At 43.6% G+C, this 71,938-nt stretch overlaps 2 protein-coding genes across 2 annotated transcripts; one reads left to right on the top strand and one right to left on the bottom strand.

The window, feature by feature from the left end:
* Window positions 1-45,139: 45,139 nt before the first annotated feature.
* On the top strand, window positions 45,140-47,034 carry EGR2 (early growth response 2; the record flags this gene model as incomplete). The annotated part of the gene is given in 5 exon segments (XM_079536015.1): window positions 45,140-45,286; window positions 45,289-45,337; window positions 45,340-45,396; window positions 45,399-45,584; window positions 45,821-47,034. Coding segments are annotated over 5 exon segments (1,653 nt in total).
* Window positions 47,035-51,304: 4,270 nt separating this feature from the next.
* On the bottom strand, window positions 51,305-52,114 carry ADO (2-aminoethanethiol dioxygenase; the record flags this gene model as incomplete). The annotated part of the gene is made up of 1 exon (XM_079535343.1): window positions 51,305-52,114. The coding sequence occupies one exon, from the start codon at window positions 52,112-52,114 to the stop codon at window positions 51,398-51,400; it is 717 nt and encodes a 238-aa protein (XP_079391469.1). The 3' UTR covers window positions 51,305-51,397.
* Between the last annotated feature and the right edge of the window lie 19,824 nt (window positions 52,115-71,938).

Raw genomic sequence — 71,938 nt, 5'->3', positions numbered from 1 at the left:
ATATATGTCTAATTGAATGATGGAATTAAAAGCAAGTGATACAGTTAAAAATAGCTGTTTCCATCCTTTCCAGGCACATGTAAATCACACAACTTTTACTTCGTGTCAATTAAAGGACTTGGAGAAGGAATGCAAAAAATTACTGTCTCTTGCAAAAACTTCCAAGAACCTCCTTAAAAATTGCCTTTCTGATGGCTGGGTTCCGAAACTCAGTGCACTCAAGTTGTGGTTGACAGGGGAGGTATAATGGAAGAGTAAAGGCAATTGGGTCTGAGAACTGATGCAAATGGTCTGTCTGTGACCACAGATCTTTATAGTTATGGGGCTGTCCTTGTCCTTCAAAGGGTGCAAAGTGCTTGCATGGCAGGCACTGCGTGCCTTAGCCAGAAGCCAGTAGCTTCCTGAGTGTCCTGCAGCTGTTGCTAAGTTTGGATGGCTGTCTAGTGGCCTCTGGGGCAAATCAGATAGATGAAGTGCCCTTTGGTGGTTTGCTTTCAGGGGGCACACATGGTGTGAGCTGTGGTAGCTGAAAGGCTGGTGCTTCTGCTCCCAGAGGTGCTAGATAGGTAGCTGGAAATAGCATTGTTTTCATCCCAACTGTATAGCCAATTATTGGTGCATCTGAGAGGGACTGGAGCATAACCCTATCTGGCTAAGCAAGGGAAGGGAGATACTAGGTTGAGAAAGTTAAGCTGACTCATGGGTAGATGAGTGCTTTTTCAGTGGTGTCATGATTTCTGTGGCCAGTAGGTATGGGATGTCAGGCTGGTCAAAAAGTCATTTTCATGGTCACCTTTGAGGTGAATTCATCCCATCTGGACTGTTGTAAATCAAAGTGCCAGTTTCACCATGTCGTACAATCATGTAAATGGAATTGTGAGGTTTGGATCTCTGCCAGCACGTAAGGGCAGATCTCTACCAGAGGTCTGTGCTCTTCTGTGGTCTCTCAGTGAGTCCAACAACAAACTGAAATGGCTGAAAAATACTGAAGGCTTTGCAGTAATAGCAAGGCTTGGTTGCTATGCTCTTCTCTGCAACACTTTCTTGTAAGACTGGAAAAAGAAAGCTCAAAGGTTAGGAGGATGGGCTTACTAACTTGAACTGTTTGAACTGATGCATACTATGAGTACTAGTCCAGCCAACAGTGGACTAAAGTTGTTTTCATGAGCGGTCTTGAAATTTTCTTACTTACATAGTCTTTTGTAGTTGGGAGCAAGTGGAAGATAATGAAAATCTAGACCGTTAACTAACTAAAAATCTAAATGCATAACCTAACCTTGTATATTTTTAAAAATAGTAATAATACCCTGCAGCAGAGCTCCTAGAAATCCTTTTGCAGCATCTGAATGGAATATCAGGATAGAAAGAGTTGATGTTGCAAAAAAATTCAGGCAATTTTGCAGTGAACACAGTACCTGCAATTACATTTTTAAGAAGTGCACTTACTATAGGGTGGTTTTTGCAGCCCGTCCTAAGCTATTTGGTCCCGTCCACCTCCTCTTTTTCTTTCACAGGTCTCTTGTTTTCTCTCTGTACAAGTAACATAAACCTATGTATGAACTGAGGAATTTTGCTAATTGCTAGAAACTGTTTTTTGTAGGAGTTTTCAGCAAGGCATGCTTTGATATTGCATATGTATTGTATTAGAAATACATTCAATAGAGACATCTCTGTACATTTCAAATATGCATGCGCGTTAATGTATTTTTTAAAATTCTCTCAGAAATTCCACCATCTCTTTCTATGTTTTTCTCATTCTTAAATTGCTCTGGTGGTAGAGCCTGCTGAAATCAGCCTTTTTTAAAATATACAAAGCAATCTGTCGTCTTCTACACGGCACTTTGGATCTTTCCAAAATGTCTGTGACTGTCTTAGCATCTCTAAAAGAAAAGAAAAAAAGAAAAAAAAAAAGATGTTAAGAATTGCAAAGTTAATGACTAATCAGCAGTGTCTGGTCCCCATCCTTGGGACATCTTGTAGAACAATCAAGCCCTGCTCTGTCATAGTCCCAAGCAGTGATTGCTCCTGAATCCTATGAGTCTTGAGGCACTAGGGATGAAGATGGAACACCTCAGCAGCTAATTAAACAAGGCAACTTACAACTAAAGTACATGCCCAGCTAAATAGGCTGGAGTGCAGAGTCTGTCAAACAGATCTGTCTTTAAGTGCTTTACACCCTTCACTGTACCTGGTTGAACATTAACATCCCAAATTTGCTGATTTTCACCAGTATCCTGCCACATGCAGAGAACTAGCTGAAAGAAGACTGGTATTTTTTGTGATGTAGTTTCTTGATGCATTATCCTAAAAAAGACATCAATCTTCACTGTGGCAAAGAAACAGCACAAGATGTTTTAAACATTTTGAAGGGAAAATGCACTGTCTGTACTTTCCTATTTCTCTTCTACTACTTCCTCTCTCATTGGGGTGTATGTTTTTGTAAGAATTCAGAAGCTTCTGGAAAAAAAAAAAAACAACAAAGAATGGTAGTAACAAAGTAAATTATATGTTTTTCCCTGCTTGTTCACAATTTTTCTGGCCTTTTCTGTTGCTGAACCTTTTAAAATTCTTATCTGCACATTTCTAGGACCACCAGAACTTATTTCTGAAGAGCAAGTGAAGAGAACTCTGATAAATATGAAGCAAGAAGAAATGCAGATAGAGAGCTTCTCCTCAAAGCATTTTATCTTCATCTCCTGATCCTGTCTGGATCAAAAGAAATACCTGTGCCCTACTTAAAGAAATATTTGTTGGCAGTAGACATTGTAAAAAGACTGGGGTTTCTTGTTTGTTTTGTCAGTGGTTTTTGTTTGTTTTTTACCAAAAAATACAGATGTGGAAGTAGAAATGCATAGGAAAAAATAGCATCAAGAAGCTCCAGCTAGCACAGCTATGAATAGTGGTAATCTTTGAAAGAAGACAGAAGAGATCACAGAAGGAAATTCCAAAGTCAATGGAAAAGTCTGTGCTGTAATAGAAAGATGTCAATGTTTCAAATACTCCATCAAAAGAGATGGAGTATTTAGCAAATTTGGCAATGACTACTGGTGTCTGAGCAGAGCTGAAAATGAATTTTTCTTTTCTCTAGGAAAGGTTGTGCTTCTATCCCTAAACAACCACCTTAAATTCTCTGTTGCCCTTCAACAAGGGCCTGTGTGAAACAATTGGAGTGCACAATATTGAGGTCCAAGCCTAGACCACTTGGATAAGAGGCTTGATTCTTGGTGGAAGGGGTAAGACTTCTCAAGATGACTGGAGAATTTGGAAGACTTTGAAGGAGAGTGGCGTGGAATTATCTTTCATGACAATTAGTACTGATTGCACAAATGAAAGAGCAAAAATAGTTTTGAGGTTTTTTTTTAAAGGAAGATTCTGACCGTCTATTGTGTGTGATGTGATTTTTAAGGAATGAGAGCAGTTAACATGAAACATAAACATGGATGTCCGGCTATCCTGCACATATCCAGCACTGGCTGTCATAAGGAACATTTTGATATGGTGGAAGAATGAAGTAAATATGTATGGCAGGATGGGTGAATAAAATTGAAAATGTGCACACGCACTCAGGGGCCCTGCCAGGGTATGTTTGGCAGTCCTACAACATTGTAATTAAAGACAGACAACATTTCTGAGAGTTCATGAGTGAGCGTGGGTACTGAAGCCTGGCTTCAGAATGGCTTAGGCCATTGAATGTTCAGCAGTATCTGAGCTGAAAGCGGAGCATCCAGCTAGTCTTTGAGCAGTGTGTGGACTCCAAGCCTTATTCTAAGTGCTGTGATACTGTTCATACTCGCTGTCACCCTTCACTCGCTCCGTCCTGTAGCTGAAATGGGAAAGTTGGAATGCGCCATTACTGCTGAGGAGGCGCTTTGAACTGTGGAGGTGGGGGATGGAGGCGTCTTGGACAGAGCCAAATAGAGCTTTCATCATATGGCAACTGCTAGCCTGTTGCACAGAACTGTGTATCGTAGCGTGCAGTTCATCTGCCTCCTGTGCTGAGAAGGTGTATCGTACAGAAGGAGTGGTCTCTGCACTGCTTTTTACCGAAGAGCGCTCTGAGCAAGTTCCTTCCTGAGCAAGTGGACAAGATTCTGGTTTTGTAGCATAAATGCTTCTGACCAATTTGTTCTGTCTGCAAGAAGTTACTTGGGGTTTGTATATCTTTCAGTCCTCAAACGTCTATTTCTATTTATTTTTCAAAGCTAAGGTGTTTTAAAGCTGCACTTGGGACTGAGACCTTTTGTAGAGAATGTTAGGTAAAATGGAATGTTACTAAACGTTAGCCAAAGAAGTAAACTATAAAAATACTGACATAGGCTAAAGTCTGGAAGTGCAGATGCATTATTGCAGTATTTCTCATTCTAATTGTCTGTTTAACTTTTCTGTTAAATCAGTGAGAAAATGCCAATTGTTATAATTGGAATGAAATTGGAGTTAATTTATATTCTAAGTGGATGAAGTGATTTGTGAATGTTTTCTCCCACAAAAAATGCCTTTTGAGATGTAGAAAATACAGCAGTTTTCGAATACATGGCGATATTCCTGTTTTTCAGTAATCCAAAATGAAAAATGTTTCAACTGAACCTGAAGCTAAAATAAAAGCACACAGGATTTATTTGCCCTCCTCCCATCTCCACCCCCCAAAAAAACCCAAACAACATCAACATATATTTTTAATACATATGTAATTATTTACAAGTCCTTTTTTGCACCTGTACTACTTTCCTAATATGAAACAAAATCAACAACAAAACTAGTAAGCAGAGGATTGATTCCTTTTGACATTATTCACATTTTGCTTCTTGTTTTGTCTGGTGCAAAACTAGCATCAGGCTAAGCCAAACAACCCTTATTTGTTCAGTTGCAAGCACCTTTCAAATCAAGTGATCAGCAAAGTTTTCAAAGGCAGTAAGGTGTTTAATGTCCATGTATTTCTAAGCAGGTGGAGATACTTGATTATTCTGCATTAGTGTAGGTTAGTGCCTAAACTGCAGTGCACTGTGAATTTGTCTCTAAGGCTTACTCTTACACCACTTGCTTTCAACTTTGGGGAGAGCATGATGTAAATAAGGGGAGAAGCGGTGCTCCAGATGGGCGCTGGAACTCAGTTTTGGTCTGAGCACTGAATGTGCAGAGTTCAGCTAATAGCAGTTAAAGTTTTCTCATTGCACTGATATTCAGTGAAACAGCTAAAGTAACCCTGAACTGACAGAATTAGAAGTGGAATTAGCAGAATGCTGCAAGACAATATTTCATTTCCTGCAAATGTTTTCCCTGTTAATAAATGTCTGCCAGAAAGGACTCTGTGGGGCAAGAACATCTGAAGATACGGAAAACTTGAAGAAGCACTCTTCCGTGTTGCTAATGACTTGGTCAACTGAGAGCATGAAGCACAGCTCATTTTTGTTTGTTGTTAGGCAAAACATGCTTGATTCCTAAGTGTAGAAAATATGAGTTTTTGATATCACTACTTAGTCTAATTGACTCATCTGAGTCCTGTTTGAACCCTATGATTCATCATTTTTCAAATTAGTAGGGACATAGGTAGGATAATCTGTGTATATAATCAGTAGAACATTCTCAGTGCTTTCCACTGTAATGGATTATCCTGTCATTTACAGTATCTCTTATTTCTGTTATTATCTCAGCTTCACATCCCAATTAAAAGCCTCATTAGTTCATTCCTGAGGAAGCTGCCCCTCTGCATTGCTGCTGACAGCTGAAGGAAGTGTGTCAGCTTGCTGTGTAGAGCATTATTTGCTTGAAGATGGCAGTTCGCTTTAGCATAGCCACCCTCCTGCTACACAGGAGATACTTAAGTGTCAAGCGTTTTCAGGCCATCCATCTTCTTTGGTTGTTCCACCCACCCATGCTCGAGCCACGTCCACCAGTGCTGGTGCCCCTCTCTGCCTTCCCTTTGTCGTTATGTCATTGTCAGTTGTTCAGTTTACTCAGTGATTAATCATCATTTGGAAGGTTCTGCTGGGAGAAAACAGAAAAGGGGGTATTACTGCAGGTGGTTTCTCTCTGATTAGTTAAAGCCACAATGGCCAGCTGCTGGGTCTTTGTTTGGGCTTCTTCTGAAGACTGCATGGGCTTTTTCCTTACCAGAATTAAACTGCACTGCTAACTGTGGGACTGTCGTGGGTATCCCACTGCTGTATGCTGAAAGTTAGACCTGTTAAGCTCAGCAGATTTGGGCTGGTTGTAATGGAGGAATCAACTCTTCTGCAAAGATTGATAGAGGGTTTTTTTAAGGAGTTCCTTTTTCTGTATTCACACTAACCCTGTTATGGGTTTAGCAGCAGAACTTTGCACCGCTTGTCCAGAAGCACCTGCCTGGATCTTTTGTGCATGAAAGACATAACGTTACCCAGAAGTTCAGTATCACATTTCTCCTTTCTATTTATTTGTACCAACTTTTTGATGAAGTAATAATTATGTAGAATAACCTCTAAGAAGGAGGAATGGTAACATTCAAAACTGTGGTAAACAAGAGAACTCTTTGAAATTTTGCTTTTGTCTTCTGCACAATGACTTGAATGCAACTTTTTCAATATCTGAAGAGTTAAATATTCCACATATTGTCTCTTCTTCTGTACTTCTTGACAAGCATTACTTACCAAAACTTATGTTCAGCTAGAAACCTTGTTGATGACAGTAACAGCTATTCCATGCTTTCAGATCTGTTAGCTTGCCTGAGTATTAAATTGCTCTTCATATTTCTCTTGCAGATTGGTATTTCTTTTTATGCTACAGCAGCTTTTAATGTCATCAAAAGGAGATGAGATGAATAAGATATGTGTGGGAGGATGAAGCAGTGGTCACTCAAAGTATCCTGCTGTTTACTCTGGCTGCAGAGTTTATAGTCCCTCCCACAGGACAGCTGGCACTGGGCTATGATTTTAGTACTTGCATTATTTGCAATGCACAGCCTCCAGTCATGAAATGACAAACTCTAAGCATTCAGGTAAACCTGTAGCAGTTGTATTCTGATGGGCAGGTTCGTTAATATTATGGGGTAACTTTGAGCAACACAGTGAAAGGCTACTTTTTTGCACGCTTATTTACTGTTTGTTTTATTATATGTGTAAGAAAGGGTGACTGGGTGATTAACTGTGGGTGGAAAGAGCTTGAAGCACAGCTAGATATACTGAAATCTGAAGAAGATGCAGACAGGGGATTAGGTGCTTGCACATTTAGCTAAAAGCATTTCTCAGGTTTTGTGCAAAAGGCCCTTCTATTTGTATTTTTCACCCCACCTGGTAAGGGCGCTCCTCCACATCTTGTCTACATGCAGGAAGTGAAAGGCAAGAAATCCAAGGCAAGCAAATAGTGGTGGTGAATGAGATAGCTTTAAGCAGTTTTGTCATGCAGACCTGCTATTCGAGCGCAACTGGGTATGGCCATAGTGAGCATTCCTCTGCCTGGGAATGATTTTCCGGGGGTGTTTCAAAGAATAAAAAAGTAGCCTGCATGCCCTTTATTGTCCCAAGGCCTAAGCTAGGACATTTCGGGGGAGGGAGAGAGATAAGACAAGCCAGTAGTTGCATGTATGAGACTGTACACGGGCCTGTGTCCTCACCAAGAATGCAAGCATGGGTGGTAGGTAATGTGCTAACAACTGCTGTTGTAAGCTGAACTACTAGTATGTCTTCAATTCTGGGGAAATCAGGAGTCAGAAGAAGGGGAAAGAAAAACACGAGATTTGCCTAAGAATCAGAAGATTTTGAAACAAGTTGTTTGAGTGTTTAATTGCTCACGCTCTGAGCTTTTGGAAAGTGTCCATCTAACGTTTCTTATGAGGCTAAATTTGCTGTCTAGCAGCACTTAAAATAAAGAACACAGGGAGTTTTCCTCAACAACATACCTCTAAGAGGGATGAGCATTTTGAGGGAAAGCACCAAAATGCACATGGCTTTCAGTAACATCTCAAGGTCTGGTAATACCTCTAGCTGTCAGTGCAGGAGAGCTCACCTGCCCAAATGCACAGAGCCTCTTACAGTTTGTGTTAGTGCAGCAGAACACATTCTGGTATCACAGTGGCCCTACACAGATGGAGGTGTCCCTATGCAAACAGGAGATGTTTGGTTTTTGCAGCCCTAGGTCATTTTACTGTCCAAAATGGGAGGCTGCAGAGGAAAGAGTGGCAAGAGACAGGACTGGGAGAGATCATACCCATCAGGATGGCTTTTCTTCCAGGCTTTTCTGCCTGGTACGCACCAAGAAAAGAGCCTCTCTGAAACAGGTAGTTCTGGTCTTGGCCTTTCTTTGCACTTACTCAGCATTACAAGAAAAATCTGGCTGTGAAACACTTGTCACTCACAGTATTCATGTTTTGCCAATTGATATGTGACTCATGCTATTTCACAGCTGTTTCAGAACCTTTTGCAACTACTTGTTTATTGATGTGTGTAAAAAAAAGCCGATGAAAAGGTCTAGAGAGTAACTGAGCTTTTTAGAGACTTACTCACAAGACAGTGCTATGGGAAAGAATTGGATCATGTTTCCAGGGCTCGTGTGAGTACTTCAGATAAGGCTCACAATGTTGGCTGCTATTTGTTTGCCATGAAATGCCAACATAAGAAAATGGCAGAAATGGAGGCACCGAGGAGCTATCTCAAAGCCCCTTGCCCTTATGGCTCTTCCCCTTCCTTGTCATCCCACAGCCAGTGTGGAGGAACAGTACTCAGCTAACAGCAGGGGCTGGGGCTCCTAGGACACAAGGGACCTTTCCCCTTTGGAGGAACGGGTGTCCTCTTTCTCCTAACAAAGCAGAAGTCTCCAGGGTGTGTACCCAAATGACATCCTAGCTGTTGGGGTCAGCATCAGCTTGTCATCAAGAGGTCAGTTTGCTTCTTCTGTCCTGCATTTGCCAGTAGCTCCTGTAAGGTCTCCAGCACAGAGCCAGGCAGTCCTTGCAGCTTAGGAGCTGGGAGAACCACAGAAACTGATTATTGCTTTTGTGTTGGGTGCTCAGAACTTTGCAACGTCAGAATTTTCCCGTTGTGATTATTTTTGTTCACTCAAGATTTATTTAGTGCATCATAAAACTAGATGAATATGTCTTCACCACTGCAGTTATTGTTTTTTAACCAAGTTACAGAATACAGTGGACTTTGAATGCAAGCACAGGGTAAGAGTAGGTTAATTTTTAAAGCATGAAAATCAAGTTGGTGCATTGTTCCTAAAAAGCACCTAAATTGCCAAGATTGTGTTTAAAAGTAACATTATTCTTTTAATTTTTTTATTATGAATAATTAAAAAAAATAGATTTAAAAGAAAAAATGCTTGAAAAAAAAAAGGGAGAATAGAAAGATCAGTGAAGCAGGCTGACTGCAGGCAGCAGATGCTGATTTTATAAATGTCAAAATAATGTAACATTAAATACACTAAAGAAAGTAGCTCTATTCTAACTTATACTAGAAAACCTGTACATACTGAGACTTCAAAGGTGACTGCTTTTGTTACTTGATTAGTGCTGATATGTCTGAAGTTGAACCACGAGCTCTATCTACCCTGTTGTTAACAGCGCAGCTGCATCAGTTTGAAGACTTTACCACATTAATGTACAGCTGTATTTGACACGGTGTCCAGTTTTTACATAAACATGCACTCCAGTCCAGCTCCTTTCAAACTCTTCATTGCTTCCCTCAAACCTCCTGTTCACCGGAGCCATTTTGGGAATGGGATGTGATGCTGTGATTGACTCTAGAGCAAGCAGCTATTTTTAGCATTTACATATTTGCTACAGAGCAGAGCCCAAGATTTCATTCTGTTAGATGAAATCTGAACTGATTTGGTTGCATGTAATCCATGTCTGAAGAACAGTGGAATATTAAAGGAGTATCATGCTTCAAAATGACAGAAAAGCCAATGATCCTACTGTCCTCTCTCTTTAAATATGATTAAAGCAAATATGTGTACATAATGGAAAAGTAAATTTTTGTGTTCATTATTTCTTACCATTCTTTTACTGTGCTCTTTGGAAACAGTATCTTTCTGGAAATAGTATTCAATTGTTTTTGTCTACTTCATGAGCTATGACTTCATGAGGTATTAAGCTGACTATATGTGACTGTAGATCAGCACTGCGTGTATGTTACTGTAGAGCTGAGTCTTCCTCTTTGTAGCTAGCGATCCAGTTCTCTCACCACTTCCTCTGTGCCAAACTGCACAGTGTTAATGGCACTGAATTTTTCACAGGTGGGAACATTTTAATACATTGAAGAATTTATCTATTCATATTTTACTAACGGAAAAGATTTCTTTTTTTGCAGTTTTTTTTTATGGTTTCCAACAGTGCCTTTTAGGATTGTATAACAGCAGTGCATAAATCCTCAAGTGAACTTGTTAATGCATATCAGGTTCATCAGCACATAAATAGCTTTCGCTATTTGTTGTAGACCCACCATGTTTTGAGTGCTGGAGCAGAAAAGTAAAGTCCTTTCGTTTTGTTTATTTCCACACTCTCTCTACTCACAGCTCAAAAAGTTCTACTTCTGCGTTCTCCCCTATTGATGCAATTTTGATTCTCGGGCAATGAGTCAAAGAACAACTTTTGTTTCTCACATAATGAAGAAAAACAATTGGTTCACTGAGCATCATTATCTTTATGATACATTAATTGTTAATGAAAAGATTAATATGGACCAATAGTACAAAGTTTTCTTAATTAAGGGTAGCTAAGAGGACAATTTTCTGGGAACAAAAGAAAAATGAAACATAAACGTTTTTACAAAAGTATGCACCAGAAAAATATTTGCAAATGCAGTCATTGTGAAAACCAAGAACTATACCAAGCTGAGAACGTGAAAGACTTTGCACTGCGTGCAGACAGTTTCTATATAAATATTTCTTCCTATAATGATGCGAAGGGAAACAGACACTGAGTAGCATCTCCTTTATAGGAGTAAATCTAGTGCTAGTCTAGTGCTAAATCTAGTAAATCCAGTGAAAGCTCATCAGCCAAAACAATATCCGACTGGAAAGTGGAATTCTGTTCAAAATTTTCTCCTTAGGATAAGGATGTACTTTTTTGATGGAAAAAATTCAATTTCTTCTTAAATGTAAGAATTGGGTCATATGAACAAAACAATTGATTACGTTTTTAAGTCTCAATTTCACTTCTGTCTTTCTGTTATTATTTGTTTTTTGTTTTTTCCTCTGTTGTGAATTTTCAAGGCACCTGTGTTCTCAAACTGAAAAAAAAAAAACAAAAAAAAAAACAGTGACAGCGCAGCAGGAAGGGGAAAATGAAATTATTTCTCATTCAGCAAATTGTAGCATTTGATGGGAAAATATTTTTACTTCCATATGTTTAAAAGCTCAGCTGCCAGGCCAGATCCCTTCACAAACCCAACATGCACAAGGATCTGCTTGCACACACAGAAGCTAGAATAAATAGAAGCTCACAAAATTAAGAGAATTACCTAGTTAACTGAGGCTCGTTCAAGTGAATATACATTGCAGCTTGGGGTACTGTCCGTCAGCTGATAAAATATTTTATAGCAGTGATCATAAAACCACATGTCATTTCCTTTGTTTATAATCTTTTTGAGCTTTGAGAATATGTTCAAGAGATCTTGAATCGTGTCTCCTGAAATGACAAACCTACACAATTCAAGTGTTGTCATACGATAGGTGTATAGAAGAGCGGAAATCTTGCAAATCCCGCTGGCACCATTGATGCCAATAGCGTTGGCTGGAGGTGCAAATGTTCCTGCCGGAGCTGTTGCAGTGGAAATGTGCACCAGATGAACAGCTGCCCTCCTCACTCAGCAGGCAGATTCAGCATGCCGAAATAGCTGCTACATAAAGCACGGAGAGAAAAGAGCAGATTAACGCTATTTCAGCTGTAAAGTACAGGAAGATGTCTTTCCCATTGTGACTATAAAAAGTATTTTCATATTTATGTAATATTTATTTCCATCTCTATGAGTGGGGCATTGATACAGACTGTTGTGCATTAAGATAGGAAAATGGCTTGAATATTCCATTGTGTTATTTATTCATTCGCAAGCATCCATTACACAGTTTATTTTCCAATTAATCCTAACTATCAAACAAATGTTATTCTCCTTCTCTATCCCCAACAGTAACTTCCTTCTCATGAAACAGTTTTTTCTTTGTGAGAATTAACTAGATATTTCCTGGTGATTTTCTTGTGGTTGGTATGGTATAAGAATAACCATATAACAACAACTGTCAACAGTGCTATTTCAGAAAGACCACTTACAAGAAGACAAAGTTCAGTAGTCTTCAGAGAGATTTTTTGCATGGCAAACTGTACTTCTAATGTGTGTTTCTGAACAAGGAAAAGTGGGAGATAAAGAAACAGAAGTCATTTTCTCTTCTTTTTTCTCTCTACAGTTTTGGACTATATAGCCCCTTCCCAAAGTTTCCTAAAAAAGAAAGAAGGATGAAAGATCATGAAAAAAATGAAAGATTATGAAAAAACTGAAAAGACGGAAGTTCTTCACGTGCATCAATGAGCTATTAAAAGGTAAGAAACAAGGAATGAGAATAAATGATTGAGCTGCTCAATGTAGAGATGTCAAGGGAGAGTTCCTTGGGAACCAGTAGTGATCCTAAGCTATTTTCCTTCTTTATAGATACTTGCTTGTGAGGTAGGTGGTGGCAAAATGAATGTACTCACTGATGTGACCTTAGTTAGGGCAGGTAAATTATAACACCAAAACAGTAAGGACTTAAAAAATTTACGGAAGACTTTCTTGCTATAGAGTGTATAGGAAATAAAAAGGCAGATGAAATCCAGTACAGATTAAAGCAAATTAGCATACATGAGGGGGAAAACACAACTGACACTGCGTGCACAGTAGCAAGCTCAGAACTGATTACCATCATGATTGCACTATCATAGATTCTGAAAATATTTAGTCAATGCTTAGAAGTGGGGGAAAAGAGTACATGAACAGAATTAGGAAAAGAGGAAGGAACAGGAAACAGGAAAAAAGTTTGGTCATTACAAAAAACCATGAGTGCAGCTGAAAGGTTAGCATTCTGCATGGAAAAGAAATAATGGATGAGGAGTTTATGGAAAGCTGTAAGAAACTGTCAGTCATGAAAAAAGTGCCAAAGGAATTCTTCATCTCCTTCTATGCAACAACCAGAAGCCACTGAAAGAAATTTATCATTTATTCAATGCAGACTGAAAACAAGCCAAAGATGTTACTTCTCCTCACACAGTGTGCAGTAAAACCACCACCACAGGATGCTGCAGATTGTAACTGGCTTGTGTGGTTTGAAAGTAAATTAGAAAAATCAATGGAAGAAAAAGCCCTCTGTTAAATATGAGGACTTCCTTGCTCAGGAAGCTCCTGAGCTCCAAATTACTTCAGAGTGAGGAAGCGTACTATGGACAGAGCACTATTCCTCTATCTTGTTTTACTCTCTTTTTGATAACCTGACACTGGCTGCAGCTGGTGGCTTGGTGTCCTGACTTGTGGTTGTTACTTTCAGCCAGCAGGAATGTAAAAGTAGTAGCTTGCCTTTCCTCAGAGCTAAAATGGGTAGCAACTGAGTAACTTGTAATACAGCTGCTTGATGCACTTTCAGAGAGGAAGCATGTAGTGAGTTTTGGAAGAAAAGATGTAGTAATAAATATTTAGATAAAGAAACATATATTGAGATGGGAAAAGGCAAGATACTTGAGTATCTCAAGAATTGCCTTGACTGTTGACTGTTTAGTGTTGTCTTTTCCAGGAAAGAGGTGGGTAAAATGACATCTCATTGCTGTTTCACAGAAAATATTATTTGAGACGTGAGCAGTGTTGCTGCAAAGAGCTGATATAGGTTATTACCTGCCACAGTGACCATGGTATGACTTGAGAGCTAGAAGTTCACCTCCTGTCCTTTGAGAACTTCAGCAAGAAAATGACTTGTCAGAGCTTTCCACAGAGACATGACTGATCTATCAAGGCCTACTTCCACATGTACAGTCAGAGTGTGCAGTCACAACCAGCTATGAAATCCCATTTGAGTGGAGGTTTGCAGAGTCAGATCCACAGCCAACCAATGTCCTTTTATGTTCTTATCCGTGCACAAAAAAGTAATTTCAATTCATGATTCAGTTTTATATTTGCCTTAGGAGAAATAAGAGATTTGATTTACTCCCCTGAGAAGAATTAAAATAGATGGGGTATATGTTTTTCACATGTTCTCAAGTATACAGTGGCTTAAAGGTTGAGTTCAGTTGCATAATCCTAGGGCTACATGTCTTGCTGTACTGAAAACATACAAAGAAGTCTTTGTTTTCTGAAAATTCTTTTTCTTTTTTTCTTCTTCCTCTTCTTTTTTTTTTTTTTTTTTTTTTTTTTTTTTTTTTTTTAAGTGAAATTCACATTTGCTATCTCTTTTGAGTGAGGCTTTGAAGCAGAATGTAGCTCCCAAAGGTGGGTAATCTTCATGCTAATTTACTGTGCAACAATGTGCATTATTAAAAGGACATGTGAATGATTCATCCAGTGAATGAAGAAAAATTATTCCAAATGATTATTGATGAGTTAATCAAGATAGCCACGTCAACTTTCTTTGTCCATTACTGTGAGCAGTATTTCACAATCATAATAATAAGAGCCAAATGTTAATGACCGAGGTAATAAGAACCTAATGAAGAGCAGTGAAAAGTAATCTCTTTAAATAGTTTACAGTTTTCATAATCACTGAAGTGGTCAGTTGGTCCCACGATTCTTCATATTTCTTAATGTGTGTTTACTATCAGCTTTTGTTTTAACTTCTGTTTTCTTTCTCCATAAGGTGAGCAAATAGAGAAATTAAAGACCATAAAGCTGTATAATAGCGTACTAAACAAATCCCATTTTGTAACATGAATTCTTTCTAAGACAAAAAGATTTTTCACCTGGAGTTATAGGAGCCTGCTGCTGCCTTTAATTTCTTTTCTTCATTAATTCTTTTGTTAAAAATAATCCCTATCATTTCTAAGATCTCAGCATGGATTTAAAGTGTATTCAGATAATTAAGATTGTTGACTGCTTCAGTGTAGGAGATTTCTGGGGAAGAACATTTTACCTGCTTTCTTTCCTGATGTGCTTGTGATACACAGATGAAGAATTCAGGCACTGGTCTGGGTGATGAACCCAGTGAGCAAATCTACTCAAATTCCTTTTTGTGATTGGTATTTTTTCCTTGACTGTATACTTGATTTGGCTTTTTTTTTTTTTTTTTTTTCCTGCAGTATCTGCAGTTGTTCTTTCAAAGTATGTTTTTTTTTCTTCAACATAACATTTGAAAATTCAGTGAAAGTGATACTGTTTTGTGTTACATTAGACCAACAGACTTGCCAGGTAGTTCTCCTTCAGACTGGTCCACAAAACATCCATCCATCTTCTCTCTTTTCCCAAATGATGACACTTCCTAGGAGCCTCTAATCAAATTTGGACTATTAGTGGAGAAGATCAAAAGCCACAAAATTAGAAAGCGTCACAGAAATGTCCTATGTGGCTCCTGCAGTGCCATCAGATAGTAGTAAAGGGGGCTGGGGTATGTATAGTGTGTGGAGAAACAGTTTGGCTTGTGCAGAAATGACTTTCTGACTCCATTGGTCTTTTCCAGTTCTCTTTCCTGGACAAAAAACTTCCATTTTACAGGTTCCTCATGTGATTGATTGATTCTGAAGGCTAGATAAAGTTGAATAGTTCAGCTTCTCACAGTTTGTTAGGTGGGAAAAAACGTAACATTATTTTGCCATACGCAATCAATTCTGATGTGGACAGGAACACAACTTTGTCTCGTTGCTCCTCAGACTGCTGGGAGCCATTTTTCCAGGCTCAGCAGGACCTTTCATCACCAAGCCCAACTAACCCATGTCTTACAGCCCACTCAAACCTCTTGCACACAACCCACTCTAGAGGCATTGCCTGTCTCACACCAGTGTTGTCTGGACACTCATTGCAAGTTGAGAAGGTGCATGATAAACCTGCCTGCTAAGATGCTGTTTTGGTTGTGGGTCCCCAGAAACTTTTCTTTTGCTTCTTTGTGTGACAGACCACATTAGTGGGAATTACTGAACCCCAATGCCTTGACTCAAGACGTTATGGCATGTGCTTCAGGTGAATGACAGTTGTGGACCATGATGCATATTAAAACACCACAAATAGAATAATAATAATAGGGGATTGGTGTTTCAGCAGCTGCTGAATTTGTAAAGGTTCTCACTGCAAAAGGATTTGGCAATTACATGCTACTGCAAGTTGTGAGAAAGTTTAAAATCTGATCTCTATGCAAGTCTACAGTATGAACAATTCTGCCATGATAGGAAGCTGAGCTGGCTGAGAGTAACCTTGATCAACATTCTTCATTTCTGGCTTCTGTGGGTGGAGTGAGAATGAGTAAGAATTGGCCTGCCATAGAATAATTAAGAAATCTAGACTAGCCTCTCCAGTGACTGACTATATCCTCTCCATCTGCAGAGGCAGGACAAGGCAAAGATGCGGTGAATGAGCAGCCAGAGCCTCTGGTACAACAATGCCAATGCACAGTGGGCTAACTCCATGGTGTAAGCTCAGTGTAGCTCTGCTGACATCATTAAGTTAGTAAAGAATTCTATTCATATGCAGCAGATCCAATGCAGACATGGCCCTGGCTATTTAGGCAGTGTTGTACACTAAATAAGTAAGAGTGTCTGCTTCTAAAAGTCTCCACGATGTTTGGTACATAACTTCTGGATGACTGAATGAGTGTCTGCACAATATCAGGTAAATTGCATGGCACTATAGGAAAGAAGTTATGGGGTGAGATAGACCCTCCCCTTGCAGGAGGCTGATGTATCCTCAGAGCTGACAAAGTAGAAATCTTGTACTCCTGCTGTCAGATGCTTGTCCAAGTCCTTTGCTTGAAGAACAATTAGATAAGGACTCTAGATCTAATCTTTAGAACCTGCCCAGGGCTGCAAGCAGACAACTGATGGTTTTTTGTGGTATAAAATACTGTATTCATTTTTTTCAGACTCAGCTCTTTGGGAATATTCTTGGAAATCTGGAAATAGCTGTATCTGCACAAGCATAGTGATGGTTGCAGGAGAAATTTGATGTGTTGCTTATTTACTACAATAACTCGAAATGGTAGACACAGCTACTGTGTCAAATAGAAAGTGAGAAGGATGATCTGACAACTTTATTATGGGCTATTGTTGTTTGGAAAAGTCACTGTTCACCTAGTTCAAAATGTCTTGCTGTTTTCTCCTGAAGGGGAGAACATCTTGGACTGTTAGAATGAATGGCTTCAGAGTATGGGTCAGAAACACACTAATATAGAAAGTGAAGGCAAAATATACCTTAAAATTATTCTGAGTTCCCCAGGATATATATATACGTCTGTGTGTACATATACTAGCATGGCATTAGGTAGGTAGCTGGGTGTTGGCATTTTTGCTCTTAGGGGCTTGCAAATAATAACTACTTTTCATAGTCCATTAGTTTCTGTTGCTAAGCTGAATTTACCCTGATGTGTTTGTATGCATTTGTTTGTACTGTCTAGAAATGGAGGGAAATGCAAGCTGATTTTTGGAAAGCATGGCCCATCTGAGATATAAGTGTAAGTGTAACACCAGGCACTGTCACATATAAATCAGAAGGACCAATTTGTCCTGGCCTGGCCTCAAAACAGCTGAGAATAGCACGACTGGGAAGCTAGAGAACGTAAGAAGTCCCATCAGTTCAGAGTCTGTCTGAATTCTGGGGCCTGGGAGTTTTGGAAAGAGAATTTCATAATGGATTCTTATTTTATACCACAAAACAATTTTGTCTAAACATGGCATGTGGTCTTTCCCAGAGTGTGGGGAGAGAGAAAATCAGGTCTGGAGCCAAGTCCTGTCATTTGGAACACTTCAACTAGAAAAAGAATATTATACTTTTATATTGTTTAATATATACTGTTATATCTAAGAGTATGCTCGCTTACACTGTTGTAAGCAAGAGTAAACTTGGGACAAACTGATTTAATGGGAATTTCCTAAGTCTTAATCTTGATCCTGCCAGGCAGCTTACTGCTTTTCATTTTGTAACGTGTTATTTTTCAGCAGCTTTATGTTATATAAGCTTATAGTAGGACATTCGAATTATCACTTGGATAAGCTTTAGTTTCCTTCTTGCCTGTTTTCCTTGCATTATCTGACCTTTAGAAAAGTACTATTAAAATACATTTTCTGCTGTACGTAAATGATTTTAAATGAATTGATTACTAGAGATACGACATTTGCATGCAGTGTGAGTTACCTATGCATGGAAAAAGAGATTAAGAGAGTTCTTTTATCGGGTCTGCAGAATCACATTTCTGTTGGATACACACCTGCAAATCAGTGGCCTTGTAAGACCTTTGAGTTTTGATTTACAGGTTACAGTTAAGTTTTTTGCCCATTGCTGTAATGCTTATGATTTCACTTAAAACACTTGTTACTTCTTGAGACACTTGTTTGTGAACTTAACCAGAGATACAACTTGATGCTGAACTCTGTTGTATCTATCTCTAAGAGTCATTAATTTCAACCTATTCATGTCCCCATCTGGTTCCTTCTGAGATTGCTGCCTTCGACTGAACCGAAGCTTTGCATTTGCACAATATGTAACTACATGTAAGCATTTATGTTGTTCTGCTCTCAAGTTCTTAGTAACCAATCTGTCTCTACTAAAGGCATATCTTCCCCCAGGAAAGGATGTGAGGCAGCAATGGTGGTGCTTGAAAACAACAGTTTGGGATTGCTAATGGTTTACAGCAGCAGCCTGATGACATACTTTTGCTGGAAGACCAGCTCTCTGAACTGCAGGAATAAAAAGCAGAGCTTGGCATCTGAGAGCAAGTGTGATCTATGAGATGAAGTGACCCAGCCCAGGATATCTCCTGCTTATTCCCTGCAACCTGGCATTGAATCTTCATGTCTGACTCTTCCTGTGTTTGAAACAAACTCTTATTTTTTTATAGATCTACTCAAGCACCACATATGCATTTGACTGTAACCCCGCATGAGGCTGAATGTGTATGTGAGAAAAATGGAGGTAAAATAAAGTAAATGAAAGCCCTCTCCAAGGATTTTGGACCACTCCAGATTCTTTCAAAGAAACAAAGGTTTCTGTTTACAAAGTGAGACAGCAGTCAGTCTCTTTCTATCTTTGGGGCTTGTGTCTGCAAGGTGCTTTTAGAAAGTGTACAAAATATTTTACATTTTTCAATTTCTTCACTTCTTGAGTTGGCATATGTGTTTCTGTGCCAATTCAGTCTGGTTCCATGCATCTTCTGCAGATACTGAGTGTGCAGCACATGGTCCTTTCATTCAAGTTGGTTCCCATTTACAGGTTGCATTCAGTTCTTCTGCTGCTCTGCCTCAAAGCCCTTCCCAAATGGGGATCAGGCAGTGGCACAACCGTGGTAGCCATGAAATGGTAAGCTTCATGCTTGGAGGTGTGTCTTTGTTACAAGCAAATCCTCTGCCAGTTAATTGCAGCTGTAATAAAATTTTAGCTCACTTTCTTTGTGAGATACCATTGGCAAGTCATTCAGCAAATCTTTCCACTCACCCACATCCAGTAAGCTTCCTCTTTTTTTTTCTTTTTTTCTTTTTTTCTTTTTTTTCCTGAAACGAGAAGATAGCTGTTACAATTCAGCCAGTCTGTATTTTTCCTATATCTGACCATCCCTTTTGCTGAAAGAAAACTACATGAAGTCCCCTGACCATAAAAGGGTGGCTTTTGTTCTTCATGTACTTAGTTGGTGGCTGATGTTCATATGTCTTCTCTGCTTCAATTCAAGCAAATACCCTGATTGAATTGGCAAATTAACATGACAATGTCAATGTCAAGACCCATTACAATAAAGAGAGAAAGATCTTATTTGCAGAGTAGTTTCTTAACAGCCTGGTTATGGAGGAGCACTTTCCCCTCTGGAACTGCATAGGTCATGTAATCACAAGGAAAAGTCTGTGGTGATTAATTTGTTCATCTATTTTCATGCTTTTCTTCAAAAGAATTCCTGAGAAGACAACAGAAATGTCATTTATCCAGCTCCCATCACAATCCCTTAGCTGATTTTTTTAAAGAAGTTCCTAGAAAAGCTGTTTTTCATTCCTACAGTTTTGTTCGGTGACTTTAACTGAGGCAGACTGGCACAGGCAATGAACTTCAAAATTTCTTTTCTTTTCTTTTCTTTTCTTTTCTTTTCTTTTCTTTTCTTTTCTTTTCTTTTCTTTTCTTTTCTTTTCAAGGGGGATGTGATTTGGCCACCTGAGGATCTTTCACCTGGCTTTGTGGAGCTTTCAGCTGGCTTTGAGGGCCATATCCTGTTCCAGCTGTATCTGCACAAGGTTTGTTAACACAATTTCATTGTGCTCAGCTGTGTGTCAGAGTTGTTTTTTAATGCCCTCACTTAATCATAAGGATATTTAAATGGTTCTCTCCTGATTATGGGGACTTGCATGTTTGATGATTCCTGTGATCCTTAATCTGGGAAATATCCTTGTCAAGTCAAAGAAGCTGCAGTGTCTATACTTAAATGGAGTGACAAATGGATCCTTAACATTTACATGAGTGATATGGTAGGACTAAAGGTTCTAGGTGATGTTAGTTGTCTTCAGAACATTTTTGGCAACACTGTGTTTTGTACTGACTGTGCTTAGCTATAGAAGTTTCTTGGTATAACTGCTGTTGGAATGATAAGCAGAAGAAAGTATATTCAGGCAAAAGACCCCCAGACTATGCCTCGGATCCACCCTGCTGCATCTTGAGTTTATCTTGGGGAAAATGTTCAGGGTGTTGCAGAGTCTGACCTATTTCTTGCATGCTACGTTTAAAATAAATAAATAAATCAACCTCTTTTTGCTTTGCAGAAAGAATTTTATCATGGCTGAAAAGCCAAATGCAAATGCTGGTGCTTTTGGTGCTTTATAGTGCTGAGACTGCTTTAGGAGAACATTGGTGGGGAAGTTTGCCTGTGAATTTTCTAAAAAGCTGAAGATGAGCAGCGCAGGTAAACCTGAGCCATCACCTGACTCCTCGTTTCAGAAAAGCATTCCAAGTTCATCATTGTTCCCCATGAAAGTTATTGATTAATTATAAAATCAGATGCTTAGAATGGTTACTTGAGGGCTTATAAAATTGGAGTAAAAACAAATAGGAAAGATTCAAATATTTATAAAACAGATTTATTTCCGGAATATTTTGTTTTTATAAGTCCCCACTAATTTCCATCACTCTGTTTGGGGGAAAAAAAACCACTTCTATAAAGCTAGTTTTTAGTCTTCTTCACTGTCCTTTTCTTTTTGCTTCTTTTCTCTCTGATACTAAGTTTTTTTGTACAATTCCCCCAACACACCACAGTAGCAATGTAATACTGCTTTCCAAGCATGCATGCGTGGAGGATGGCTTTTTCTGATGGCTAATACTTGATTCTGTTGCTCTGTTAGCCCCTCCTCTTGAAGTGGTGTGGCTGTTCTGTCAATTTTTTTGTAAGATGAGTGTGTGTTTGTATGTGTGTGTGCGCAGAGGGAGTCCAGACTTCTGGTTGCTCTGGGTCGCTATAATGGATGTTTAGTTGTGAATTGAATGGATACAATAAATACCACCTCTTTGATAACTAAAGGCACAATGGTTTTTAAGCTTTACAAAACCAAACTGTGTTTTGGTAGCAATAAAATGTGTGTTTCTGGTAACAGATTTTATATTCACTGTTCTGTGATTCTATATATGCTAGAAGCTATAGCGTTAGGAGTTTCTTGTTTTATTCAGATGACATGGCTTTCCCTTTTCCCTTTAATTGTTTAGCTCTGTTTAATTTTCAGTGTTACATTTTAAAGTGCACTGAACAACACTTTTGAAGAAAAATGAATTAATAAAATGGGGTAAAGTATTTTGCGCTACGACTTTAAAAAAAAACAAACAGATGACTTTTTGGAAGGCTGTATGCTGCAGTCTCTAAACTGCTCAAGTTGTCGTGTGAACTCATTTGTGAGCAGGAAGACAGAGGACTCATCAAGTGCCTCATTCCATAGTGTGAAATGAAGTTTGTGGGTGGACTTTTCACTGGCCTGCATTGTGCTTTGTCTCCTTGTGACACGCTGGTTAAATGGACAGGACGAGCCTTTGTAGCTTTGCAGTGTCCCATTGTTATTGACAGAGAGAGAGCAGTGCAGCACTGGTGCAGCTGTTCATTAACTGGAGATTGGAAAACCTGGTGCAGGGCGAACCAGAAAATGCTAGATCATAGTTTTGAATCTGAATCTCGAAGATGCTTCTGGCAGTGTGAAACACTCCCTTTCCTTAAGAACACGATTACCTCTAATCCTCATTGTGTGACACTGCAGATGGAGACAGTATTGAGCATCTATTAGCAATTCAGATACACAGGGCTGAGACCAAAGTTTTGATCTTTTATGCTTTCTGAGGATGTCTGAAGAGTATTTTTGGCCTGGGGGTTTTACACAGACCTATTTGTGAGAAATGCTGAGCTCCCATTTCTTTTCTTTCTGCTTTGCTGAGGGTGGGGTTCTGAAAGCCACTGCTGAAAATTTCAGTTGTAGCCTGTCTTTTTGAAGTAGTTGCGATTTAAATACTTTGTGAGCATAAAGTATTCTAATTTCCTCTGGAATAACAAGCATCTTCTTTTAACAGTAGCCGAGAGGGAGCCAGCTAGAGACACACTTTTCATGCAATCTCCCCAACTCATGTGAAATATCATACCTCAGGGTACCATACATGTTCTGCTTAGCTGACCTGGACATTAACCATTGCCTTTAACTTTAACAAGGGAGGAAGGGGTTGACCTGGACTGCAGGTTTGGGATGTTTGCTGGAAGGCTAAGATGTACTGCCAACTCAAATTGAGGGCTATCGGGTGCTTTCGCTGTTCACAGAATCCTAGAGCTGAATGGCCGCTGTCACATAGGACAAGCAAACCGAGAGGTCCAGAGGATGTCATGTGTCTGTTCTCATGAGGCATTTCAGATGTCCTGGAAAAGCCATTAAAAAATGCAAGAACACTGTACTTCATTCCTTGTGCAGACAACAGTGCTGGGGAGCACCACTCCGGGGGCATTTTAATGCTGGTGTGAAGTCTAGATGTTTTTCTGGCAGGTCTGTGTTGATGGTTGGGGAACTGGGTTTTCCTGTAAACTGGAAGGCTTGTTTTCTGGATACTCCCGGTTTTATCATGGTCATTGAAATTCTGTTAATATGGACCAATTTGCCCTTGCTATTATTTACTCATTAAGCACTTTATTTAAGAAGCAGATATCACAGAACAAAGTAAAAATATCAATCGACATGTTGATCACAGAGAAGGCAATCTGTCACATACATTTCTTCTGCAGAATGCTTACAAATACGGGACTCGTGAGATGGCAACTCTCTGTTGCTTTGGCTATGGTGCAAAAGATTAAAGCGTGGAGCAGTTTGTTTGATTGATTTCAGTATAGCAGAGTCCTTTGCTAGTATGTGACCAGCGGCACTGAGACAAAGGATGATTTTCAGAACGTGGTGGGGGAGCCTGGGGCAACTTTCACAGAGGTCACAGAACAGGGTCTGTCCCAGCTCAGTGGGTAAGTGATCTCCCTGCAGGAGAGAGCAACTTCTGCTTTTACATACCTGAGTTTCTTATTTGCTCATGATATGACAGTATAAAAGACAATCAACATTAATTAACATATCCAATCTTTTTTTTTCTTGATAAGTCTTTTCAGTTACTGAAAATTACTGTATTTTCCAACATTAAAATACTGCACTGAGTTATCAGTATTCTTGTGTACTCTTTCATGTTCAAAATACGAAAGCGTACTCCTAGATAACTCCAGATAACTTCCTGTCTTTAATTTAGTACATGTATGTACATGATACTTTTCAGAAAAATATAAAGAATCTCAAAAAAAGGTCAACGTGCAGAGTATGAAGTAGTACATCCCATATTATTTTTCATTAATGAAAATGTTTAAAAAGTCATAAAATAATCATGGAAGTATTAATCAACAATCCTACTAGAGAATGCACTCACATCTGTATTTTCTTTTTTTCTTATGATCAGAAAACACTGCTCACAGAAACTCTGTCAGTCCTTTTATCTCTGCGTAGGGTCACCTGGAATGACCTCAGAATTTCCATATGAGCAATAAAGAGCTGTGCTTTTCAGTGCCAGACTTGCTTTCTGGTCCAGCAAGTATAGGAACAAATGCTGAGCTCTTACTATTGTGAACTGCATATTTATAATTTTTAAAACACCTATTTTCAGAAGCAAATTAAACTCCTTGGACAGGATTCACAAAGTTACACAGGTACTTAAAATGCAGATAAACTCTAGCTGGGATTTTTAAAATGAGTGTTGGGACTCCAAAATACATAATTGCACCTTTGGGTCAGGACTGACCCTGGTTCACTTCTTGAAGATGGGACTTAGGAACCACTGTCTCTCAGAGAGATATCCTAAAGCAAGCAAATATTTTCCTATATAAAGCTGGGCTTGAGAAAGCATATGTTTCTGTGTTTTACTTCATTTGGCTGACACTTACACCATGCTTTAAATTCTACAGCATGTGTGCAGCTGACGGAATTTCAGCACTGCATTTCCTGAATCTGCAAGCTTTGTGGAAAAAAAAAAAAAAAAAAAAAAAAAGCAGACTTCACTCATGGTACCAATGTATGAAAGTTTCTTAGAAACTGCCTGACACATCACCTGAAGTCCCTTAAGACTCAGCAGGTCACCTTGGTCTTGCCTGGGCTCTTACAGCAAGCAGCTTTAGACTCTCTGTTATGATGTCCCAAGATGTCTGCGATTGCAACTTGGTCTTGTGTGTAAAGCCTTTCCTTTACAGGAGTGCTAAATACTCCTGCAACTCTCTTAATATACTTCGTAGAAAAAGTAACCCATCTTTTGGCTAATCTTAACCCATCTTTGGGCTTGTTTTCAGTCAGGAGAAAAAGCCAACCTTGCTATGGCCGTCACAGTGGGAGTACAAGTTGTACGTAATTCATTTTTGGAGTTCCTAGCACTGCTAGGACAAAAGGTTTAGGATTCTCAACTGCCTTAAGGTTCAGCTGTTGCAGTATCTCAGGGCAATCTGAATTGTCCTAACCTGATGACTGGATTAGGAATAAGAACTAAGTTTTTCTAAGTTCCTACTACTTTGGTATAATTTGGGAACAATTTGGAGCAGAGTATATTGCAGCCATGGTTTTGCAGCCACTGTGTTTCATTGCAGATGTATCCCTTGCAAATAGAAACCCCTTATATGGTTAGAAAGTACATTATCTGCTAAGTGACAATATGTTTGTTAAAATTATGTTTCAAAGTAAATCACCAATGCAAGCAGGCATGCAATCTGGTGAACAAAAGCTGTTCAGTGCCGTGATGCACGTGCAGGCAGCACCCACTGCTCAGCATCTGCCATGTACAGGTGATCAGCCTGCAGCTGCTCTGACGCACAGGTGAGCAGTGTGGGAGAGCATCCCTGATGCCGTGCTGCAGCCAGGAGCATCTGCCACCTGGCAGACCAATCCTCTCCCTCAATTGAAGGAGTCCTATCTGAGAGCGCGTGCTTTAGCAATGCAAAGACTTTATGACACACAAATGGAGAGCACATGTTCTGCTATAAAGAGTAATTGGATGAGGATCTGTCTTCTGGAATACTGAATGGAGAGTTCTGATCTGCATGCATAAGTATAATTTGTTCTCCAGTCCAGTGCAACACTTAGATGTATGCTTAATTGCAAGTCTCTGAGCTGCTCTGAAGAAAAGCATTTGTGGGAATACCATGCTAATGAGAGATGAGGAAGCAGCCACATGGATGGATACACGGGAATGGTGCCTTCTTTTTGCAAAGCACTCTCATTGTGCTCTTACTAAAACAACAGCAACCAAGCAATCTATTAAAAAGATAGAAATAAAATAAGGGGGAAAAAAGGAAGAAAAAATTGCCCAGAGTAGAATAAAAATAATGGCAGAAAGGTGAACAAAAAGCCTGGCATTCTTCTGGTGTTCATAACAGTACAGATTGTTCCATGGCAATGTCAACCACCTGGAATATTTAGATCAACAGTGTGGAGATCCATGATGCCACAAGAAGATTAATAATCACAACAAAAATGGGATGAAATTCAGTCTCCATGCTTTTTACATATTTGATCTTGAGTTGTACCTTTTTACATATTTGATCTTGAGTTGTACGTTATGTGACAGGACTGCAATTAATATCTCTCATAAAACAGAAGGCTCATTAAATTGGTCTCATTATGGTTGTTGAGGTTGTGTGACACTGGTGAAAGGGATTTCCCCATTATCTGTGTTTGACACGTATTCCTAATCAACTGGGCCAAGTCTGCTTTATCAAAGGGCTGTCACATGAGTGGAGACAATATTTATTCTGCCTTGTACTATTAAAGTAAAAAATGAAGGTTGCGTTGGCAAACACACAGCCTTCTGTCACAAATGGCCACACAGAGCATTTATTGAGGTGTTCACTTTCTGCAAATGTGATTCTAAACATAGCCCACTTCACCTTTCAGTACCAAGGATGCAGGACACTTGTTTTTTCCAAACCCCTATTTTTAAGGCATATTTGTTAAATGAAATTTAAACAGACTGTGAGGATATTTCTCAGCAAAGAAGTGCTAAAGGGCAAGATTACAATCAATTCTGCAATTTCCTCCAAATTTAATAATGAAAAGAAAATCAACAGCCCTACATATCCGGCTTTAGAAACTTACTAGCAATACGTTCTCCTTTCTATTAAGAGATCTTAATATGTATCACAGTATTGTCTCATTTATTGAAAATGTTCTGAACATTTTTTTTTTAAATTGTATCAATACTGAGTTTGTCAGAGATACAGGTGTTTCCTCTGTTTATAGAACTGTTCATAGAAAATTGAGGAGAGCTTTAATGGAGTGAGTCTTTTGGATTTAGAAACATCAGTATGCAAATATGGGGGTTTGTCAGCATCACCCTTAAAAGGTTTCCATTTTTGTACTGTTAGAGCATTGTGTGTTCAAAAGAAACATCTGTGGTTGAATGCAGCCTCATGTTTGTATGAAATACCACTTCCTCCAGTCTTCAAACTAAATGCTCTTATTTAAGTAAGAACTTTTGGATAACAGGTAAATTCATACAACACATGTAAAACCTATGCAAATGCTGCAGAACTATTTTTGATATTTCATCCTTTTCCTTATGTATGCTCTGTCTCTGTTACTCTAGAGGATGGCTCCTTGTACTCCAGTAATACAAAGTGGTTTCTGATTTGTGAGAGAATATGGGAACTGGGAAACAAGCAATTTGACAGTGCTTCTGCCGACCTGTTGGAATTGTGTTTAACACTCCCAGTCAGGACTGACTGCTGAACAACAGAGGAATGAAGTGTGAGGGCATTATTGGCCACAGGAGTCTTTCTTTAGTTGTTTAAAGTTTTTTTTGTTTTTGTTTTTGTTTTTTTTTAATGCCAGTGTAATTCCTTTTTTAGATTATTATGAAACTGGGAGAACAGTGATCTACCTTTTGCAACAGGCTCCTCGATCCAGCAGTACTGGATACTGGCTCAGGGGTGGTAAGGGAATCAAGGAGAAAACAAGTATCCTTCCTCCCCAAAAAGATGTGGGAGAACGTGATTGCTGCAACACTTACCCTCACATCAAGGAGCAAGGAAAGGAGATGTGAGTGCTGAATCTGAACAAAAGCAGACACTCACCCATGAGCATTTGGAAGAGGTTTTGCAGGAGGGACGTTATAAGCACAGCTTAGTGCCTCTTGGCCTCTCCTTTTCTTTTGTCTTGAGGCCGATGTCTGGATGTCTAGGAAGTAAGCCATTTCCTAGTCAGCATTCTGTCCCTGGAAAAGCTGTATCTGCTAATAAAGGGCCTCATGTTTACGATTTGCTCAGCTACGCAGGCAAACTTCAACTGGGACTGTAATTCATAAGAGAACACTTGTCTCCTTCTGCAAGAGATGATCTGACTCAGCCTGTTGATGCCGAGAGACTGGTCCTTTGTTTCCCACTGAGAAGGAAACTTACATTTTTCTTTCTTTTTTCTTCACCTTCCAAGGTGTAAAGGTCTTTATTGTTTCTCTCATCCCAAACAGACTGATGAAAGAATTGCTGTATCTTACAACCAAAATTCTAAAGTAAATTTTAACAACAAACTGCATACTCTAACATTTGTGATATATAGTATATTGAAAGCATTTGAAGCATGATGGATGCTAATGTGACCAACGGGTATCTTCCATGAGAAAAGCTGTCTGTCAGTAACTTTTGAATATGGTATAGACTAGCTCTAGCTCAGGTTGTTGTCATGTCAGTGAGCATACAAGGGGAGGATGGCTCTAAACGTGCAGTTCTGTATGTTTCTCTGTAAAAAAATTGTAATTGCCTATTGCCAGAGACAGAGCACTGAGTAGGCAGATTGCTCTTATGTACAGTGATTAGAACATTGAAACATCACATAGAGATATTATATTCTAAGACTGTTGATCACAACTTGAAAATTAATAACGCATTTTTAGGCAAAATAGGCGAAGCTGTAAGTTTCTGATCATGTCAGTAATATTCTGTCCTTTTTACAGATATGTCTTTCGCAAGCTCCTAATGTGTATACTTATAACACTGTGTAAATTGGTGCATAATTAAGTAATTTAGCATAATGCCACTTGTGTTTATTTATACCTACTTCAAATTTATTAGATTAAATATCCTGAAAGTCAGTGTTGTGAATCAGAAAGGATTCACAGTGCTGAAGATCAGAACGGAGCTGATCTTTTGATGAATAGTTTGTGAAGAAAGCGATGCTTTTGCAGACGTAAATTGTCGTTAAATAAGTATGACTGCACTCTGAAGTTTAACTAGTCCCATTCCCACAAAGTTCCCACAGGCTTTCTGGAGCTGCTGCCTTGTACGTGCGATGATCTTCTTGGCAGCTGCATAATGGCAAATGGTGGCAATTTGGGTTAGCAAGAACTCCCCGAACATTTCTGTGCTGGGAACAGTTGGCAGCAGCAAGTTGCTTTGTTTGGGGCAATTGCTCCTGGTTTTGGTAGTGCCGGAGCTCCCCTTGATCATGTGCAGTGCTTAGAGAAGCATACATCCACATGTACTCTTTTGTTTGAATAGGTTATGAGAGCACAACTGCTTTCAAATTTTCATTCATTTTTTTATTGCAAAATACTTTATCAAAAGCACTGCAAGATGTTGGCAGAAGGTATGCAGAAACACAGGGCTGTGTTTTCCTAAGTGCATCATTCCGTCCTCAGTGAACTGAAGTCTAAAAAGGAAATTCTAACAGTCAGTAAGGAAAAGGAAATACTCAGTTAACAGAGCTGAGTGGGCAAACGCTCAGGCACATTGTGCACACCGTCTGCAAGCTGATGTACTGCAGGAACTTCTAAATAGAACTAACAACAATGGAAACAAAGCTATTTCTTCGGAGTCTTCCCAGTCTGGAAGAAGGAATGGAAAGAAAAATTTTGCATATACAAAGCTCAGAGTTTTTCATTATCCCAAAACAGTGGAGCTGAAAATATAGCTTAAAGTGGCTAGAACAAGATTGGGCCTTCAAATATTCTTTCATTTAGAAACCTGGAAAATTAGAGAAGCAGAGGTGAAGTTCTCTTTTAGCACTGGGAGCCAACCTCTTCAAGTCAGTGATACCAGGGTCAGTTCAGGCTGATTGTGGAAGACTTTTACCTTTTTTTTTCTTTCTTTTTTTTCCCCTTCTTTCTTCCTTCCTTTCTACCTTCTTTCTGTCTTCCTTCCTTTCTTTCTTTTCCTTTTTTTTTTTTTTTTTTTTTTTTTTTTTTTTTTTAATAATAATTATACAGAGAAGTATCAGCATTTTGTCAAAAGAATGTAGTGAAACCAAAGAGCAGTTTGTAATATATCTGAAAATACTGGAGCAAAATATTTTTGTCATGACTGTAGGGGTCAGGACAGTGTTTTGCCAGAAAATATGACCTCAGAGAATTCAGTGGAAATTTCAAAAGATTATAAATTGAAGCTATCTAGTGAAATGTAGGAAATCCAGTGTTTTTGTTTGAGAAATAGTGCAAATAAATGAATAACTGAGCAATTAAGAGAGTGCAAGAGAAAATCTTGTCCTTCCTTGGATCTTCCTTTAATCTCCTTCTGACCAGCCTTGTCTAATTATCAAGGCAACTGATGTCTAACTGCACCAAGCAAGAGAACATTGTTTCTTTTTACTCTGCTTAAACAATAAACTTGTGGATTTTTAGAAATGAATGTCCTTATGCAACATGGACGTACAATTTTCAAAGGAAATCAAGCCAGACTTCATCAGTTCAGTTACTAAAAATGCATAGAGATACGATGGGTTTTACATAGTTTATATATATATATACGTATGTATATGTACATATGTATATACTCTCAGCTGCACTTCTTTTTTTTTAGAGAAGAGGACTCAAATAAATTAGGCTGTAATTCAGCATCTTATCTACATATTCCCCATAGGTAGATATGCACAAAGCATACATTTCTTATTTGTAGAGCAAATAGAACAAGCAATTAAGCTAGAAAACTACCCTGTGACTGCCTGGGCCTTCTCCCAGTTTCTCTTAGTTACTACACAGCCAGAAATGCCTTCCCTTTTTATACCTACCTACAATGCATCCACACTTTCTGTCCTATAGATGATCCTATATTAAAACTGTGAAAGTTATGATTGATTTGGGCAATGTGTCAAAGTTATATCAGGAACAACCCTGCTCTTAATTTTCCATTAGTAGATATTATTTTTGTAAAAGATTATTTTTTTCTGGCAGTCATTATTCATCAAAAAGGATTTTTGTTTTCCTCCTGAAGGGTGGTTCAGTGCCTTTTTAGTGGCTCTACGCCTAAGCTTCAGCAAGTGTGTGATCCAGTGTACCGGAAAAACTCTTTGTCCGTTGCTAAACCTTATGAAATTGTAGATCAAAAGGATTTTCCTATCTTACAAGGACTGTGGTACTATTCATGGGCTAAAAATGACTGTCAAAGTAATAAAACAACTACTGTTGTCAGGAAAAGATTAAAAGCAGCAGCTGGATAGTACACAGACAACTTTCAAATCTTTCTCTAGAAAGGTAGATGCTTTAGAAAATGATCTGGCTTTTCAGTTGATTTGCCGTGATTGGCAGCCCCATAAAATGGCTACTGACACAGGAACTTGCAAAAGAAAGAAGGCTTTTTTTCCCCATGAAGAGAATATTCTGCTTCTTGCCTTCTTCCAAATTGGACTCTGCACTTGGAAGTGAGATGTAATGCAAGTGTCATGGCAGTGACAGGTCTCAGTCTTTTCCTCTGTTTCGTCCAATTTATCCAAACTCTTTTTCTGAAATCGTTCCTGCTGTCATTTTTCTCCAGTTGTGTTTTAACTTATATTCTTTTTACTGTTTTGGTTTTGTTCCTCGAATTTTTAGCTTTCCATGCATTTTTTCCAAGACCGTAATCACCTGGAGCAGCACGGTGTACATCTTCTCACCATTCAAAATCCACGGTTATCCCTCGTACTGAGAATTGAATATTTTCTTTACTGTCTCCAAACTTCCAGACATCACACTTCTCAAATCTGCATGTGTGCAACATTTGAAATTTTATTTATGCAAGGTCAATGTAATGGTTTCTTTTAATTAATTCTTTTTTTTTCCATTTTAGTTATCTTTCTTATTTCATCCAGACATTATTCTCTTGAATAAGGTAGATCATTTTTCTGTGTGTATTACAAGATTGGGCCAGCTGCCTTGCACTTGTTGATTATTTTCCTGAATTGTCGTTATCTCTGGGGTTTACTTTTTGTGTACCTTTTTGATTTATATTTATTCTCTTTACCCATTCCCCGAAATATTTATGGCTCTGTAACTTGTTACCTTGGAAGGCAGGGCTTTTTGTTGCTGTTTTGGTTTTTTTTTTTGTTTTCACCCCAATAGCAGCATACGTTGTTGAAATAACTAAATGGTTTGCCAACACTTCTCCCTGGCTTCTGATTTTGGCCCTTCTGGTATTTCAGATTATAATCCTGGGTTCCACATTCCCCTGTAAACATCACTTCACCTATGTACATCTCCTCACCTATGCTCAGCTGGAGTAATGAGTGTCAGGCCTGTTATCTCTGCTGTTTTCCCCTAGGGTTCTGTGCAATGGAGTTATGAAATGGATGGCTTTGTTCCACAGTGCCCTTTTTTTTCTCCCGCATGCACTGGTTTGGCTTTTGTGGGTGTAAGAATGCGTGTGTTGAAGAATTTGTCACAACTTGAAACCATTAGTGGTGGCAGAACCAGGTTTATAATATGCCGAGCTCACAAGTTTGTACATTCTCTTCTTACCTGTTCAGATGCTGGGCTCAGAACATGCTGCACTGTAGTTATCAGATAACATCAGCAGTGTTCTTCGTATGTATCTATGGCAAAGATGGAAAAGTTCAGCTGGCAGCCAAGAGATTCTGTCCCTTCTGATCTTTTTTTCAGTGCTCTGCCTGAAAAATACAAGCTCTGTTACAGTAGCTGGTAGTTGAACTGACTCAGAAAGAGTGGTTTGTGGAAGAGCTGCTGAGTAGCAGAGGTCCTGGATACAGTCACTGGCATGATGGCAGGCAATGTGATCCACTCCCTCTGCTGTTACACTGCTTGCAAAGTCCCTTTACCCAGATCTATGAGCACCACTGTCTGAATGCCTTCAGCTTCTCTTTGGGCTCCAATACTAACAGCAGCATTCACTAAAACTCAGCCTTACTATCACAGACCTTGAAAAAGAAAAGGAAAACGTCTGATTCCTTTTCTTTTCTTCTCCCCCCCCCCTCCCCCCCCCAATCTCTCTGAAAGAGAAGCACAGATAAAAGCAAAGCTCTTTGTGACTGATTTTTTTCACTATCTACTTGAAAGACAGTGGGTCAGAATTAAGGCATTTTTCTGCAGAGGAAATGTGTGGGATGTTGGCTGAGAGCCAGAAGCCACTAACATCCCTGATGCACTAGGAATACTTGAATGAAGTGGGTGTCAACCTCAGGAGAGCGGGCAGTGCTACCTACATCAAAGAAAAACCTCTTCATTGAGATTCAAGGAGTAAAAATATTGAACGGAGATAAACCAATCTGATGGATTTTTTTTCTGTGAGGGACAATGAAGGTGCAAGAATCATCACCCACTCTGGAAGAACATCCCCTAAGGTCCTGTGTTGTCAGGCCCCATTCATTCTGCAGAAGGAGACATCCATGCAGTCACTGACTACTCTGAGAATTTGTAAGTTTCATCATTTAGGTCTGATTTCTCAACACACAGAATATGGAAATAACATCCAAAAACTTTTAGCCAGTATTCCCCTCTACAGCCAGTTTTTACAGTAGTTTTTTGTTTAATTTATTTTTTCCAAGAATAGAATAAACATCTTAAGTGTGTCAAATGTGTATATAGAATATAGTTTATCCAGATGCTCACCATGCTTGTGTCCAATTGAATGACTAAGGGGAACAGAGTCATTTCTAGAGTTCCTTTATACCACCAAATAATGAATCTAGAGAATCAAATTGACATTTTTCCCAATAGGATTTTTGATGCTGTAATCTGCCCCGGATAAGAGTTATGCAGTCTCACTGCCTTGGTACTCATATGTCAGCTCTGACATATATGATAGAACTGATGAGTTCTATCCAGCCTAAATATGATCATATTTTTCTTGAATGAAGTCCATCATCAGAACAACAAGCCTGTGACAGAGTTTACTTTTCAGCTTCAAAAATATGATGCGTAAGCAGCAGATCTTTTGTCCAAAGCTACAGAGCTGTTCTCAACATGCATAAGGGAAAGGAGTTCCCACCTGATTTGTGACACAACTGAATTATTAGAAAGTGATATATTTGTTTTATCAAATAAGGAAGAAAGTAATGTTGCAAAAATGGAAGGAAGCATTTTGCCTAGGTGTTGGCACTGACCAAAGAAATGGTTAGAGTAGAGTACCACAAATGCTTGAAAAAAGCCCTTATCCTCAAACAGAAAGTGAAGGGATGCTGAACAAGTGACAGCTGTGCAGATCTATCTGGTTACATGGCAATTGTTGATTTTAGCTTTTGGATACAGTTGTGCACATTGACTCTAATGTCCGAGGTCGAAGAACGCTAGGGGATAGGGAACCCAAAATGACACCTAACAGGAATGAATTAAAAAAAAAAGTAAAAAAAAAAGTGAATCTGAGCAGGATTTAGGAAAACAGGACCCTGTCCTGGTCTACAAAAGAAGACAAGCTAATAATTGACTTTGCTTCCATTACAAATGATATATTTGTGTTGTCAATTTGCCTTTCAAATCCTGAGTTTATTACAACTGTAACAGCATGACCTTGGCAGTAAGAAGTGTTTATGGACAATTGGTCTTCAGTATCTTAGCTCTGGGGCAGAAATCACTGAAGCAACTAAATGCTGCCAACCCCATGGCTTTCCTCTCCCTGCCATGTTCAAACTGATCTTGAAATCCAGAGCCTTGGAGTATTGTGGTAAAGTGCCCATGGCCAGCAGTCAGGAACAGTCATCATCCCAGGGCCAGCAGTGCTGGAGGCTGTGTAAGCACAGCGAGAACTTGGCTGCTACTCAAGAGGGATCCATCTGTGGTACTGGGGGAGCAACAAAAGTATGCTGAGTGAAGGGCAAGGGCACAGTGAGGTAACATTGGCCGGGGTAAAGGGCAGTGGTCTTAACCCACCCTTGTTCCCACAGATAGAAAGTTTCTTTGCACACACTTTCCAGCAAGCTAGTGAGTTTTACTGTTGCTCTGATTGAATGGATAACCTTTAAGAGATGTGAGCAATTTCTGGTTCATCTTAGTTGTTTGCAAAGTAAGGAGAAAAGGAAGGATGTAAATATAAGTAGGTTTGGATGCAGTATTGGAAGATGCTTGCCTAGACTCTGCAAGAAAAGCAAGAAAAATGGTCTCAGAAGTAAAATATTCAGGAAAATAGAAGAAAAGAATGTAACTGAAATGTTATCTTCAGCTACCATGATGAACCTTTCTTTTTCTGAGATCCCTGGGTAGCAAGCAGCAAATTAGCAAATCCTCAAAATGAATTTTGAAAGTAACCACACTTTCTGCTCTGAGAGAAAAGTTTAAAATGTCTAACATAGTTTTTGAAAGGCAAAGGAAAATGTGCCAGAGGGCTGAGAGTTCTTAAGACCAAGTTATAAGCCTTTGAAAATAGGATTTTATAATGGAAAAGCAGAGATCATTAACTATTGTAAGCACCTCTAAGAATGACACATCTATAGTAAATTACATTCAAATTAATATAAAACTGTAAAGATTCCCTGACAGCTTTGATTATGTAAGTTGATTTTAGTAGTTAAATGTTGACTTTCTATAATGCATTCTCCAAATATTATACTGAATGCTGCATCATATATAACAATTACCATGTCACAGTGCTATTTTGTGTAAATTAAATTATTGACAGCAATATAATTTTGTATTCACTTTATTATTTTGATTCATTTTTCTGTCAAAATATACAATGACTCTTCACTAGATTTAGAAACCAAAAAAACTCTTTAGATGGTGAAGTATTATTCTCCATACATTATTTTTCCTTAGCCTGTAATGAGGTTGGGGAGGAGAGAGAGAGAGAGGAGCAACATTTCATTCCTTCTCTGACATTATGTGTGTTTTCAGACATGTTGTCAACTTTAAATCATGTTACAATAAGGTGTGCATTCAGAAGGCCTGCAAAGTCCAGATCAGCTCTGGTCAGCCCCTTCAGGCACACAGCAGACTTGGTGGTTTTGGTGATGCTCCAACACCAGTGCTGCCCTGAATCGCAAGACGGGTTTCATATTATGATGATTATTCAGCCTAGCTTTAAGGATGTCCATTGTACATCATAGGGGGAATACTTCCCATTCTTTGATATTTCTTACAGATGAAAAGAAAGTACAAAACATTACCTCTCTCCGCTGCTGCTCTTTCTTCACACCTTTTTCTTCTCAGGTTCTTTGAGTATTATGGCAACAGTGACCATCTCTTCTGGGATGCTTGGAAGGTTCTTGCTGGTTGTGATTCTATCTATCTGTATTGCAGTACTTAGTTTTCTCATTAGCCCTGTCCAAATGCACAGCCTGTACACTTCTTATCACCTGCTTGAGGCTAGAAGGTGGAAATCAAGACACCAGCTGCATATTCCTACTGGACCTTAGTTCTTCTCCAGGCAGGTACCCTCACCTGCCTGTGGAGCCAGTCCTGCTGGCTCACTTACTGTAAAGCTCAAAATCTGTGTCAGAGATCAAGGCAGAACCTAGAGTGACTGAAATTTGATTTTGGGTTCCATGCTATGAGATGGAATAAATGCTCTCAGATGTGTTCAGGCACAAAAAGGGGCTGAATCCAGCATGTAACATTGAGGGGGAGGGTGACAGGGTAGAAAAATTCCCTCAATTCTGAGTAGTGTTAAAAAGGTTCCGAAAAATGTTCATCTTCTCAGCTGTTCCAGATCAAGGAGGTTGGGGAAAGCCTATTCTGCAAATTTTGATGGTGTTTAGCTGTGGTTTGGCTTAGATACTGACAAGCTTTAGTCATGTCTGTAACTGCTCAGTATTAAAAGGTAAGGTACATTGGGTGCTGAGAATGCTGGAAGCAGTTTCCAGGGCCAGGGCCAGTGAGCACTGACTTGCTGGTATCCATACAGCTGTAGGCTAGCTCTTTCTTCAGCAGGGGTCTGCACCCCATCTAGTCCAATGTGAGCCCTAAACCTAAAGGTTATTTTTCAGATGCTCTTTGTGGTTGCCTTACTCAGCTGTGCTGAAAGTGTGAAGTTGAGGAGGTAGAGAAAAAAGCTTGCAAGTTGGTGAGGATGAGACAAGAGTTGAAAAGTAACAGGGGAAGGCTAAATCCTCTCTGAGTTCACTCTGGATTTAGCAGTGTACTCCAAATACCTGGGAATTCAATTGTGTCTGCCAACATGTGGCTTATATGTACGTATTTGCTTTCTATGGCAGAACAAGATTGCAAAAAACTTACCTCATACAGATGGAACATACCTAGTCTTTGCACTTGCATTTAATTCAATATGAAATGTTAATATATGTCTGCAGCATATGCTAAATTCTCCTTTGCTCCGTGTTAAGGGGCAGGAGCCCAAAGAGACACTTGGCAGTCTCTAGGACTTAGAGTAATACTAAAACTCAATGACAACTTTTTAGTCTTCTTCACCATGCTTAGATTCCACGTGGTGTGGCACGTTCAAGATCTGTAGGGTAGTGGTAGTAGCAGCGTGAAACTGGAAAAGGGTCTGTTTGCTTGAGGACTACCTGTTTTTCTATTAGATAGTCTGAGAAAAAAATGTTGCAACTCTGCCAAGTTTACCTTCCTAAAGTATTGCTGTGGATGCATTTTTTGTTGGCAAACTGAATGTATTAACAGTTATTGCAAAGACAACCTTGGAGCTCCATGTTAGCATGATGGTCTGTGTTAGCTGACTTATTGAGGACTTCCAGAAAGTCCTCAATGGATGGAAGAATCATTTCCTTCCAGCTTCTTCTCTTCACTAATTTAATTTAGCAGCCTTTCTATCTTTGATTTTTTAACTTGCAACTAAAGATCTTTTCCCTGCATCTTTCTGCACACAATTTATCATATCTTTCTTTGTATGAAGCAGTTTCACACACGAATGCATGTACAGCAGAATGGTTTTACTAGAACCTGCTTCTCTTCAGAGCAGACAAATATACTTGGGTCTCCTTCTGGCACAGGCTCAAAATGCTAAGCTATAATGCTGAATTTCTCATTTGGCCTCCTTTCTTGTTTGTTGTTAACTCCAATGTGGGAGTTGATCATATAAACACAGAAATACAGAGTACAGGGGGAAATACATTCTGTTTTGTCCTCTTCGTATAATTCTGGATCTTGTTGGCTATGCTAATGCATTGCTTGCAACAGGTTAAATGACCGTGGTGATGAGGAACAGGTGGTGATGAGGAGTTAATGTGAGAGGACATGGAGAAATCACACTGCACTATAGGAAGTTGTTCCTCCCAGCATTTTTCTGTGCTAGCCTATTCAAAGTGAGACTCTGTAACTGTATCTGTGACTGCACTAGAACATGCAACAGCATTGAGTTCAAGTGCTAAACAAGTATATATCCTGTTTCAGCTAATTCTAGCATCTGAGATTCTAGGTGGCAGTCATTCCCCTCGATGTGCAAGTGCCCAAACACTGTGATGAAGAGTTAGGCCTTGATAGGATGCCGTGCTACTAAGCTGGAAAGAGGAATTTTGCACAAAAGGATTTAAAGCTAAAACAGAGCAAACACAAAGCCCATAGCTAGACAAGGTATCCTGAGAGTTGGGAAAGACAAACCTGCTGGGCAGGTATCCCCTAATAATGTAATTTTGACATTACTAGCCTGCCTCGATATATCCTCTATTTGTTCAAAGAAAATCATCTGCTCCTCTCAGTTATTTCAAAGTAAAGTCACAAGAATAGCTTGTTCCCACTCTATTCCAAATATAGCTGTTGGCAGCGATTGCTGAGATAAGGGGGAAGGAAAAGGAACTACCAAGGAAGAGGAAAGACAGGAGGGGGAAGAGAGAAAAGGAGCTGAAAAGGTTGGACAACAGAGAGTAAAGAGAGATGTGAATGCGAGGAGAGGTGAAAGAGTATGGACAGTACATCTCAGCAGAGAAAATAAATCAGAGAGTAAAATAAACTCCAGCAAAAGAGGTGGGAGCAACCCAAATACAGAATAAAGAAAGACTGTGCCCACCCCGAAGAGCTGTTTGAGTTTCAGCCTTGAAAAGTAACCAAACCTTAAATAAAACCATGCCCAATTTTGACTTGCACTCAGATTGTAAGGGTTAGAGCATCAGAAAACTTATGCTAATTTACACTGCTTGAAGATCTGGTCCTAGAAATTTTAAAGCAAAACAAGTTGCTTATTTTAATCTCTTGTGGGATTTTTAAAAAATTGTCTGCTCCAAAAAAACTTTGTTGGCAGTTTCAGAGAGAAAGCCATCCACTGAGTAAATTTGCTGGCACTGAACATCAATGCTCTTCTCAGAAGTCTGCAGTCAGGATGGTCTTCTGGTGAGACTTGAGCATCTAGGCATGCCCTCGGGAGCAGGAAACAGATGATGATAAAAACTCAGGAAGAGTCAGAACCACCCTCAGACTGATTTACCCAGAGCAAAGAGATGAGGGGTTTCGAGGCTCACGGCAGACTGGTTTAAGACTAAGGCAACAAAGACGTGAGAATAAATGGAAACAGGTTGTGAAAAACAGCACACAGACAGGGCAAACACAAAGGAGTCCTTGGCAATCCAGAAATCCAGTGAATGGCTCTAGCTTCCCTGGAGGGTTGGGAAGTTTCTGAGAAACATTCCCCAGAGCTGCTCTGCTTCTCTTCTCAGAAGACAGGTTGGAAAACGGTGCTAGAGTTCCTTCTCTCCTGCTTTACTGAAAAGAGATGTGATATATGACCTTACTCTTCAGCTGAGATTAAGGAGACTTACCCAGTTCCATTTCCTATAAACTGGGTTTATCTGGAAAGCCTGGACAAGCTTTCTGAGTGCTCAAATGCAAGGTAATGGGACCACCAGAGCTGAAAGTGTGCCACTTGCTATACTTCTTTTATTTCAGTCCTTCAAGGAAGAAGGCTGCTTGCACTGTTAAGGGATGTGCTCTATCACCCTCACTCTGGACTGAAGGACTGGTGCGGCTATTAACAAGAGATATTTACACAAAATACGGGAGGCACATTAGAGCAGGAAATGCAAGAGTAAATGAAGCTGCTTTTGGAAGATGGAACTAAAAAGCAGAGCTTAGCAGTCAGACTATTGCTATTCAGAGACAAAGTCGTCATTATTTTGAGAGTCTTGTCAAGTGGATGGTATGTTGTATTAGCTATATCTGTCTTCCCTGTTACGAGATGCAACTTCTTTTGTTGTTGTTGTTTTCAAGGCAAGTATCATACAGAGCTGTTATTTTACCCACTCAGCTTGTACACATGAGTAGGAGCAGCCATCTTTGGACCCAGAGCAATGTGCAGTTTGCAGACAACCTGGGAAACTTCTGGGCTGGGTGGCATGGTTGGTGTCGGGCTCCTGGGCAGTGAGAGATCCTGCAGGTAGCAGTGAGTGCTCCCAGCCCCACGGGACAGGCTGTGGAGGACAGCTAGGCTGGGTTGCCCACCCTGTGGCATGTTCCTCTCTGGGGCACTTGGTATCTGACCCTAATTCTATGGGGAGAGAGAGGTTGTAACCTATGGGATTGCAACTATCAGGCAGCCCTGCTGCCCTGACAGTGGGATCTGTGACCCACCCAGGCTGTGTTTTGTGTCTCCACAGACAACACATCCGCGGTGCAAAGCTTTGGAGAGGCGATTCACGGCGGAACACCATGAGCGTTGACCTAAGACGCCGCTTTCTGCTCCGCAGGCCGAGTCCTCCGGAACTCCGGCTTGCCTGCTCCCAGGAGAGGGCAGTGGAGCCGCACACGCTCCGTGCCGCGGCCGGCGGGCCGCTCCGTTCCTGCGGGGCTGCGCGAGGTAAGCAGAGACAGGAGGACGGATTTAATAACGTGTGCTTGCAAGCGTGTACGAGAATATCCAGGAAGTGTTCTGCGTGTTTAATAACGAGAGTGAGTTGTCTGTAAACAAAAATAGATTTGGGGTGACGAAGATTACGGTTGCTTTTATTTGACTGGAAGTTTTCTCTGTTATGTTATGTGTATTTGTTTATGGCCACACACAGTTATACTAGTAACTTGCTGATTCCACACAAGTTTGTTTAATTTCTGTAGCCTGAATTAGAAAATGTTATTGATATTTAAATAACCATTTGGGATGCTGCTAAGGCTCTCCTGTGCCAAATCCTCACAATAAAGTCATTTACTTATTTCTCATTTACAGGCATGCATCCTAAGACAACAAGGAGCCTTGGCTGAAAACAGCAGAGCGTGGTTTTAAGGTACTGTAAGTAATGGTAGACTGGGATGCCTTCTCCTCTGCTTCCTAACCACCCCCTGCCCTCAGCGCACCAGCAGTCAGGCAGCTAGCTGCTTTCAGTAGGCTCACGTTTACCCCAGGTTTCCCTGCCTGGGTGCTGGGCTTCAGTGACCGGCCACTATGGGCTGAGAGCCTGTATCAGCCCTGTGGTAAGTGGCTTTTGACTGGGAATCCAGCAGACAGCCCTGGCAAAATACAGCATTAGTAAACAAGTATTTCGTCTTGTGAGGACATGCCAGACCATCTACACTCATTGAAAGAGGGCAGATTTGTGAAACTCTGAAATACGGCTTCAGAGACAAGAACTTCTCTTTTATGTGAAATGTTAAAAACAAACAAAACCAAAACAGAAAAACAAAACAAAACAACAACAAAAAACACAACCAACCAACCAACCAACCAAAACAAACCCAAAAACAACCTGCACCACAACAAAAGATACACCCACAAACCCCACCCTGAATCCAGCACAAACTTAGGACAGACTTCCCTCTCTGTCTTCAGAGGACAGGGTCACTCACCTCTGATCGAGGAGCGAGACCCAGCTCCCAGCTGAGCTGAGGCCATGCTGACATCCCCTAAAGCAGCGAGGTGCACAGTGGAAGTGGCAGGGTGTGTTTCCCAAGCAGACCTACTGGTATCACTGTTGTTGGCGCACGAGGTCAGATGAGTTTTGCAACAAAGGCATAGCAACCCCCTGGAGCAACACAAACTGTGTGAAGTTAAACTGGTTAAACGATGCTGCCAGTTCCTGCAGATGATGAGCTGCCTTTTCTTCCTCAGCCACTCTTAAGCTCAGGTGCAGCAACAAGAGCAAGGTCTCGGGTACTTGCAGTAGAGAAGTGCAGGAAATTGCACCCAGTGCAACATCAGCTAGCACCTTGTTGAAAGAGCAAGTACAAAAAAATCTGGGGTGAGGAGGGGGAAAGTTTCAAAGAAATTTGGAATGAAAAATAAGTTCATCCCTTCAGCTCTGAACTCTAGTCAATGCTATATCCAGTCAGACATGTCATGCAGGTACAGGGAGAAAGCAGGACCACTCCATGTAAGAGTAAACCTTCTGTCCTTTGGAGAATCCCAAAATGGAAGGTTCCTAAACAAAATCAGTGTGCGTTTCTGTGTTCATTGCCGATTCATGGCTGAATGATCTGAAATCAATTAGTGAAAATACCTTGACTGGCTTCAGAAGAGGGGGCTGCAAATTGGGTAGTTTTGCCTTTGGAAGCCACAGGGTCCAGGGAAAATCCAGAGACTTGCACGCACAAGGGGCCACTGAAGTGCAGCTTCTCTCTTGGTGTAAGTGGGGCTTTGGCAATTTACACCAACAATCTGTCCGTCATATGAAACCACGTGGCTCATAGGAACCACAGGAATCAGTAGGATTTTATGCGTGTAAGGCTCATTGACGTCAGTGCGAGTTGGACGGCCTAGCCCTGGAGTCTAGTATAATCAGCCAAATGAGGATCAAAGGCACAAAACACATGCAGAGCACTACAGCACAAATATCTGAAAAGGGACCAGAAACATTTGAGTTTCATCTGTCAACATCTTCCTGAAGCACTAGCTATGTTTCCATCTTGCCTTGCACCACCAGACCCTGCTGTCTCCAGACCCAAAGCTCCCATTGAGAGAAGACGAGCGACTCAGTTGTCCATGTAAAGGCTGGACATCAGACACAGTTTACCCCGTCCTTAGGAAGGCTCTTAAAATGACCCACCAACATCAACTAACAGCAGTATTCCTTATTCATGTCAGTCTTGGAATCCTTGCCACAGTGGAAGAATGTTACGTTTGCCATGTTAGCCCAAAGGTGGAGCTGAGCTACAGGGAGGCTAAAGCAGGATGCAGAACCTTGGTTCTTCTTTCTCAGCCTGTCATCAGTGGGCACAAAGGATCTAATAGAGGAAGATGCTGTCTAGCATTGCTAAAACCTGCATCTCACACCTCAACCTTGTTTTTCAGTACAGAGGATGCTGTATGTAGGGCTACATGTTTCTCAGATCAATGTAAAGTCACTTGTCCCGCTGCACAACAGATTCCAATATTTTGTTCTTTCATAGTAGCGATGAGGCCAATTATAGCTCAGCTGTAATGGAAAGGTACAATACAATTGCTCCTACTTCTCAGTCAAATTTCCCAGAACCTGTCTCTCTCTCTCTGTCTCTCTGTCACAATTTAACTTTTAAATTGAGATTGTGTTTTTTAAATGAAAAAAAAAAAAAAATCTAGAATCTTACTGAAATGGAACACGAGCTTTCTTTCAGCTAAGTTTCACGTGCCAAACTGTATTGGCTGTATGTTAAGCGCTAGAAAGAACTGGTAACAAAATTGTTGTATATTAACATATACCAAAAAAAAAAAAAAAAAAAATCACCAAAAAAACCCCCAAAGAACTCTACATCTCCTAATTACTGTGTGCGGTTCCCAGATCACCCATCAAGGAAAATATCTAGATTTATGCCTGTAGTTCCTTAGCAAGAATGACAAATGCCCTGAAACTTTGACTTTTTTAGCTACACTCCTGTCTCGCCTGCATTCTGCAGTGACTGGAGAAGCACTGAAACTGGAACATCACCAAAGGCACTGAAACAAAAACTGAGCAATTGAGACAGCCTTTCTCAGCTGGGCGCAAGGTGCTGCAGGACTGGAGCGGAGCCTGTGAGGCAGATGACAGCACTTAGGACCACCACAGAGGTAAGTCTGCGCTCCGTAGAGGCACCTGGGCACGTGCTGTAAGTGACTCAAACCAACAGATATTGTGATCTGCAGTTAAAAATGCAAGGCGGAAATTTGTTTAGCCTTTTAGTGTATGCTTTGGCTTGTTGCTTCGGAGGAGGAGTGTGCTTTTGTGGCATCTCGTACATGGCTGTGTCTTACTGCTGCTTGGGCTGTTATTCCTGCATGCCTCTGGAAAGGGGCCTTGCGCACTACAGATCACACAGGAGAGTTGTTTTCCTAAAAGCGGGAATAAACAGTCAGGAGATGAAATATTCCTAAGTAATGAGATTAGAGACAAGAACGTAACATGGGATGTGGCTTTCAACAATAATTACATCCGACACCCTCATCAGCAAGAAGATGTAGGGGCTGCGAGCTCTGAGCTTGGGAACAGCATATGAAAGACTGGCTTCTCTTGGGAAGGGAGGCACAGGGGAGGTTATTTTTAGCACTCGGGGAAAAAAAAAAAGCAAGAAAAAAAAGCAAGAATTTAAGCACTCTTTGGTTTGATCCCGTTCTTATGGAAGAGGTCGTACAGAAAGAGGTGGTGTGCAAGGAAAATAAGAAACGGGAGCAGAAACGGCGCTGACGACGGGGCAGCGGCTGCGCTGAACGCCATGGGCTGACTCAGGACAGAGAGGAGAAGGAGCGAGGTCCGAGCGGGAGGGGAGCTGCGCGCAGGAGAGCAGCGCCGGGAAGCTGCGGGCAGAGCGGGCAGAAACTCCTGTCCGCGCCCGGCAGCCGCAGGGCCGAAGGGTCGGCAGCGGCGGGGCAGGTGCGGTGCGCTCCGCCGTCGGGGCCGCGCTGCAGTTGGCTCGTGTTCCACGGCGCGGCGCTGAGCCGGGCGCCGGCGGGGCAGGGGGCTCCGGGAGGAGCTCGGCGCCCTCGCCGCCCCCGGCCCGCTCCGGCCCCGCCGAGGAGCTCTCGTCGGCCGCCGCGCGGCTCCGCGTTCGCGGAGGTATTTATAGATCAGACACTTTCCAAAAAAGCAGCGCCGCGCCCGCATTGCTCGGCGGCTCTTTCCATCCGTAATTGAGAGAGAAAAAAAACAAAACAACAAGCTAGCGAAAAAGAGAAGCGGGGCTTTGCGAGCGCGACGCTCTCCCGACCCGGCGCTCCGCGGTCACGGGCTGCTAAGAAAGTGAGCGGGGTCCGGCGGGGCCGCCCCGGGACCTCCTCTGCTTTCCGAGCTTTAATTTTTCCGGAACGAGCCCTAAAAAGGGCAGCGGGGCGGGGCCGGATCTTCGCCTTTTTAGGACAAGGGCCCCGCCACCGGAATACCCCCTCGGCGGCGGCGGGCGGAGGGGCGCTGCCGGCGCGGCGGCGGCCCCCGGGGGGCCGCGCGGGGCCGGGGCCGCCTCCGCGGGGCGCGGGGCGCGGGGGGCCGGGGCGGGCGCGGGGCGGCGGGGCCGCACGCGGGCGCCCACGTGACCGCCGGGCCCCGTTCCTCAGTCCTTATATGGGCAGTGACGTCTCGGGCATTCAGGGGGCCCCCATAAATAGTTACCGCCAGACTTGTCCTCCAGCGCGAGCTGCGGCGGGAGCGCGGCTCTCCCGGGGCACCGCCGCGACGGGGCGGCCGCCCGCCCGCCCGCACATGCCCGCTCCGCGCCGGCTCCCCGCGATCCCCCCGCGTCGGTAGCGGGAGGCAGGGGAGAGCCCCGTCCCCGCCCCGAGCGCCCGCCGCCGGCCGGGAGCGCGGCTCCCCGGGCCGCCCGCCGCCCCCATGATGACCGCCAAGGCGGCGGACAAGATCCCGGTGCCGCTCGGCGGGTTCCCGCACCAGCTGACCGAGGGCATCTACCCCGCGGACGACATCTCCGCCGCGCTGCCGACTTCGGTCGCGATCTTCCCCAATGCCGACCCCGCGGGGCCGTTCGATCAGATGAGCGGCGTGGCCGCAGGTAAGCGGAGCCGCGCGGTCGCGCAGGTGCGGGGCGGTGAGGCCGGGGCGGCGGGCGGCTGCGGGGGCGGGCGGGGGCGGCTGTCCCCCGGGGCTCGCCCGGCTGGGGTCCCTCGGGGCGCCGCTCGGGGGAGAGGCCGGGGCGCGACACGTGCGCGCCGCGGCCCCGCGCCCCCCGAGCGGCCGCTGGGGCAGGGGAGGCTCGCGGTGCTGACCGGCGCCTCGCCTCGCCCCCAGACGGCATGCTCGGCGTGGACATGGGCGACAAGCGGGCCCTGGAGCTCCCCTACGGCGGCGGTTTCGCGCCCGGCGCCCCGACCTCCCGCAACCAGACCTTCACCTACATGGGCAAGTTCTCCATCGACCCGCAGTACCCCGGCGCCGGCTGCTACCCCGAGGGCATCATCAACATCGTGAGCGCGGGCATCCTGCAGGGGGTCAGCGCGCCCGCCTCCGCCGCCTCCGCCGCCTCCTCCGCCGCCTCCTCCGCCTCCTCCTCGGCCACCGCCGCCTCCGCCGCCTCCCCCGGCGCGCTGCCCGGGGCGCTGGGCTGCGGCATGGCGCAGGGCCCGCCGGCTGAGCTGGAGCACCTCTACTCGCCTCCGCCGCCGCCCTACTCGGGTTGCGGGGAGCTGTACCCGCAGGACCCCTCCTCGGCCTTCCTGCCCGCCGCCGGCGGCGGGGCGCTGCCCTTCCCCCCGCCGCCCTCCTACCCCTCCCCGAAGGCGGCGGCTGCCGACGGCGGGCTCTTCACCGTCATCCCCGAGTACGGCGGCTTCTTCCCGCCGCCCCAGTGCCAGCGGGAGCTGCACGCCGGCCCCGACCGCAAGCCCTTCCCCTGCCCCCTCGACTCGCTCCGTGTCCCGCCGCCGCTCACGCCGCTCTCCACCATCCGCAACTTCACCATGGGGGCGGCCCCGGCGGGAGCCGCTCCCGGCTCTGCCCCCGGAGGCGGCGGCGGCGGCGGCAGCGGCGCTGGGGAGGGCGCGCGGCTGCCCGCGGGCGCCTACAGCCCGCACCACCTGCCGCTGCGGCCCATCCTGCGGCCCCGCAAGTACCCCAACCGGCCCAGCAAGACGCCGGTGCACGAGCGGCCCTACCCCTGCCCCGCCGAGGGCTGCGACCGCCGCTTCTCGCGCTCCGACGAGCTCACACGGCACATCCGCATCCACACGGGCCACAAGCCCTTCCAGTGCCGCATCTGCATGCGCAACTTCAGCCGCAGCGACCACCTCACCACTCACATCCGCACGCACACCGGCGAGAAGCCCTTCGCTTGCGACTTCTGCGGGAGGAAGTTCGCCCGCTCCGACGAGAGGAAGCGGCACACCAAGATCCACCTGCGCCAGAAGGAGCGCAAGGGCGCGGGGGCCGCCGCCGCCCCGCAGCCCGGAGCCGGCGGCAGCGGGGCCGCCCTGGGCCCCTGCGCGGCGCGGACGCGGACGCCCTGAGTCGGGCGCGGGGCGCGGGGGCGGCGCGGAACCCTGGGGGCGCGGGGTGCCGGGCCGGGCGGGGCCGACGGCTGTACATAGGGGCTGCGGCGGAAGGACGGATGCATGCGGTGCCGTCGTGGTGAGGTGTCCTTGGTGCCTTGTGTGGTGTGAGCCCGTACCCGGCTGCATGTGGGGGGTGCCTTACCGATCCGCTCCGACGACAGCGGCGACGCCGAGACCGGAAAGTTTGCCTTCCCTCCCTGGTTGTAGTATGGCTGTACATTTCTGCCTATTAATATTGGGATTTTTTTTTTTTTTAGAGACTATATTTTTGTACGCACTGGTTGGGGTTGTTGTTATTTTTTTTTGTCTTTTCGGTGACCGAAGAGTGTTGCGTCTGCGGGGGGGGGGGGGGAGGGCCCGGGCGGGACGAGCGCACCCGGCGGGCCCGGCCCGATCTGCGCCGCGGGGCGCGGGCGGCGGCACGGCCGTGTGCGGCCGCGGGCGGCAGCTGCGGGACGGGGCTCCCTCCCGCCACTCTGTACATAGCCCTCCGACGGCAGGGTCGGCGCTCACGGCGTTTATAAGCGACGACGAATAAATCTCTTAATTATGCCACGCTGACACCGTTATTTCCGTTGGTGCCTGCCGGGGGAGGGGGGCTCCCCACCGGCCCCGGCCCCGCCGTGCCGAGCCGCGCTGCCGGCCGCGGGGATTCCCGTCGGAGGCGTGAGCCGCGCCGGCGGCGGTGGGAGCGGGCGGGCGGTGTGACTCAGCGCGGTGTTCCGCGGCCCGGGGCGGCTGCCCCGAGTGGGCTCCGGCACAGCGAGTCCGGGGCTGCACAGGCCGCCCCCCGCCCGAACCGGGCTTTCCCCTGCACATCGGCCTGGCCGCGACACCGCTTTTTTTTCCTTTTTTTTTTTTTTATTTTTCTTTTTTTCTTTCCTTCCTCTTCTTTCTTTCTTTCTTTCTTTCTTTCTTTCTTTCTTTCTTACTTTCTTTCTTTCTTTCTTTCTTTCTTTCTTTCTTTCTTTCTTTCTTTCTTTCTTTCTTTCTTTCTTTCTTTCTTTCTTTTCTTTCTTTTCTTTCTTTTCTTTCTTTTCTTTCTTTTCTTTCTTTTCTTTCTTTTCTTGTTTTCTTTCTTTCTTTCTTTCTTTCTTTTTTTTTTAACCTTCCGTAAGTTATTTTTGAGGATGCTGACCTGGCGGGGGCTGGTGGTGGTGCGTGGTTGTGCTGTGGAGCCCGGGACAGCTGCAAGCAGCCCAGCGCTGCGATGAGCCCTGGCACAGCCCTGGCACGGCTGTTCTGACTGAAGCCACCGGCAGCCCGCTGCCTTCCTTCTGCACTGAAACTTCCTGCTGTCTTCCCTGCTGCCAGGGTGCTGGCTCTCAGAGCAGCTGCTCTTCGGAGCTGGAAATGAAACAGGTCTCCAAAACTGGGCACAAAGAAGCTGAGGAGCTTTTCAGCACCCTGCCACCTTCCCCACACAGCTCTCATAAGCTTTAGCCTCCCCTCATCTCAGCATGGGCAGCTTTGCCACCTAGTCCCACATGTTCCCAGGGGAGACACATGGGCAAGTCTCAGACGTGGAGCACAACCTCACAGTCGTTGGTGTCCTCGGTCAGCAACACCGGGCTACAGCGCAGGAAGGCAGATGGGCAACACTGGGCTTCCCGAGGCACTGCTACAGCTTTGGATAACCATGGCTTGGTCACAGCCAGAGCACCGTGGGCCAGCTCAGGTTCTCAGCTACCCAAGTGCACGATCCAAGGCTCTGCCTGCGGCTGCTAAACTACTGAGAGCAGCCCTGCCGCAAGATTGAGATGCTAGCAAAGAGCAGAAGTCAACACAGAAATTGTAAGTGAGCTGGATTGAGGACACTGCCAGTACCTAGCGTAGAGCTGTGAGAAACTTTACACTGTGTAATAGTATCAGCACTCTTAAACCTGTGCCTTTGCTTTACAGTAACAACTAGCTTCACAAGCTGCAGTACCACACGTGCTGGATGTGTCTGAAGGGCCAAATGCACCACTTGGGCTGCCAGGCAAAAGAAACTTGCATTACTGCTCTTGTTCAAAGCTGTCACACTTGCAGAGAAAAGTAATGACTGGTCAGTGGTGAGATATCCTGTATTTATTCTGTAACTCAGCAATAACAGTGATTTTCCTGTTGTGAAAACACAATAAACAGACTGCAGAGAGAAGGAACTGTATTAGACTCAAACCTTCTGCTTACAGAAATCCAGAACACGTGCAGTTAAGTTTCAATCATTGAATAAGCAAGAAGAGGCTTTTCTTTAACGCATCTCAGGTTCTCTTTTTCCTGACACAGTGACTTTAATACTTTGATGCTAACACCGTTATTTAAAAAAACAAAAAAGTTTTGCCACAATTGTTAACAGCACTCTACAGGGTAAGGGACCACACTGTCCTCTGTGGAAAAGGTGCATTAAAATCCTATCCCATTACATGTCTTGACTAGGTCTTAAGCATGGAGAAAAAATAAAAAGCAACAAGAGAGACCTAAGGGGAGGATAGAGATGAGATACAGAACCAAAATGCTCTTTGTTGCAGTTTGTTTTTCCAGTACTGCTGTTTGCATGCAGCACGCTGTTTGTGGGCTTCTGGAAAAGGATGACAGTCTTCATTAGTGCCGGAGCGAGTGAGAAACACAGGCTGTGCCATTCCGAGGCACTGCATTACAGTTAATGACTACGCTTGATAGAGAATTGTTGCACATTAACTAATGCTAAGCTGCAGGGGAATTCCAGGAAAAACAGGTAAGCCCACTGCAGAAACATCAGACGCTCCACAGTGCTGTAAGAATAAATGGAAATTGAGCAAAATAATTTCCACCAATTTTTCCTTGCAAAAGCATTAATATGTGTATGCATAACGCTGATGGTGTTTTACATTCATTCTTCCACAGCCCTTCCTGCCCAATTAAAAAAGTGATGCTGTATCAGAATCACTTAAAAATTCACCCGTCCAAGCAACCGTACAGGAAAAACAAGTCTGCTTTTATAAATACACAAAGAAACACAAAGGCTGGTTGTGGGACAGTTTCTGGAGCAGGCTGGTAACATCCCTTAGGAAGTGGGTTTGTGTTCAAATTCCCACACGGTGACCCAGGCTGGAGCCCGTGGCACGGCGTGCTCTGCCATCAGAGGCACCGGGCCATTCCCTGCAGCACAAACAGGTACATCACCCCTAGAAAAGTTTCTCCCGTTAGAAAGATCACATCCCCTGCTGAGGGCATGCTGTATCTCAAGGCTGCTTACAGCACAGCAAGGCAAAATGCACTGCGTCTCTTCTACACTATGTTTATTTAAAAGCCTTACAAAAAAGTAATCTTTATAAATAGTATAAAGAGGGAAACCACAAGGCTTCGAAAGCTCAGTGTTCACCTGTCCATATAAAAACACAGACCGCTTTTAGAGAAGAGTTATCGGGTCAAATCCTATCTGAACCTAGGGTGTGTGTACAGATGGATATACATATCTATAGGTTACAGGCAAGTGAGTAGTGTTGTACAGCAGCATCCATGGGACAGCATGGGAAGACATAGAGTCTTCTCTAAAGATGCCCACAGCTTCCACTCCCCTCGGCCACTGCTATATGAGAACTCCCAAGCACAGTTAATTAGCAGCTGTGAGTCTCCTCCCGGCTGAGGGAACATGCATAGGAATGCTCTATAACTTCAGTTCTAATAGCCGGATCTTATACGGAACGCAGTGAAGAACTGTTAAATGGTAATTCAGGACCCGACACCGTCCCTCAGGAGGGGAACTCATTTCACTCCCGCCCCACGCACACCACTGTGTATCCATGGAGCGCTGCCCGCACCAAGAGTTGCCCCGGGGGTGGGATTTTGCCAGTTCGGTACATCTCTTAGCGGAGCCCGGCCCGGAGCCGCCGGGAAGGCGGTGCGGCGCTCCCAGCAGCGAGGGGGTGGGGGTGACGGCTCCGGGAGGGTTCTTATTGCATTCGCTCTGCTGGAGCCCGACCCCCCCTTTGACCGAAGCTCGGCGACGCACGCAGAGCGCTGGGTTTTCTTCCGAACGCTCAGTCGAGTAGAACCGGACCGCGCCACTCCTCCTTCATCGCACGTCAGCCACAAGAAATAAATACATCGTCACTTTATTGTCCCGAGCGGCCCTCGGCGCGCGGCCCTGCGAGCAGCCCGTGCCGGCGGCCTTTCCCCGGGCGGGAGCGGCGCGATCCGAGCGGAGGGCCGAACCGCGGCCCGGGGCGCCGTCCTCGAGCGGTCAGACGGGACGAGCCGGGCGGGGCTCCCCGCGCCGACGCCCGCCTCCCCTCGCGGCCGGGCGCTCCGGAGCGTTCCGTCCGGTCCCGAGGGCCGACGCGCGGCGGGCGCCGCCTCAGGGGCAGACGCGGGGCCCCGGGTACGGCTCTCCCCCGCACCAGAAGTCGGCGGCCGGCGCGGTCTCCAGCAGCCACACCTCCCTGGGTAGCGCGGGCTCGGCGCCGGCCGGCGGCCCCTCCAGCAGGCGGTAGTAGTGGCAGTCCCGGCCGTGCTCGGGGTCGTAGGGCGGCGCCAGGATGTCGAGGAAGGCGGCGGGGCCGTCCACGGCGTCGATCTGGTGCAGGTTGTCGCTGTGCGGCGAGAGCAGGCAGGGCGGCGAGGCGGGCGTGTAGTGCTGCCGGGAGCGCAGCAGGGCGCGCAGGCACGGCCCCGGGGCGGGCGGCGGCGGCGGGGCGGCGGCGGCGGGCAGCGCGTCCATGCAGGCGATGCGCAGAGTGCCGTACAGCACCTTCAGCATGCCGTTCATCCCCGGGTGGTCGTGCAGCGGGATGCAGGCGCCGCCGCGCAGCAGGAACACGCCCATGCTGAAGCTCTCGGTCTCGCAGATGTGCATATAGCTGACGGGCGGCACGGCGCCGGCCCGCGGGCACCCCGCCGCCGCCGGAGCCGGCCCCTGCGGCGCCAAGTGCAGGTCCTCGGCGCGCACCTCGTCCAGCAGCTGCTGCAGCCGGTGCAGGTTCTCCCCGAAGGCCGGCCCCGCGGGGCTGCGGAAGGTGATGCGCGCCTGCCGCGCCACCCGCTGGATCAGGGAGGCCATGTTGTCCCGGGGCATGGCGGCTCCCGGCCCGCTCCGGCCCGGCCCGGCCCCGCGCGCCCGCCCGCGCCAGGCGCTCCCGTCGCTTCCTCCCGCCGCTTCCTCCCGCGGCCGCCCCGACGCGCAGGCGCGCCCGCGCCGCCGTGCACCACGGGGCCCGTAGTCCTCCGCCCGCGGTCCGCGGTCCGCCGCCCTTCGCTTCCGCCGCTCCCGCGCCGCACGGCGCTCCTGCCCGCCGGCCGTCGGACGGCTCGGGGGTGGTCCCGGCACGGCGGCGGCGAGGGCACGGGGCGGCGGGCGGCGGATCTGGGAGGAGGACTACGGCTCCCGGCGGCGCCGGCGCGAGGGGGCGGCTCCGCCCGAGGCCGCGCTCCGCCGGCGGCGCGCGAGGGGCCGCGGGGTCGGGAGGCGGTGTGAGGGGCGGCCGCCATCTTGGGGCGGGGGTGCGCGGGGCGCTGAGGGGCGGCCCCGATCTCTGCGGGAGCTCCGTGCGCCGCGGCTCCCGGCAGCGCGAAGGCGGCCAGTCGGAGCGGTTTCAAACTTAGAAAACCGCGCTCTGATCGCTGGAGCGAACAGACTCTTGCCACCTCGAGTCCGGTTCTTTGAGCGGGCGTCAGGCGCCCGGCTGCTGCTATGCCGGGGCACAGCCCGTAACGGTTCTGACGGGCAGCTGGGTAGGGCTCCGGGGGCTGCGGCCACCGAGCTCGGTAACTTCATTTAAAAGCGATACAAACAGGTGCGTTTTCCCGATTACAGACAAGCTGCATTCTTCAGATGTGATTGCACTTAAGAAAGATGCATGTGGCCTTGCGGTATTACACACCTCATTCATACGTGTGAATCAGAAGTGCAGATATGGCAGGCTGGAATGCTGGCACTGCTGACAAGGATTAGTGATTTGGAACCCTCTTCCCAAACCTATTTCCCACTTTTTATACATAAGCGATGCACAGAACGCAAATTTAGGTTGCGGTGTAATTGATTCTCCTCACAGTGCTCAGTCGAGTTGCCTGTTTTGAGTTCCATCTGAATCCATTGGCAGTGTGGCTCTCAGCCTGTTCTGACACTTCAAAACTTCAGGGTACTTCAAAAGCATTTCTCTCTGCAGTGCCAGTGTTTCTGCACCTGGCAGGACACCTGGGACAAGGGCGCAGAGATCTGTGCTTTGGGGTGAGCAGCAGTCAGCCTTTAGTAGCCCATGGCCCTGGGTATTGGAGGGAACTACTGGGGATGGTTACAGCCTCCCCACTGCTGTGCTGGCTGAGACGTAGGCTACTGACAGACACCCAGAGGTTTGCCAAGTCTCAGTATTTAGTCTGCTTTTCTGTTCAGCCCCCTGTGCGGGGTCTGTCAGTTTAATCATGGAGGTACGGGCTGGAATTTTGGGCAGTTATTGTTATTGGTGATAATCGTTTATCATCTCAGCATTGGCTTAGGCATCTATTTGTGTTCTTACTCAGTAATTACGTTTTTTGCTTGGAAGTGATTGCTAAAATGGTTACTTTCCAACACTGATTCTTTTCCTGTGCAGCACAAAAATAAACTGTTTTGTGGAAGCAGAAATGCTTGGTAGTGGTAGGACTTTGTGCGCTTGCCTAACATGCTGTTGCAAGGACAGTCAGCATGGAAAACCAGGAGTTCGAGCTCTGCATCTCTGCTTGATCTTGACTTGCTGGGTGATATAAGGTGAGTTACTGGACCCTTTGTGCTTATCACTCTGTAAACCATGAATCACCTTTGTGCAAGGATGTTTAGTAAGATTTTAAAAGATCTTAGGAATATCTTCACGCAAACGTTCCTGGTGCCATGTTACGTTGGTGACAAGCTTTATGTTTTGCATAACCTACAATCCGCAATGTTTTTAACTGCTGCATTGGTTTGATGTGGACAAAAATATGTCTTTGGCACTTAACGTTCCAGCTAAATGTTACATCACACCCACATTTTTCAGTGCAGTGATATACAAGAAAAAAAAAACAAAAACGTGCAAAACAACCAACGCAGAATAGCAAGTTGTCCAGCCGACTAGCGAATGTACTGATATTATTATTATTCAAAAGATAATGTTCTTAGCTAACATCTACCATCTTGAATGCATGGGAAGGAAAAAACCAACCACAGTATAGTTGCTTGGCTGGGCTTTGAGACTACTTTGTATCAGTGATGCAATGACCAAAGTTCAGTGTAGTGGTTTTATGATAAAACCAGCCAGAGTGAGGTCAGGCTCAGGTTACAGTTTTGGCCTCCTGCTGTGTTTGTTGGTTTTTTCCTCACATGGAGAATGTATTCAGAACTGTTACATCTATTTTCTTTCCACCCCCACTCCACCACTTCTAAGCTTCTGTCCCTGCTACCTCAATTCTCCTGTGAAACTAGCAGTTTTTTAGCTTTTTGCTTCTCAGTTACTGTTATGTATATAATTTCCCCCCTAATTTGTGAAGTATCCCCTACTCATTTTCACTTTCTTCTAGGAGCTGCTTCCCAGGTCCACTTGATTTTGTTTGAGAAGTTAGAATTACCTGCAATCACTGGTAAACCAAGAGTCTCAAACGGAGAATAATGACAAGCGCCTACCTAGAAGGTCAGTGGTTGGCTGTTAGCACGTTCTGTCACGGTGCTGGAATATTTCACGAGGTGTAGAACTCGGTGAGGCAGTACAGAAACCATCCTCTGTCATAATGCTGCCAGTTACTGCAGAGGTGTATTCACAGAGGACAAAAAGTAAGACTGTGTCTAAGAAATTTTCGCACTGTTCATGCCACTCGTTATGCAAGGGTTTAATTGTTTGTTTATTTTATAAAGCTACCACCAATCAGAGAGAAATACAAATATCAGGCAGATATGATTATGATGAGAACAAGACTGGAAAGAGGGAAGGCAAACATGTCTGTAATATTTGCTGTTTCTCCAGTAATAATGGCTTACGTAAAAGAAAGTTAGTTATCAGTTATTCATCAGAGAATTTGTAAATCAGTAGAAGCACAAAGGAGTGCTCGATGTAACTGTACTGAAATCAGGAGGGGAATTAGGTTCATGTAGACACCAAACTTTAAACACATCTTTGTAACGTTAGAATCTCACTCACTTTTACCACTTCTTTACTGACACCTATCCTGTATTTTGTTTATTCTATTAAACATGCAGTTCACACCTTGCTGTAATGCTTCTTTTGTTGTAGCCTGTCAGTTAAATATGCTATTTCTGTATAAAATACATCGTTAATGGATTTTATTGACAAGTTGCTACTGAACGTCTTGGAGCTGTTGGAGTGACTCTGAGTAGGAAAGGCTGTGCAGCATGCTGCTCCTTGTGTATGAATCTGAGCAGAGCTCCTCTGATTTCATGGTTTCTGCTGGTCCCAGTCAGATCCGTGCTGATGCCCCTGGTTGCATCTAGCTTAGATTGTGATGACTGAAAGTATGAAGCTGTGTCCTCATTTCTTCTGAACTCTCTGACTGTCTAGGACCAATCCTGCCTAGGAAGAAGGAGACGCTTACAGGTGTGGTTAGAAACTGCTTTCCCTTCATGTGCTCCCTTGCTGATGTGTCATTTGCAGGAAGATATCTCTGCCCAGAGCCACTTCTGTAGTGGCACTCTGCCCTCCTGCAGCAGTGGAGCTGCGGGGTACTTCCACCAGCTGTGTGCACTCCTGGCAATTCAAAGAGACAAGGGAAGAGGGAGAGATCTGCTAGTGGCTGTGGGGAGTTATCTCTGTTTGTCACATATATTTAGTGTTTTCAAAAGATTATCTGACTGCATAACTTGGGACAAATCTGACCTATAAGTCTAAAATTTAGAATAAGTGCAAAGAATTTTGTTGAGGTGTCCATAACACTGAGTGTGCAGATACAGGCAGGAAGGTAGAAGATTCCTGTGATGGTTATTTGGATTAAAGAAGCCCACAGCTCAATTTGCAAGTGTAATTCTGAGTCCAGAATTGTCATTCTTATTATGGGCATAACTTTCAAAACAAAGTATCAACAGAAGATGCACGGGTACTGTTTTCAGAAGAATGTAATTAGAAGCAAATGGGAGTTGCTAATTATATTGGTTAAACTTTAAATGTACAGAATGCTGTGATTTGGACTATCGCTTTTCATCTTTCAACTGACAGAAACAGGCAGAAGAGACAGTTAAAAATGTTGCATTACTTAAAGCAACTTGTGATTTCTTCATTGCATATCTTTATATATGAATTGTATTAAAATAATTTCAGTATTATTTTTACACAAACGCATCCCAAAGCAGCAAAATGCTTGAGTTATGTATCATCTTATTGATACGATTTACTGTTAATTTAAGTGCTGTTCAAAACCTGTTGGGAAAGTTGAAATCTGCTTCCTGTGGTATTTGATACAGAACGAAAGCCATACTTGGCTGTGGTCCTGATGCTTTCCTAGCCCGTGGGGGTTATCTCCTGTGTGGAAGGTCCTGCTTTCGAGCTGGGGCCGTGCAGCGTGGGTGAAACGCTGCAGCAAAGTGGAGCGTCGGCACACGCTCTGTTGTGGCAGATGGGGGCACAGCGTGACACCCGCCTGCTGCAGCAGGGCCCTCTCTGCCATTTTTGAAACCACATCCCTGTCCACTCAGTTCTTTCTACTGGCTGCCAGATCCTTGAGGCCCCCCCAGCCGCTGTTACATCAGTACTCCACTTAGTTTTTTTCTCTCCCTGTGACTTTTTAGGAGAATCCCAAGGGTCCTGTTTCGGTTACACAGTGAAAGAGCGGAGGGTGGGAGAGAGCTTGCAAGGTCATCTCTGTTTGGAAGCAGTTCTCTTGGCCTTTAGCCCTCCCCTCAGCAGCTGACTTTCAAATGGTAAGAGAAGGCTGTGTTCATGTGACCCAGGGGAAAGGCCCACTCTGCGTGCAGAGACTGCAGAGGCCTCGTCATCTGGCAGTGGTGGGGAAAGTTACTTTGCAAGGAAAGCCTTGTGTTTCAGTGCATGTCTGTTCCTCCCAGTATCACTACAGCACCATGTTTACTTTTGCCTGCGTTAAGATAATATGCATTATTTGAGTGCTTTAGTATTAGTGTAGGGTGTGATTCTGTGCTGTTTTAGTCTATGAGCTGGAAGTAGATAATTTACCAGCTCTGGGGTCCCAGAGGGTGTTAAGTGTGGCTCTACCACTGCTTGTGCTACACACTGCTTGTGCTTGTGAGATTGTGGTCACAAGTCAGCTTTCCCCAGGGTTACTATCAAGGCCTTAAGTAATCCTACATCTGTAGCTTAAAGAGTTACTGCTCTGCAGCTGAGTCCCTGTAACCTGCTTGGTGCTCACCCACAGCCTTCCCTCCCCACCACAAAGCTTAAGCATAGACTATCTTTAAGCTAAGCCCTTCTGTTTCACAATCATGAGTGAGGACTGTATGGTCGTCATGCAGGTGATAAGCAGTAACGTATGAAGCCGCAGTAACTTGATCGCCCTTGGGTGTACATCTGGGCTGTAACACATTGTTTTAAAAGTCTCTTTTCAGAGAGAGATCTTTTGTTGTTTCTCATTAAATTTTGAGATCAAATCTGTCCATGTGAAGATCTCTACAGCGTCAATCAATAGTGCTAAATTTAAGAAGGAAAGAAAAAGTTGTATTTGAGGAATAGCCAGAGAATATTTCTTCTGTTTTAAATAACTAATAGATATTTTTTCACAAATGGCTTTAGTGGAAGGAAAAGAGGTGAGCGGTAAAGGTTACTGGGTAAATATTTAGTGGGGTGGGGAAATTTCTTTCAATATTTTCAGATGTTTGTAGCATTTAGGTTAATCAGTCAGTTTTCCAGTGAAATCTGTCTTTGTCCTGTAGATAAAGAGTCCGTATTTAACTCCTCAAGACCTCGGGATGGAGGCAGGAAGTTCTGTGCAAGTGTTTGAATAAAGGAGAGGAGGACTGAGGCAGGCAGAGGCAAACGGCCGGGCCCCACGGGGCTCTTAAAGCCACCCACACAGCTGCACTGATCTCTCTCGGACTTGTGGTCCTCAGCCAGGACTTGACTACTCGGAAGACAAAGTAGTACTTGGAGCACGTATGTGCCCATATGCTCTTCTGCAGTTGCAGTAATACACTTGTCAGTAACACACCGCTGCTGCCCCGTGCTACCCTGCACACATTTGTATCTATCTTGTATGACTGAGGAAAAAACAAATGTTGACAGTGTATAAAGGGAAATTAGTTCAGATATTTAGTATCTAGATTTTACTTTAGTATTTCACAGCATGCCTGCAAGTGTGTGTCAGATTTTTCCTAGGAAATTAGGATGCCTTCCAGCAGAAACTGATACATAGACTCAGCTTTTTCTGAGAAATAGCTTCCACTATTTCCCAAAACTAAGGACTTGGAGTTTGCAGGATCAGGGCCTAACAACTTCACATCTTTCTTACTATTCTTTTTTCTCCTTCTTTCTTCTCCAGGAAAACAATACTCTGTCATGTCTCCATGTTAAAATGACTAGAAATTGAACGTAGGGGGAGTTAGCATGTGATTACTTTTTTTAGACAGGATTTTCTTCACAGCTGAATTAGAGTGAGTCCTTTTTCTCCCAAACCAGATGGTAGGTGATTCAGTACTTCTAGCAGTAGAAAAATGATTTGTTTTCATTCCCCAGTAGCTGGTGTGAATGCACTTTTCTTTATCTATTTACAGATTATGTAAACACATTTTACCAGCATTTAGGTACGTACTTTACAGGCCCACTCCTGCAAAGAGTGCTGCGTATGCAATGCCCATCTTAGGAGGGGCTGCCATTGCTTACAGAGAGCTGTTTGCATGAAACTTGAGGCATTGTGGTATCTGTATTTGGTTTTTTATGTGTACACTAAAATTTATGATGCTTTATGAAGATACAAACAGAACCATAAGTCCACAGAACACTTGAGTGACTTTGTGCACTTCTTTCACCTATCAAAATCTATGAGGATGCCCTTGATCTCTTTTGCTGTCTTTCTGCAATAGGCTATATTTCTTGGGGCTTCTGAGTTAAAGCTGAAAGCTTTAGCCCTATAGTAGAGTGTTAGGGTGAGTCCTTCCTGGTGCACAGGGGGAATAAGGGCCTCATTCATGTGACTTTTTGGATTTGCCTTCTCCTGATGCAACAGGGGGGGCTCAGCACAGAGAATATCTTCTACCCTGCTGCTCTTGTGTGGGGGCAGAAAAGCAACACTGCGAAGGGATTCCATTAATGGTGAGAAATATTTGAGAATTTATTAAAAATCTCCGTTTATGTGTGTAAAAGGTCACCTGCATCTGTTTGTATGTGCATATAGATATATAATATGAATACTGCAGCACAGTTTCTTATTTTTGTGTATAAGTGCTAGATAAAATATGCAGAGTATGTGTACATCATGTCAGTGTATGGGGGTCTGAGACAGAACAGAAAGATTTGAAGCTACCCACTTACTACATTGTAGGGAAATCGTGTGTAACAGAGTAAGCCACTGATTCATTACACAAGCAGGCACAAGTGAGGCTGCCCAAGCAGTCTGATGGCTGTCTTGCCCAAGCTGTTAGGAGCCGTTTTTGTAAGTTTGATGTGCTTGTGCCCTAGCTTTGTTGGAGAATTGCAGTGTTGAGCATACTCAACATATATACATACTGCTGCTTTACTGAGACACTAATTTTCCATTTATGCAGCCAGTTGCTTTGTGTACCAGTCTGGCTATACATACAATTGTCAGTCTCTTGGTTCTCATCTTGTCTCTTCTTACTTCAGCTGAGCTTCTTCAGGTTCCTGCGTAGAGAAGCTGGCCCTTTACCTTCTTTTCCAGGCTCATCAGAGAGTTAAAACTCAGTCCAACATCTCCTACTTGAAAACAATGACAGTCTTCCACTTCTGTGAATTCTGGTAGGGGCAAAATAAGACAAATTAATTTGTATCAGAATTATGTGCTGTGACTTGTCAAGTTTCTCTCCTCAATTAAATTATCATTCAGTGGAGGGGTGGCATAAGAGGGCTCTTGGTTGTTGTTGTTTTTTTTTTTACATGGGTAGCCATGTCAAGTAGCCAAGATGGGGTGATTTCCTGTGCAATAAATTACATTTCCTTTTATACAAGGGGAAGCGTTTGGGGAGTTTTGCTTCTTGGGCTGTGTGGTTGTTGATGTTATGGAGGGTGACAGAAAACATGCATCTGCAGAAGGACACGCAGTCCTGCCGGGTGCTCCTGCATGGGGTGCTGTGTGAATCTCAGCTGAGGTCAGGCTGCGTGCTGGGAGGAATGTCAGCTTGTTTGGCCAGCACTGCTTAGGCACTGAGAGCTGCACCTCTTGACATATCTCTTGGCATATCTCACCCCAGTCTTGCTCAGTCTCATTTTTTATACCTGGGAATTGCTTTGTTGTGGTACCAAAAAGAAATAAAAGCACAAAGTAGTGGGTATGAAGCTGTAACATTATACCTGTAAAGGAGCAGAACAACGGCTCCTAGCCCAGCTGTCGTGAGCACACAAGGGCAGTGCTATTAGGGTTTCTGTTGTCAGACTGTTGCTGTGCATGCCCTTGTGCACGCTGTAGTTGCCCTCTCACTGACAGCACAGTGCTGCTTGGTGCAGTGTTCTGGTGTGCTCTGACACTGAAATGCCTGTCCTTTACTGCTGGGCCCTGCACTGCACCATGCCTGGCAGTGTGGCAGTGACCGTGGTGTGCAGTAGGTGAAGGGAGCTCAGGAGAATTAAGCAGAGCAATCTGGTGATGGAGACAAGCCTGGCTTCAGCACTAAGGGCTCGGAAGGAGCAGGGCTGGGGACCAATTATATGTAACCTTCTGTGAGCCCCTGTGAGTGCATGGAGTGGAGAAAACATGGCTCAGAGCTTTGAGGGCTAAGTAATTGCGGGAAGCTCTGGGTTACTCAGGACAGAAGCATATGTTTATAAGCACTGGAAGTACTGAAGAGTATTTCTTCTGGTTTCAGTTAATAATAGGGCACGTTGTGTACAGTTTGTTTGCTGTATTCGTTCATTTTATTGTGTGTAAATACACTGCAGAAACAATTTTGTCTTTTGTTCAGTGTTACTCAGCACGATTTAATTCTTGTAAATCAAATGAATTGAGGGGAATAAACAGCCTGCTGTAGTCTGTCTGTGAAACAAGACCTTGGAGGGACACGTGCAGCTCCCCAGGAGTCAGAGGGCCGTGAGGAAGGAGCAGTGTGTGCTGCAGAACAGAAACCCTGCAGTCCACCCATGTGCAGACAGGACAAGTCACTGCTAATGGCAGTTAGCTCAGTGAAAAGGTATCCTGACCGAGTCTGCTGTCCTGTGTGTGCTACAACTTGTTGCTCTTGGTGGAAGTGATATGATGTAGCACTAGGGCAGATGGGAGCAGATTTGGTCAACTCTAATACATTTTTGTATTTGGGAATGAAAGCAGGAGTTCAGGGATGAAGTGGCTGTATGTGCAAGTAATTGTGTGACTCCTAAGTGACTTCTAAAAGGCAAATCATTACTTAATTGTTAGAAATAGAAACTGTTAGCACAGATGTTCTGGTTTGACTGAGCTGTATTTGGCTATGACAGAGAGAGCGAAGGTGATGATCAGTCCTGGGATCCAAGAGGCCAATCTATAACGTAACTGAAGGCAGAAACAGTTCATTAACTGCTTTGTAATGGCAGTTTTTTATTTCGTGTACAAAAACAGTTGATTAATTATCATTTACTTCAATTAGGTCATCACAATCTTCCTGTGTGAATCTATTTCACTTCAGTGGTGACATATGATTACAGTGGAAAAAAAGGGCTTGATAACAAGAATTTGGTTGTTTTAGTATAAAGATATTGTAATGTAACCAAAAAGATAAAATGGGCTGAATCTGTGTGCAGAATTTGAAAGCTTCATGAGAAGCACAAGTTGAAAATGGCCGTTCTTCTGTTCTGCTGTATGCTGTGCATTTCTTGCAGTATTGCACCTTTGGAACAAGGGCAGTCTACATGCAAGAGTTTAAAAGACAATTGTGGTCAATCACGTTTTAGTAGCTTAGCACTCTGTCCCTCCTCAGCTGAACTTCAGGAACCAACTGGAGGAACTCTGCTCTCATGTCCTGTGGTGAAATGATACCTATTAGCCTAAGCCACCTTCATGTTCTCAAATTCTTCAACTGTTAACCTTACCACAAGTTATCAGCTATCCTAAAGCATAGAAACGTGTTCATCCTATTCAAGCTTGTGTGAGCAGAGAACATATTTCCTAAGGTCAGTATTTAAAAATGCTTTCACCTTTCGAAGAACCTGCAGAATTTGATGAAATAAATTTTATTTACACTTTTTTTTCCCCTTTTTTCTTTTTTTTTTTCTGTCTGTAAAACTGACGGTTGATTCTGCAGGTGATCTGGAGAGACACCAAATTTTGTTGGGACGTAAATGTAAGTCCAGAGTCAGTGGAGCATTTGTGAAAATACTTTCTGGAAAAAAGTTGTACTGGCTGAAAAGGAGAAGCTTGCATTCAGCTGACATCACTGGAAGATGCACATACAAAGTGAAAGTACTTTGTGGCCTTTAGGCTTCTGTTCCTGTGGTACATGAGGTTTTATACTACACAGAAGATTGAACCCTTCACTTTTCTTGGTAATAGAGATTAAGTGAGTATCTCTGATCGATTCCTGTCTGCTCTCTCTGGAGTATCCCTCCATGACTTAAGAGAAGTGCTGTGCCAAAAAGACTATTTGGATTGAAACACTGTAATACAGGAGTGATTAACTGATGTAATTTTTAAAGAGATGACTCCAGTAATTCCTGCTTTTCTAGATCATAGAAATAACTTGAAGGAATATGTTCACCAAAGTGAAATTGTCTCTACCAGCAGTTGGTAGTAGGTTACTTACGCTTGTTTACTTCAAACACGATGTCTTTTTCTCTAAGCCAAACCGGAAATCAGATTTTCTTCTTATTTAAGTGTATTGGAAGTAACTGCTGATGTTGGTAGGGTTACAGTGATCTTAAGTGAATGTCACCAGTGGAAAATCAGGCCCAATGCTTTTTGTGTGTTTGGCCAGAGGAAGGAACATTTCCATTTTCCGTTGCTGATTGAGTTCCCCTAAAATCTTATCTTGTATACAGGAACACTGAAGCTGCTTCAAGAATATATTCAACCTAGTTCCCTACCACACAGGAAAATCATGCAATCAAGTTCCCCATTTGAGTGTGTTAGGAGAAGCATATTTCCTGTCTCCTCCCTTTGGCTGCTTTGTCCTAGGTTTGGAGTCTCTGGGATTCAAGCTGTCTGCCACTGTGTGTGAGGCCACGGGCATCTCTGTGCTGGAGAGAGCTGCCTCTCCTTGAAGTCTGTTCTTTGGGTGCTACTTTGAGGGCTGAGTTAGAAGGCTGGTGAATGACTTGCTTAGTCGTCTAGGTGAAACCAATAACGTGGATGGGCTGTATGAGGAGTTCTTCTTCATTGTGCCTAGACTAATCATGACTAGATATATCAGAAATCCCACAGGTATTCAGTTCTGGGTCCTGTCTGCACGTATCCACAGCACTGGACTCCAGGAAGCTGGATTTGGCTGACTGGAGGATATGGGTTGCATTAAAAGGCTGTTCCTTCTTGCATATTAGGAGCAGCTGCAGAATAAATACAACTTGCTTTCACGTTGTATTGCACAGGGCTTGTTCTCCTTTTGGTGCCTTTGGACTTGATGATCCTTATGAGTCCATTCCGTCTCAGGATATTCTGTGATTTCTTTGCAGATGACTTCTCTAATGCTGCTTTGTTTTGATCCCAAAGCCTTGATTTCTCAGTAGTCTCTGCTGTCTGTGTAGCAGTGGGTTCACCAACTTTCCTACTGGAAATTCAAGGAGTTTGGGAGAAATGAGTGATTCCCTAAACTGACAGCTCACTTCTCTGGCAGTTCCATGGGTTTGATCTGGCCCTGGTCTCAGGGACAGCTTGGCAGAAGGTTAGGGAGGAAAGCAGCTCTGCTTTTATTGTGTTTCATGTGCCGTAGGCTGCTGATGTTAGGTGCTGAAAGGAAAAGTGTTATGAGAAGAAGGTTGTGGGTGAGGGAGAATCATTGCTATCAAGTGAACTACGGGGTAGGACGCTGACATCTTGGCACACAGGACAGGCTGAAGAGAAGGAATGACTGACAGAAATAAAATCCTCTTAGTCCAGGCAATGTCAACCTGTCATCGTGAGTTCAGTAGTTAAAGAACTGCAAGCCTACTGCTGCCTGCTTTGCAAAGGGCAGATCATGAATTACAAGGCATAGCAGAGTACTTAGGGCTTTGAGGTGCTGACAAGCTGATACCACCCAGAATAACTGCATGGTCGTGGCCCACATGAGATAGAGTTTTAAAAGCTGAAAAAAACAGTTAGCAGGCATGTCACCCTTGAAGACAGCATACAGCGTACATACTTAAAGCTAATACTGCCTTGCTTTCTGCCTCCACAGCAGCTGCATACATGTGTGAAGCCCAGGCACACCTGGGAATGGGGTAACCATGCTGTGTAGAGCAAAGGACTGGAGAGTGATGCTACCAAGGCATATAGAACCCTCACAAGAGCTCATTTTGGGATGTGGAGGCAATATTGTGTGTCTGAGAAAGTGCAGGACTAAGGTAAGAGAATGCAGGAGCACAGTGATGAGGGCCAGTGAGGAGCCAGAAAGGATTTTACTGTATGTGGCTTGAGGAATGGGGCAAAGAGTGATAGATCAGCTTGGGAAGGTAGTGGAGTATCTAGTTGAGCTGGAGTAATTTTGAAGTGTATCCAGAGTTTGTGGTTGATCTTTGACTGTATTGGAAATGTTCTGGTACTCTTCAGCAGTACTTATAAGCATCTGTCAGTCTTGGTGTCAGACAATTGAATCAGTACCTAGAGCACTGACATTATGCCCCTCTTGTTGGCAATACACACCTGCAGATTTAATATTTTTCCTCTGGAGAATATGGCACTTTCCCATCCTGTGGAAAAATGCCTCTCTTCTGCCATTCTCATGGAGATGTGTGGGGATGATATCACTTCCTAGCAAAGCACTGGTGAATCACTTTGTTGGTGTTCATGAATCACTTCTTTGCTACCATTTTCTGCACTGGTCTTAATATAATTTCCAAAAGCGAAAATCATCATTTCAGAGTCCTCTTACTTTTTGTTAAAGAGACAGTACTGAACTTATCTCACTGCCTGACTTACCAAACCAAGTTCCCACTGTGCTGCAGCTGAAGTTATTGCCACCCATCCAGTTCATTTCCTCCACTGCGGAGGCAGGCTTGCTCACCATAGAGTGAAGAGAGGGAACACATGTTTGTCTCAGAGGCTCAGGTGGCAAGTCTGATAATTTGGATTAAAGCTGTCCATTTCAATTGCTGGACATTTCACTGGACTGCTTGAATCCAAGGTACTCTTGCTCACTTTTATTGTTCTGCTATGGATCTGATCACCTGTGCACAGGAGCAGAAGCGCTCTGAATTGCCATGGGTTGGTGTGCAAATGTTCTTCTGCTAGACGCTTAGTCAAAAGCGTCCTATATTTTTTTAGCTACTAGGAAGTGTAACTGGTTGCTCAGATTCTCCATGAACTTTATGGTATAAAGTAGGCAGGAAGCTGGAGTAAGCAGCCTTGGTTTAAGGGATAATCAGGCAACAGGCTGTGTAGTTGCTAGTTGTGTTGAGGTAACATCAAGAGTCTTTGACATCCATCTTATGCATTGGCACAGGGCTTTTTTTTTCTGGGGGAAAAGGAGTGTGAATGGTGTGAACATGATTTCGCAAGGGTAAAGGCACTTGTGGTTTATTTTTGGCAAAGCCTGAGGCTGCTTAAGTAGTTGTTATGACACCACTAATCCTTTGGCAACCACAAGTTCAGGGAGCTGCACAGGCAGCTTGGAGGTGCCTTTGCCCATTACCTTGTGGAATGAGGCAAGCGCGCCTCAGTCACAAAGATCCAACCTGTTTCTCTGATCCAGCACAGCATTTGCCCTGGCAACTCTACTGCTGTCTTTGGAGGCTATTTCCTATTGTTTTGTCTTGACCGCTGTGCTTCACCATTTCTCTGTAATGCACTACACACTGTAAGCAGGTATATGTAACACTTCCCAGAACAAATTTAAAGTGAAAACTCTTCCTTGGAGGTCAACATGCCATGTGGGACATGGCCCATGTGTGGGCAGCATCTGACAGATTCCTGCCACTGTCACCCAACTGGCTTGTCAGAAATGACAGCACCTGCCTGTGGATTACACTAACACAGCATTACCAGCCAAAATGGGAAGCATTAGCAGTGTTGTTTGCTTTGTGTGTTCATATTCCTGATCCTTCCTTGCTATGATGAACGCATTATAAATGTCTGCATGGATGTGTTAGGATGATGGTATTGGATACTCTTCACTTCTGATCAGCCTACATGTAATTATTGTAACATAAAAGCAGCTTAGAATACTGCTTGAGAGTTTTTCAGTTATCCATGATTCTATATGTATGTAGACAGATAAGGAGGTAACCTGTCTGAAAGATTTCTCATTACAGAGTTAGTACCAAGGATTAGATCATTCTCGGGAACTCTGGAGTCTGTTTTCATATTTGCAACATGCCTATGTGCTGGAGAATTTTCAGTTTTCTTTATCATTTGTGATGGATGAAATCACTTGAAATCTTTTTTTATCTCTTTTTTTTTTTTTTTTTTCCTCCAAAAGGTTCTCTGGCTTTTTCTGCCCATCTTGCAGCTGTTAGCGTGCTTCATGTGTGTTATTTGCGCTCGATAGCAGAATGCTATTTTGTGCCCAATAGGGATTGGCAAAATAGCCGTTCGTTTACCCTCTCTCTAAGTTTGCCTTCAGTCCAAGCTGCTTAATTTTCCACATGGTCTGGTGTCAGCCTCCCATTGTAAATTATCTGCCCTCATGACCCACAGCCTGATTTTTCTTACTCTGCTCATCAGAGCTACTGATGACTGAGTTTAAGAAGTCAAGCTAGTGCTGAGAGAATACCTGTGAGTATTTTGTAGTGGTGTGATCTGTACTTACTTGGCGTGTTTTGTAAGGCTGTTTGACTTCTTTCTGCTTTCAAATACATGACCTTGGGAATTGGTTGGTTTGAATTTAACTTTCTTTCTCATCTGCAGTCCCTGGAGAGTTCTGATCGCAGTGCTGGCTTGTGGCTGTGCTGAACTAAGAAACAGCCGAGCTGAAATTTCCAGACTAAAAGATATGACTGCTTCTAGTAACCTTGGTACCTGTCTTTTGCTTTTTTTCAAATAATATCCAGTGGTGTCCATGTCTTACTGCATTATACGTGTTTAGTGTTTTTGAAAAATAGGCTATTTCTTGAGTACCTATTAGAATTTATGAAAATAATGGGTCCTCTTCCATTCTAAGTGCACGTTTTTCTTCTTCTATATGTTTACGTGTTTTTCTTCTTCTATATGTTTAGTATTGTAAATCAATCATTTCTTTCCATTAGTAAGGGAAAACTTGAATAATGTACCATGTAATAGAAAAGGGAAGGAAAAACTCAACAACCGTGTACTCTGCCTGAAGGAGCTTTCAAAGTATGGCAAAATTAGCAAATATGAATTGTAGATCAAGAAATAAGGAGAAAAAGGGAGCAAAGATACGGAAGCTAAATTAAGATGAGCTTGTTCAAAGAGGCAGGAAGAAGGATTTGGAGCAGCAGAGGATGAAGGATGCTTTGTAATAAAGACTCCATAATAAGGGTCAGTATTGCTGTCTGAACCTTCCCTGGTGCAACTTGAAGCCATTCCCTCTCATCCTATTGCTGTTACCTGGGAGAAGAGGCTGACCCCCACCTCACCACAGCCTCCTTTCAGGTAGTTGTAGAGAGCTACAAGGTCACCCTGAGCCTCCTCTTGGTCGGATTGAACAGTCCCAGTTCCTTCAGTCACTCCTCCAGACCCCTCACAGCTTTGTTACATTTCTTTGGTCACACTCCATGTCCTTGATGTCTTTCTTGCAATGAGGGACCCAAAACTGAACACGGTACTCGAGGTGTGGCCTCACCAGAGCTGAGTACAGAGGGACAATCATTTCCCTGCTCCTGCTGGCTGCACTATTTCTGATACAAGCCAGGATGCCATTGGCCTTCTTGGTCACCTGCTCACACTGCTGCTCACACTGCTGGCTCATGTTCAGCTGAGCACTGACCAATACTGCCAGGTCCATTTCCTCTACACAGTCTTCCAGCCCCAAACCTGTAGCACTGCCTGGGTTGCTGTGACCAAAATGCAGGACCAAACAGATGTATTACCTTCCAAACCTGTGAGGAATGGCCATGCAAAGTGAATTTTGGTGGCTTTTGGGAAAGCAGTGCTGCACGTGCCATAGATATGACCAGTTAGCATTTTTCTCCAGCCAAGTGCTGGGACTGTATCTGCAGCTCTCTGTTTGATAAAATCTGGGGCATCTGAAGGGCAGCCAGGTTATGCTGGTGCTTGTGTATCTGCTGGAGAAGGTGGAGGTGTGCCTCTGCTACATGGGGAAATACTGATGCATGCTGAAACTTCTATTACAAAGAACGCTGAATTGCCTTTAAAAGGTTATTCACAAAAGAGGAAAAACTAACAATGAACTGAGCAATTAGCTTGTCTTTTGCTTTTCTAGGTACTCTTAACAGCTACACATTCCTCTACAATTTAAAATTAGTCTTGAAGACGTTGAAACATTAATTTGATATCTTTACACTCTTCCTGGCTGATTTAAGTTATCCTCCTGGTTTTTCTTCAAGTTAGTTGCCCTTTATTACTGTTACTGGTCAAATTAAGTTGTTATCTGTCAGAGATCGCAAACTGTCCACAGATCTGATCATATTTACGTATGTGTTTTCATTAATTGAAAGATGAAGATACATTGAAAAGTAAATGAACTTCGATAGCAGTTTGAGTGAGAAATCAAACCCAGATCAGTCTATGGGTCATGTCTGCAGTTCTGCATGTACTTCAGTGTTTGTTCTTGTTCCGTATGTGCCTTTTCCTTTCTCTTTCTGGTCATCGTTTCAAAAACATCAGCGGAACCATGGCTGAGCATTTCTTCTGCGCTTCGGGATGCGCAAGAATAACATCTGCAGAAAGAGGCCTCAAGTTCCTCTTGGATGCATCCGGATCATTTTCTTAGGGAATCACTGTGATCAGTCTGAGTGCAGCTAATGATGAACAGGGCTGAGATGTGGTACTGAGCTGCTGATCTGATCAAATACTGATCAAATAGGTGTAGTTCAGATGACTTGAAAAATTAGATGATTGAAGCATCACTCATTAAGCCACAGCTTCACCATGAGGACTTTAGGGCAGCCACGGCTGTACGGAGTACCTTCACCAGCAATCTTTCAGCCTCTGACAAAACTAGGATCTTGAAGGTAATTGTGGGTGGTCTTCCTTGGTCTGATTTCTAGAAATTTGGTACATCGCTTTCTAGTTTTGCAGCTGATACTCGTGTTTGTATGAATGACTATTTAAAGAAGGAAAGATCAGATGTTTGTTGTTTCATTTCAACATAAATCAAACTTTGTATTTGCATAGCAATTCTAGTTTTGCCCCAGGAATAGCTTTAGTATTGCTAAGTGTCTGGAGAGTATTGACTACAGAGACATGGTTATAAGCAGGCTATAATAGTTTCTACTGCTGTTAACAGTTTGTAGAAGAAAGGCAGCATTATTCATTAGTGTTTAAAATGTGCATGACTTGCATTGCACAGAAGTCAGATTGGGAGAATGTCAGATTTTTTTTCTGAGATTCTGCCAGGAAAGTCTTCAATAACTGGAGAAATTCTTTTCACTGGTGAAATCAACATGCAGCACATTGTGTTATTATAATTGCTTATAGCTCACCATGAAAGTTGTCTTTGTATGTGTGGATGTACGGCTTGTACTGTTTTGTTTTTATTTATTCTGCATTCTCTATTATAATGTTCTTTCCTTTTTTCCAGACCAGAAAGATTGTTATTGAGCTTTCCACAAAGCTGAAATAATGCTGTGTGTTAAAAAAATGTTAACAATTTGAAGAAGTTATAAAAATTTATAAGTTGACTGAATACTTTGGAAATTTCTGCATATTTTAATATAAATAGGTAATGCAAATGTTTGTTCTTTGCATTTAAAGGTGGGTCTCTGTTTTCTAAAGGTCTTGTATATAAATTTGATTCTTACAATTACATTAGAACAAAACCAGTATTTTTTCAGATTGCATAATAGGAAAAGAGTATTTGCCAAAGACACAGAACATACGTGGTTATCTCTGAATGTCACACAGTCATGAAATTTAACATAAAATAATATCAGTTGTTTAAATGACTTAATTAAGTGAAGTTAGGGGACTGCCTGCTGCAGTCAGCTGAGGTCCTTCCATTCAGTTTCTTAGATCCTGGGCTGGCACACAAAGGGAAAAACCATGCTGCATCTGGCTGAAGACTGGAGGAGGTAGAATTTGTATAGATATCCTGACGTTCCACGTTGTGCTGGTATAACTTGCATAAAAATTCATGTTCAGAAAATCGAAGAAATTGTGGAAGATGGAGGAGTTATTTCAGATGGATTTGGTGTAGTGATGAGTTCAAGCTTTATTCAAAACTGTAAAATAGAACAGGAAGATACAAAAGAGAGAGAGGAGGAGTAGAAAGTGGTGAAAGGCAAGAGGTGAGTTTCAGATTACAGTGAGGTAAGCAAGGACCTAAATAATAACAATTTTAACAAAGATTAGTCCAAAATGTTAGCAGTTGTGGTTCAGTGGAGATGCTATCTGAGAGGAAAGATATCAGACTGCTTGTTGGTTTGGGTTTTTTTTGCTTGGTTGGTTATTTTGTTTTTCACTTTCTTGGTTTGTTTTTTTTTTTTTGGTGGGTGGATGGTGAGTAGCGGTGTGAGTTTTGGGTGGTGTGCAAAGTAGAAAGGCTTCTTCATTTTCCCTGAACAAGAATGAATGTTTGATACTCTAATGCAGCTTCTCCAGAAATAGCACAGCCATTAGGAGTAGACCTAGAGAGCAGTAGTTTCAGTGGGGTGCCCTGGACTGCATGCTGTGTGCAGCTGGTGTGCTGCCCCTGTGCTGCTGGGAAACTCGGGGGCTGCTCTTTGAATGCAAGTGCAGCACTGTATGTGGGGAGGTTGAGGGGCTGTCATAAAAAGCACACTCCTGCTCCAACTAACATAGAGGCACCCTGTGAAACCTGAGGACAGCAGTGGTGGCAGGGCAGGAAATGCTCGGAATCCACTAGTCTCTGTGTTACAAATGCTGGCAGAACATACAGCCCTAAAGAATACAGCAGGTGAAGAGATCACAGTGATCTGAACTGCACAGTAATCACTCTCAGAAAGAGAGAAGGGCGATGGATGCGTTTGAAAAAAGTAAAAAGATGCTGGGCCCTTAACATACATCTTAGAAGAGTTGTGGGGTGGTTTTGTCCAATGAAACAGTGCTGTCCAGTGAGTAAGCTCACATGAGAAGGGACATAGGTAAGGTAAGTTTTGCAGTGTCTGCCTTCTCCTCAGGGTAAAGAAGTCCCCAGGGAAGTTGACACCTATGTTGAGGCTACTGCAGTCCAGTATTTGAGGATGGATTCTGTCCTGACATTTTTGAAGGAGCTAGCGGTGCTGTGTAACATCAGCACCAATAAAAAGTGTGCAAAACTAATACAGAAGAGTCTCAGGTTTGGGATATGCTGTTTTTATAGGTCTTTCTCTCAAGACATCCCAATACGTTCGTCGTGAGTTGAAAAGCTTCCTTGGTCATTGTGACCAGCGCCATGAAATAACATTGCTGCTAGATGGTGATTTGCTGTGCTTGTAATTTTGAAAGACTGATTTCCAAATGGTATCATCGTGGTAAATGAATCCTTCTAAGCTTATACTCATGAAATTGAATTTGGTTCAGGAATCTGTTGATTCTTCAGTCTCTTGTGAGTAGTTTCCACTGTAAC

This window comes from Tetrao urogallus (assembly GCF_951394365.1).
Source record: "Tetrao urogallus genome assembly, chromosome: 5".
In the NCBI taxonomy this organism is placed as follows: Eukaryota; Metazoa; Chordata; class Aves; order Galliformes; family Phasianidae; genus Tetrao; species Tetrao urogallus.
The sequence above is the reverse complement of the archived record's forward strand: the minus strand, read 5'-3'. Positions and strand labels throughout refer to the sequence as shown.